Genomic DNA, 61119 nt, shown 5'->3' with positions numbered 1-61119 from the left:
AATTTAAATCAAGAACAATGAATGCGACTTAATTATTAATGGGTCAAAAAAATTTAAAATTTCAATTCAGTTTAAACTAATTAAAGTGAAAATAATTTTAATGGTGAAAAAATTAAAATATTCTTCACTTGTTATGTAAAATCATTAGTTTTTAATTTTTTTTATTTCACTTGTTAATTTATTAATATAAGTTGTAAATTATATGAATTGACATGTCAATAATTATACAAAACTTGACATCAATTGTTTAATCACAAATAATAATATCATATATTAAATTACTAACTTTACATGTTAATTTATTAACATAAATTGTAAATTACTAATAAGTATTATAATTTACATTTAATATTACTGACAGGTAACATGAGTAAATTAACAATTGATGTTGTGGCTTGTCTAATAAATGAATATAATTATAACTTATATTAGCAAATTAATAAGCAAAGTAAAAAAATTAATAATTAATGATTCTGCATGATAAGTAAAAAATATTTTAATCTTTTCTCTATTGAAATTATTTCATTCTGGATTCAATTAAAATTTCATATTTTTTTAAAACCTACTAGTAATTAAGTTGCATCCTTAGTAATAATAAAAGGCACATTGTTATCTAAACTAGATTTTAAATTGCATTGGCGAAGGATAATATTATAATAAAGAAGCATGTAATGTTAGGGTAGTTGGTTTGATAATGTGGCATCACACAAACGAAACTTACATTAACAAGGTATAAGTTTTATCGCTCTGGAGACTTTCTTATTCATATATCAAACTGTTTGATGAAATTTTGACTGTCTTTTTACATTTTCTCGTTGATAATGATTTTAAGCTATAACTTTTTTCATTTAATAACATAGTGACATGTATCCTCCAATTCTCTTATACAAATATAAAAAAAGTCATTTATATTAATAATGTGTTGTTATTTTTTTGAAATAAAAAGCATAGAATTTCGACACGAGAGATTTCGTCACGATAAGAGCAATACTTCATCACCATACAAATAAAAAACTAAATTTCATATATGACATTGATTGTCAAGTGAGTTTGTGAACTTGCATAACTTTGCCGTAAAAGAAGCTTTGTTCTAACATAGGTTTAAAGCATGTCAAATTTATACAAATAAATATTTTTTAAACTGGACTCTGCTCGTATAAAAATTTGCTTAAGAACCAAATTAGAACCTAGGTAGATGTAGATATTAAAAAGTGTCTTTCAATTATATATTCATATAATTTAAGGTCAAAAATTAGTTGATGATTTCTCATATCATATATTGATGAGTGATTGATATATGCTTACTTTTTTTCCTTAATTAATAGATACTTGTTCCTTTTTTTAAAATATAAAACATTTTATTTTTTAATTAATATTATTTTTTATATTTTCTTTATTTAATATAATATTTCATTTTAAAATAAATAAAAAATAATTTATTTATTAAAGACATTTTTACTAAGAGTACGTTATTTATACCTCAAACTTCAAGAAATATTTTATATTTTTTAAAATATAAATTTTTAAAAACTTTCTTATATTTTTAAATCTCTGGAATATTTTCATATTTATTATTTATTATTATATTTTATTCTTGTGTAATTAAGAAATTAAAATTAAAAACACCTGATTTTTACCTTAAAAAAATCTGATAAACTAGAGGGCGGATCGCGTCGCGTTTTCCCCTCCGCTCATCGGCTGCCGGTAATAATTTGCCCGAAGTCCAAGATCGAAGGAACGTTTTTATGTAATACTGACGTTTAAATTCACAATGGTGCGGAAGGAAGATCGGCAGGGGAGGAAGTGCGCGACCGAGAGGACTGGACTAATGAGCCTGCAGTTGAATTGACTCAACGACTCAACTGGGTCAGCGTCGTCTGGCAGCTTCCGTTGGCATATGAATGACTTAAAATATTAATCTTATGATTGATCCCAGTTGAAGTTTTTGGCCAAAAGTTAATGGCGAAAGTTTTATGCGATTTTCGGTTCCTTTTGTTGGTGGCAGCTGGGGTATTCATCTACATCCAGGTGCGGGGCTCCCTAACCCTAACACTCTGTATATCATTCTCCTGGGGGGATGCATCCCTTTGTAAGATATTGATATTGCTTCTCTTCTTTAGATGAGGCTTTTCGCCACGCAATCCGAATATGCGGATCGCCTCGCTGCTGCTGTAAGTCCACTGCACATCTTCTCAACAGAATTCTTTTTCAACTGTCATTCATTTACACTTCAATTTATAGGATGGTGGTTAGGAATAGTATCAACTAATTACCATTGGGTTAATAGCTTCCTAAGTACTTAACTAATTTCTCTATATGATTTCCTCACACAAACCCCCTCCTTGATTGTCCTCTTGTACGTAAATGTAACCCTGGGTGCACCTTTGAAGGTCATTCAAATGGACCCGACTAATATCTTCACCAGGAAGATCTTTCAACTGTCATTCCTTTGTACTTCTATTTATAGGATGATGATGAGTAACATTATCAACGAATTACCATTTGATTAATAGCTTCCTAAGTACTTAACTAATTTCTCTATATGATATCCTCACAGAAATCCCCTCCTTGATTGTCCTCAAGGGATTTTTACCTAGATGTAACCCTGGGTGCACCCTTGAAGGTCATTCAAATGGACCTGACTAATATCTTCATCAGGAAGTTCTTTCCAGTTGACCAGGGCTTGAGTGATAGGTTGACCCTTTATCTGAACGAGTCTTTTGTGCAGTATTCTCTTAGCAGCAGGGTTTGCTGGCTAGTATTTAGGTCAAGCTTCATCCAAAATGAGGCATAGCAATTTTCAGTGCACGTTTCCTAAACTTTTTTCATGGTATCCCCACTCATCTGATCCATTCCTATGCCAAAATATGGTTACCATTCAGAATTAAATAAAGAAAATGTATCACCCACTAAGATAATGTCATAGGCAATCCATTGGGTTGTCAACAATAATGATGTTGTTGGTCATGAACTAAACTAGCACAACTACCTTTAATAGAGTCTGTCTATTTTGATGTTCTTTTCTAGGATAAAGGAAAGCATGCCTATGTAAGTGGTGGTGTTTTCCAGTTCAAGGGGAATGACCCAAAATTCAGAGTTTGCAAAGCCAAGAACAATCAAATTATATCTTCATTTATTAATTCAATTAGCAATACATATTCTACAAGATGGCTTATGAAACATGGGAAGTACCAAGAGAAGCTCATTTAGTGATTGAAAGTACAGCTCAAGAGATTGAAATTGAGAGCATAACACATGAATTGAAATGAGCAGGCATGCTTGTAAATTGATACTAAAGTACACCCTCAAGGTATAGGCAACCATTGATTGTTTTCCAGACACATACCTAGTGATTCAAGATTCTCCTTTTAGCTTACTTCAAGTGGAGTATCAACAGGTTTACACCCTATCATTTTTCTTCTAGTACGTCTTGTGTGTACTGTATTTGTCAATGTTAAAGTTTGTTGATTATTGCATGGATATGGACAATAGATGTTTTTGTACTCATGCTGGGTTGTTGCCGTGAAGCAAATCAGCAATGTGCTGTATGGATCAACTACGGTGTCAAATGAGCTAGAGTTATTGCATCAACATTTGGATGTAGTGCAAAATGAGCAAGCGTTCCCATATTATTATGGATGGATGTGGGTAATGAAGTTAGTCCATGTAAGAAAGATGAAATTCAGTACTTGGAACAGTGGGAACTTGTCTTATAAATTAATGGAGATGGTGGAAGTTATGAAATGGAGAAATATTAACATCTTGTGCCTTCTAGAAACTAAATGGGTTGGAGAGAAAGCTATGGAAGTTGCAGATTTCAAACCTTGGTGCACAAGGAAATGAAATACAAGGAATGGGGTTGTTGGTGTTGTTGAAAAGTGGGAGAAGAATGTGGTGAAAGTTAAAAGGATTGGGGACATAATCTTATCCCGAAGAATGATTGTTGGACATGATGCTATCAACATTATTAGTGATTATGCACCTCATATTTGGGCAAAAGCACATCTTAAGGAAAAATTTTGGTAAGACTTAGAGGGGTTAGTTTAAGGCATGCCACAAGATGAAAATATCTTCATTGGTGGGGACCTTAATGGCCATGTTGGCTAGGAGGTAGGACAAATGTGAAGGATCATGGTAGTTTTGATTTTGGGGAACTTAATGATGAAGGATAATCTATTCTTCATTTCTCCTTGGCTTATACTCTCAATATTGTCAACTCATACTTTAAGAAATGGAATGAACATATAATCACACATAAGTGTGGAGCCTTAGGATTGCAGATTGACATCTTTTTAGTAAGGAATCCTAAGAGAAGACTTTGCAAAAATTGCTAAGTGATTCTTGGGGAAAGTGTGACAATAAAACATAAGGTCCTGGTCCTTGATATGTGTATTAAGAGTAAAAAACAAAAGTGCTAACAAGTTTTATAACCAAGGGTTAAGTGTTTGCAGCTAAAGAGGAGCAAGAGATTTCAAGGGGAATCTTTTAGGTGCTTGGGAGTCACAAGGAAGTGTTAACATCATGTGACAGGAAATGGCTAAAAGGTTAAGGAAGGACACTAAGCAATTTTGCAAGGATGAGGAATAATGATTTTTCGATGGTGGAATAAGAATGTAAAGGAGAAAGTTAAACATAAAAAGGATTGTTTTAAAGCTTTACATTTGTGTAATAATGTTGAAAATTGGGAATACATCGTATGGATAAAACAGAGACTAAAAAGTCTGTGAGTGAAGCATGTTCTAAAGAATTTGAGAAGTTTTACAAAGAGTTAGGGATAAAGAATGGGGACAAAAGATTTACAAGATTGCAAAAAATAGGGAAATGAAATCAAGATATTTGGACCAAGTAAAATGCATAAAGAATGAAGAAGGAAAAAATTTGGTTACAAATGGAGATATTAAAAATAGGTGAGAGACCTACTTTACAAGCTTTTCATTGATGTAAGGGGATTGACTAGTGACTTGGAGGATTTGATAGCTTTAGAAGGTGTATAAAATTTGGTGTTTTATTGTAGGGACCATGTTGGCGAGGTTAAAAAAGCTCATAAGAAAATGGAACATGGTAAAGTTATTAGATCTAATGGCATTCCTATTCAAGTATAGAAGTGTGCAGGTGAAGGGAGTGTGTTGAGGCTAACTAAGTTATTCAATGGGATTTTATAGTCTAAGAAAATGCTTGATGAATGGAGGAGAAGCACTTTAGTTCCTATTTAAAATGGAGGAGAGTTTTGACTTGCCTTACTAGAGATTCCAACCCAACTATGAATCGTATGATGAAATTATAGGAAATAGTGATTGAATATAAGTTAAAATTGGAGACTTGTATTTATGAGAACCAATTTGTATTTATGCCAATAAGGGGTACCATAGAAGTGATCTATATATAGGAGTTAATTATGATCAAAAAGTACTTAATAAGCTTAAATGGAAGTTTTGTTTGATGTTCCTCTCGCTATTGAAACCATTTTGGTCTAGAAAAGGCATTATAAGCCCTATTAGAAGCCTTAAAATGAAGAAAGAATTCATTCCCCTATAAGTCACAGCTTATTATAAGACCAACAATGCTATATAATAATGAATATTGAGTTTTAAGGGGACAACAAGAATATAAAGTCGGGGTAACAAATAAGGATGTTGAGATAAATGTGTGGTTATAAAAAAATGATAAGATCTGTAATAATAATATAAAAGGAAGTGTTAATGTGACATCTAATGAGGAGAAAATGGTGAATAATCGTTTAATTGGTTCAAGCATATACAAAGAAGGTTGTTGGATACGTAATAGTGAGGTAAAGAAAGTTTTTAAAAAAAGGGCAAATGGTAGAGCTAATGGACTTGATTGTATCCCTATTAAAGTCTGAAAATGCTTTGGCAAAAAAGGGGTGTAGTGGCTAATTAAGTTATTTAATGAAATTTTATGGTTTAAAAAAATGCTTAAAGATTGAAGGAGAAGCATCTTAGTTCCTATTTACAAAAGTAAATGAGATATTCAAAATTATGCTAATTACAGAAGGATTAAACTTATTTGTCATACAATGAAATTATGAGAAAGAGTGATTGAGCATAGGTTGAAATTAGATATTGGTATTTCTGAAAATTAATTTGGCTCAATGACAGGTAGGACGACTATAAAAGTGATTTATCTGCTAAAGAGATTAATGGAAAAGTATCAATGTAAAGGTAAAGATTTACATATGGTTTTCGTTAAGTTAGAACAAGCTTATGACTATATATCGAGAGAAGTGCTTTGGAAAGTCTTAGAAAAAAAGGGACTCCGAGTTGCCTATACTAGAGCTATGCAAGATATGTATGAGGGACCAACGATTAGTATTAAAACATTTGATGGTGAAACAAAGGACTTTTCTATGAGAATTGTATTACATCAAGAATCATCTTTGAGTTTTTATTTGTTTGACTTGGTCCTAGATATTTTCATTGATCATGTTTAAGAGAAAATTTTCAAATGTATATTTTTTGTGGATGATATAGTTCTTATTGTGGAGATAAGGAAAGAGATTAACTACAAACTTGAGTTATGGAGGAGGATATTGAAGTCAAAAGATTTTTGTTTGAATAGGAATAAAATGAAATATTTGCATTGCAATTTTAATAAGTGGTCAATTAATAGCATTTTGGATGTAAAATTGAGAGATTAGATTATACCTCAAGTGAAAAAGTTTAGATATTTGGGAGTGATTATTCAATATGATAGGGAAATTGAAGGAGATATTGTACATAGGATACAAGTTGGCTAGTGTAATTGGAGAAAGGCAAAAAGAGTTATATGCAATCCTAAAGTACCTAATAAATTTAAAGAGAAGTTTTACTGAATTGCTATAAGACTGGCTATATTATATGGTAGTGAATGTTAGGCTTCAACGGGAAAATAAGAGTATAAAGTTGGATTAGCTTGAGATAAATATGTTGACATACATGTAAAGATAAAATTCAAAATAAGCTCATACGTGAAAAGTTGGCATAGCACCTATTGAAGGGAAAATGATAGAAAATTGTTAGTAGTGGTTGTGGTGTTGTTGACATTGGTAGAGGTGCTTCTCGTGATGATGTTTCACGCCCTATCCATTGATCCAAACAAAACCCAGTTTTTGGGGTTAATTGGTGTGGCCCTGATTCCATAAAGAAACCTTTGTTAGGGTTTTCCTTATGATTGCTTAATAAGTGAATACAATTTGATTTGAAGATAGCTGCATGCTATCTACTTAGTTTTGAGATTCTTGGAGAAAACGAAGAAGAACAAAACATAATTAAAACAGCAATTAAAATCCCTAAGAAATAGGAATATCAAGTAATAGTTAAATGGAGATTCTTCCTCTTATTATTGCTTTGATTATCGCCACATAGAGAAAGTTATAAGTCATTTCTTTCCCACAAGTATCTTGTAGTGCTTATTTATTACATGTCGATATGACTTTCAAGCAAATCTAATTGCCACCATGATTTTACAATAGCATTTAAATATTGTATTATCATTAAATCACCTTCCTTTATTTCCTTGAGTTTCTGTTTAATCTTTTTTTCCCCCTTTTTTGACCATAGTAGCTTTTTTGACCATAGTAGAAATAGAATTATACAATGGGGAACTAGTCCCCCCCCCAAAAAAAAAAAAAAAAACTCTGGCAAAGCAGAATACGAGGTTTCTTTTTATTAGAAGGCTTTTCGTCAAGATTGAAGAGGCTTTATGAAACAGACGCAACTGACATCTCCTAAATCTATTCTTGATAAAACTTTTTATTACTAAGTACTTCATGCAAAGTCAACAATGCTTCAAGCTACTCTTGAAGAATCAGAACTTGTGGTTTTGTTATATACATTAAATATTATTTGAGTTTTGTTGAACAATAATTTTGTCATGAGTCATGGTTTTTTCATCTTCCTTGATTTGGTAGTGTTCATGAGATTCATGGCCTAGTGCAATCTATTTTGTGGCTCAATAAGCTAAGAGTGTTGGTTAACTTATACTTGCCTTGGGAGTTATTCAAAAGCTATACTAGATGCTATTCCAAATTTATTGTTGTATGGCAGATTGAAGCTGAAAACCACTGTACAAGTCAAATGAGATCGCTGATTGATCAAATTAGCTTGCAACAAGGACGGATTGTGGCCTTAGAAGGTTAGATATTTTGTTGAAGAATTCAATTTTGCATATAATTTTTAAATGTAGTGAAGAAACGATTCAAAGGTATGTACTTGGTCCATATATTCTATAGCTGTTGTCTAGACTTTGCGCGTCTGTGTCAAAAGGTAATGCGTTTTTGTGGGATAGGTTCACCATTGTTCTTGGTTATTTTTGGAAACATTTATTGCATAACCTTTCCCACTTTGGTAGGATCAACAAATCTAATGTCCCTTTTTTTCTTTTAATGCCTTTTCATCTTTCTAAGATGCAGTTTCATTTTTTCTATTCATCTTTTTAACTTTGTTTCCCCATTAAAGATTATTTTAGCCCATAATCATTTAAAAATATTATAACCTAAGATATGCTCTTTGAGCTTTGAAATTCATTATTCATGGTGCATATTAACCAAAGAACTAAGGATAGAATAGCATTAGAGAGAGAGAGAAAGAGGAATTATTTCATCAACAAAAATGAAAAACAAACCTACTCTACTATTATAGGTAGGAGTTGTTTATAATTTTACCATCCCTACTCAAGTAGGTATCTTTTAACTACTAAAATTATTGACTAGTAGTGGACTTCATTGACTCATTAATAGAAGCAGAAGCTAACTTTGACCATAATATAACCTCCCCACTACAGATAGCAAAACCAGAATATGAAGTGTGCCCTGATGGTTTTCCTCTAGTGTATTGGGCAAATTGGATGGAAGGTGTCAGAGAAAATGAAGCAATATTAGTGTTTGAGAGGCTAGTCTCTCCTACAATTCACTCCTCAAAATTTATTATCTCTCTCATGCCCACAATCTATCATGAACATGGACAATAGATGTTATAATGTTAATGCTAGGTCGTTGCCCGTAAGTAACGCGCTGCATGGCTCGAGTACAGTGATAAGTGAGTTAGAGCCGCTGCATCGGCGCCCGGATGTAGTGTTAAATGAGCAAGGGCTACCGCGTCATTCTGGACGTACGCGGCTAAAGAAGTTAGTCCATAAGAGCAAAATTAGATTTGGTACTTAGAATGTTGGGACATTAAATTGTAAATCTGTAGAGGTTGTAGGGGTTATGATTCAAAGGAAAATCAATATCCTTTGCTTGCAAGAAACAAAATGGCGTGGAGAAGAAGCTAAGGATATTCAAGGTTTCAAACTTTGGTATACAGGAAAAGTAAGTGTACGCAATGGAGTAGGCATCATTATAGATAAGGAGTGGAAGAAGAACGTTGTAGAAGTTAGTAGAATTGGAGACAGAATTATTTCTTTAAAAATGATAATTGGACGTGAGACTGTTAATATTGTTAGCGCTTATGCGCCGCAAGTCGGGACAGAAGCCAGTCTTAAGGAATTATTTTGGGAGGATCTGGAGGGGTTGATTCGACACATACCACAGAGTGAAAAGATTTTTATTGGAGGAGACTTTAATGGGCATGTCGGGAGGGAAGCTGGTCAGTATGCGAGGGTGCATGGTGGTTTTGGTTTTGGAGAGCTAAACAATGAAGGACAAACTCTTCTTGATTTCTCATTGGCGTATGGTTTTAAGATTGCCAACACTTGTTTCAAGAAGAGAGATGAGCATCTCATCACTTACAAAAGTGGAGCCTCAAGGTCGCAGATTGATTTTCTTTTGATTAGGAACACAGATAGAAAACTTTGTAAAAATTGTAAGGTGATCCCCGGAGATGTTGTAACGACACAACATAGGGTCTTAGTCCTTGATGTGTGTATTATGAGTAAAATCCAAAAACGTCGACAAGTAGTAACACCAAGGATTAGGTGGTGGCAATTAAAAGGTGAGAAGCAAGATATTTTTAAGCGAAATCTTTTGGATAAAGGAATTTGGGATTCTCAGGGAAGTGTTAACATCATATGGGAGGATATGGCTAAAAAGATACGGGAGGTTGCAAAAGTAGTTTTGGGAGAATCGAAAGGTTCTGGTCCGAGAGATAAGGAGTCTTGGTGGTGGAATAATAGTGTACAGGACAAAATCAAGTATAAGAAGAACTGTTTTAAAGCCATACATTTGTGTAACAATGAGGAAAATTGGGAGAGGTGCCGTATGGCTAAGAAGGAAACTAAGAGAGCTGTGGGTGAAGCTCGTTCTAAAGCTTTTGAAGAATTTTATAAGAACCTTGAGACGAAGGAAGGAGAGCAAAATATTTATAAGATTGCTAAGAGTAGGGAAAGAAAATCAAGAGATCTAGAACAGGTAAGGTGTATTAAGGATGAAGAGGGAAGAATTTTAGTTACAGATGATAAAATTAAAAATAGATGGGAGACTTATTTTTCTAAACTTTTCAATGATGGAGAGGATTCATCTAGTAACTTGGAGGATTTAGTAACTGGTGAAGGAGAACAAAATTTGTCATTCTATCGAAAAATACGTGATAAGGAAGTAAAGGAAGCTCTTAAGAAAATGGCAAATGGTAGAGCCAACGGACCTGATTGTATATCTATCGAAGCATGGAAATGTTTAGGTGAAGAAGGGGTGAGATGGTTAACTAAGTTATTTAATGTGATTTTACGGTCCAAGAAAATGCCTGATGAGTGGAGGAGAAGTACATTAATTCCTATTTATAAAAATAAAGGAGATATTCAGAATTGTACTAACTATAGAGGGATTAAACTCATGAGCCACACAATGAAATTGTGGGAGAAAGTAATTGAGCACAGGTTGAGATTGGAGACAAGTATTTCTGAGAATCAATTTGGTTTTATGCCAGGTAGATCAACTACAGAGGCGATTTATCTACTAAGGGGATTAATGGAAAAGTATCGTTGTAAAGATAAAGATCTACACATAAAATCGATTTGGAAAAAGCTTATGACCGTATACCAAGAGAAGTGCTTTGGAAAGCGTTGGAAAAAAAGGGAGTACGGATTGCTTATGTTAAAGCCATACAAGATATGTATGAGAGGGTAAAAACTAGTATAAAAACGCCTAGTGGTCAAACAAAGGATTTTCCTATAAAGATTGGACTACATCAGGGATCATCTCTGAGTCCTTATTTGTTCAACTTGATTTTAAATGTTTTGATGGAACATATTCAAGAGGAAATCCCGAAATGTATGCTCTTCGTGGATGATATAGTTCTTATAGCATAGACAAGAGAAGAGGTTAATTGCAAACTTGAGTTATGGAGGAGGACATTGGAGTCGAAAGGTTTTCGTCTGAGTAGAAGTAAGACGGAATATTTATATTGTAAATTTGGTAAAGGACTATTCGAAAATAATTTGGAAGTGAAATTGGGAGATCAAATTATACCTCAAGTGGAAAAGTTTAGATATTTGAGAGCCATTATTCAAAATGATGGCGAAATCAGTAGAGATATTTCACATAGAATTCAAGCTGGGTGGTTTAATTGGAGAAAAGCTAAAGGAGTTATTTGTGACCGTAAGGTGCCTAATAAACTTAAAGGAAAGTTTTATCGTACTGCTATCAGACCGGCAATGTTATATAGTAGTGAATGCTGGGCTCTAACGGGACAGCAAGAGCATAAAGTTGGAGTAGCAGAGATGAGAATGTTACGATGGATGTGCGGACATACACGTAAAGATAAAATTCGAAATGAGCACATACGCGAAAAAGTGAGGGTGGCACCTATTGAGGAAAAAATGGTAGAAAATCGGTTGAGATGGTTTGGGCATGTACAAAGAAGACTAAGGGAGGCACCAGTGAGAAGAGTGGAACATATAACTTTGAGTCCGATTAAGAGAGGTAGAGGAAGGCCTAAGAGAACACTCTTGGAAGTTGTTGAACGTGATCTCTTAATTAATAATATTTCTAAAAGCTTGATAAATGATAGAGCACAATGGCGTCTTGCAATCCATGTAGCCGACCCCACCTAGTGGGATAAAGGCTTGTTGTTGTTGTTGTTGTTGTTCTCTCATGCCCACACGATGATGTATTCATTATTCCTAGATTCCTTACTCTCTCTTCTAACAAACCCCATTGCATTTCAGGCACCATCAAAATGCATGGATTGATGTTCTGACACTGGAATGGTGCAATAGTGCACATTGCATTTGAGAATAGAATAGCGGGGAGAGAATTGATAAAGAGAAAGGGATTCAATTCTGTTTGATGTGGGCTAACTTAACCCACACTCATCTGCTCGTTTAACCTAAACCTAATAGGATTTTCTGTTAGCATCTTTATCTTAGTAAGCAAATATTTTTACAGATTTGTAGGGATTATAGAATTAGATTATCTTGCTGTTATCTTTTCTAGTTATTAGAGTAGATTTGATATGATTTGATTTGTGCTCTACCATATGTATCACTCCTCTTTGTTGAATGGATACAAGCTTTCATATTACATAATTTCATGGTATCAAAGTGGTGACACTCATGTCATATAAGGCAGTGCTAACTAGCCCAAGAGCCTTCGCCGCCAATAGAGAAATATACACATACTCTTTAGTGCATAGATAAGGCTTAAACGAGGAGGTGAATTTTGGAGGGAGTGGTGCAGGTTCTCTTGGGAATATGCATACGGGCTCTCTCTCAACTTATCATCACCCATCATTTTAATAGAAACAATTACTTAAAATGGTCCAGAAACGTGTTGATGCAAGGGCACGACAAGGAATGATACCTGACTAGACATCTGAAGGCACTAGATGTTAGTGATCCCAAATGTGAAGCTTGGTGTGTAGAAAAAAACATGGTCATGACCTGGTTAATTCACTTTATGGACACTGAGATTAGTTAAAACTACCTATTACAAACATGGTTCAGGAAATTTGGCAATTAACATGGCATACCTATTCTGTTAAGGAAAACACAGCTGCTATCTTTCAAGCAAAATGGGTTCTATGAACTAACACAAGGGGAGAATATAGACCAATATGTGGTTCATCAGTGGTCATGTTGTGTGGATGAGGTGTATTATAAGAAAGTTGTTGAATGTGAAAGGTGCTATGAATTTCTCCTCAGCCTTAATGACTCTTTTGAAGACCTCAGAGGTTGAATTATGGGTATGAAACCTTTTCCTTCTCTTGACAAAACATTTAACATGATCAAGTATGAGGAAAGTTGTAAGGCTCCAGTTCGGCTTCCTTCTTCTACTCCTTCCTCACCAATTGTTGAAGCCTTTGCTATGGTGGCTGGAGGCAACCAAGGGGGAGATCCAAAAGGGAAGAAGTCTCTCCAATGTGACTATCGCAACAAGAATGGTCAAACTCAGGAAACTTGTTGGCAAATCCATGGCTAACCAACTTACCTAAAGTAGAAGAATAAGGGTGACAACAACGGTTTCACAATCAGTCAAACTGCTGGTGAAGGAGATTCTCTAAACAATGAAGAATTTGTGCTCAAGCAAATCCTGGAGAGGTATGCTCAAGAAAAACCAAGTGAGAGATGTACTCCTTTAGTTTCATTAGCTCATGCAGGTGACTCTACTTGCAACCTTAAGTATTGTCACAGAATGTAAGAGCATTTGGGTAGTTGATTCTTTTGCTACAAATCACATTACTAGATTCTAAGACTTACTCTCTAAGTTCAGTCCCCATTTTGAGCACACCTGTGTGCAAGTGGCTAACAATACTTAGGCACAAGTTATGGGGTCCAGAGCAATTATTCTTTCAGAGTTTATTGTGTTGAGGAATGTGTTATACATTCAGTGTAGTTTTTGTCCGTTAAATGTATTGCCTATCGGTTAAATTGCCTTGCTATCTTTGACAAATTTCACTGGTCAGGACTTAACCTTGGTGAAGATAATTGGCAATGCTAAGGAACACAATGGACTTTACTATGTTGAAGGAAATCTCAAACATAAAGGCTATTTGGCTGATTCTAGTCCCATTTTCAATTCTGTTATTGCTTCAACTACTATGTCTCTAGAAGACATTTTATTATGGCATTTTTGATTAGGCCACCCTAGTTTTGATTACATGAAAGTTTTGCTTCAAGATTCCATGACTGAAATCAATTTTCATTGTGATATTTGTTAGTTTGCCAAACAAACTTGCAAACCCTATCTTGCTTCTGCTTATACTCCTACTAAACCCTTCACTCTTATGCATAATGATGTGTCGGGGCCATCTAAAATTGAAACTCACTTGAAAGCCAGATGCTTTGTTACTTTTATTGGTAATCACACTTGTCTCACGTGGCTGTATTTGATGAAAGAAAAGTCTGAGGTTGTTACTCTTTTTGAAAATGTAATTTTGTTCAAAAAAAATTTCAGACTTCTATCTTAATGTCGATTTTGGAACCTTTCTTGTTGAGAAAGGGATACTCCATCAAACATCTGGTGTGCATACACCCGAACAAAATGGGTGGCCGAGAGGAAAAATAGACATCTCCTAGCTAGAAGTAGCCAAAGCTCTTTTATTAGTTGGCAATGTACTGAATGAGTTTTGGGGAGATGCAATTCTTACGGCTGCTTACCTTATCCATTGTATGCCATCCATAGTCTTAAAGTTCAAAACTCCTATTCAAAGTTTTTTAGAGTCTTATCCCACTCGCATCTTATTAATTCTTTTTTGAAAAGAGTCCTTGGGTGCACAGCCTTCATGTTTAATGATGAGGGTGGGAAACTTGATTCTTGTTCTATTAATGTCTTTTCTTGGGTTACTCCTCAACTAAAAAGGGGTACAAATGTTATTCTCCTGAAAAAAGGAAGCTTTATGCGTGAACGTTAAATTTGTTGAAACACTACCATTCTATCCCAAATTACTCATTCAAGGGGAGAATGATAGTGAATGGTTAATTTGTGCCACTATAGATGATTACTTAAGTAATCAATCCACTGGCATCACTAATATCAGACCTTGCACATCATTTGACCTTGTCCAAGTTGATACTGGACCTTTCACCTCTGACCCTGAAATACCTATTTCTGAAGCTGAAACCTAATCTGATCATCATACCAGTCATGAACAACCTTCTCCTAACTCTTAGGAATCTGTGTTTGACTCTCGTATGGATGAAACAGGGGAGAGTCAGCTTGAACAGCCCACAAATAGCGAAGGTTCCATTGGTGTTTTAAGGCAAAGTCATGATTCAGAACCTAAGGTTAATCCTGAAGATCTGTAGTGGTCTATTGCTCTTAAAAAAGGCAAGAGAAGTTGACCTCGACACCCCATTAGAAGGTATGTCTCTTATGAAAGGCTTAATTCCCAGCTTAAGACCTTTGTTATTACTATTGATAATGAAGAAATACCTAGAACATTTGAAGAAGCAAGATTTGACCTGAAATGGAAATTGGCAATTGAGGAAGAATTGAGGGCCTGGGACGAAAATAAGACTTGGGAAATTGTTGATTTATGATGTGGGGAGTCAGTTGTAGGGAGAAAATGGGTTCTTACTGAGAAGTACAACTTTGATGGAAGTCGAAATAAATATAAAGCACAGACAATTGCTAAAGGTTTTACTTAAACCTATGGCATTGATTATCAAGAGACATTTGCTCTCATGGCTAAGTTTATTACTATTAATGTTTTGTTGTCTCTTGCAGCAACTTTAGATTGGCCGCTACGCAACTGGATGTTAAGAACACCTTTTTGAATGGGTATTGGGAGGAGGAAGTGTATATGGAGATACCCTTGGGTTTGAGAAGACCAGAGAATGCAGACAAAGTCTAGAAGCTTAGTAAGTCCTTGTATGGACTAAAACAATCACTTAAGGCTTGATTTGAAAAATTAACACATGTAGTTAAAGGATTTGGCTATAATCAATGCCAATCAGACCATTTTTTATTTGCAAAAAGGTCTGGCCTAAAAATAGTTGTGCTAATTGTCTATGTAGATGATATTGTGCTAGCAAGTAGTGACACTAAAGAAATTGGCAAAATGAAGAAGAAACTCATTATAGAATTTGAGATTAAAGATCTTGGCCATCTCAAGTATTTCCTTGGGTTGGAAGTAGCTCGGCCATCTAAGGGCATTAATGTCACACAAGGAAAATGTACTCTGGATCTTCTCAAAGAAACTGGTATGTTGGCTTCTAGACTAGCAGATATTTCAATGGAGCTTAATGGCAACTTGGAAGTGAAACATGATGGGAAATCAATCAACAAAAAGAGGTACTAGAGATTGGTAGGAAAGCTAATTTATTTCTCTCATACTCGGCCAGCAAAACATATCCTTTGCTGTTAGGGCTGTAAGTCAATTTGCAAGTAATCCACAGAAGGAGCATACGGAAGTTGTCTATTGTATTCTTAGATACCTCAAGACAATTCCAAGCAAGGGATTATTCGTTTTTAAAGGAGACAGAAAGAGTGTAGAAATCTACATAAATGGAAACAAGAGAACACCATGAATTGAAAATGAAAGAGGTTTAGAAGTTTAGACTGATGCTAATTGGGGAGGATCCATTCACGATAGGTGCTCTACGACAAGGCATTGCACCTTTGTGTCGAGTAATCTTGTGACTTGGGGAAGTAAAAAACAACCAATTGTATCTAGAAGCTAAGCAGAATCTGAATATAAGGCCTTGGCTCTTGGAATTTGTGAAGGCATATGGGTTGTACAATTATTAAAAGAGCTCGGCATAGAACCACATACTCCTATTAAAATGTGGTGTGATAACATGGTTCTGTCGAAGATTGCAAACAACCCTATTCAACATGATCATGCAAAGCATTTGGAAATTGATAAGCATTTAATTAGAGAGAAAATTGAAGCTGAAGTCATAGATCTCTCCTGCATCCCATCAGGAAAGCAAGTTGTAGATGTTATGACCAAGCCTCTTGTGCGAAACAATTTTGATGAGCTAATAGGCAAGTGAGAAATGATCAACATCTATTCGCTGGCTTGAGGAGGAGTGTTGGATGTGGGCCAACTTAACCCATGCCCATTTGCTAGTTCAACCTAATCCTAATAGGATTTATTGTTAGTATCTTTATCTTATCAGGGAAATATTTTTACAGATTATCAGGGATTCTAGAATCAGATTATCTTGCTGTTATCTTTTCTATTTATTAGAGCAGATTTGATACAATATGATCTGATCTGTGCTCTACTATATGTATCGCTCCACTTTGTTGAATGAATACAAGCTTTCGCACTGCATAATTTCACATTCATTGACAAGCGTGGTAACGGCCTCCCTCTACTATTGTATCTAGGAGTAGTTTGTTACAATTTGATTAATACTGGTCTGGTGTTTACTCTTAAACACTTGGCTTGACTATAAACTGAAACAGAAACCTACTCTGCCCATCCACTATTTGCCCTGTAACAATTCTCAAGTATGATAAATGTCCTGTTGTAGAAGTTTCAACTGATAAATTGTCTAGTTTATCCAAAACCAGTCATTAATTGTGCCCTATAGCTGTTGTCCATGCATGTGTAAACTGGTTTGATTCTATTGTATTCACGTTTGATTAGTAGCCAGTGGCCACTGTAAAGTATAATATAAAGTTTTATTGGACTATGCTGTCTTATGTTCTCTTTCACTAATGTTGAATTGATGTTCCTTAGCTCATCTGATTAGTATAATTGATGGCCTTTAATTTTGCTCATTTATTTACTTTCTTACCCTGCATCAAATATTTGTTGTTACATTAAATGTTTGTCATCATCAAATATATATATATATATATTTTACTAAGACGCTGCTTTGCTTTCAGAGGAGAGGAAGCTTCGAGACACAGAGTGTGGACAGATGAAATCTCTTGTTCAAGATCTTGAAAGTATGTTATTGTTTGTATTTAGGTCTCTTTTCATTGGCTAAGTTTTCTTACTTTTTTTTTCTACATGACTCTAGGTCAACTTGTAAATCTTTGATCTTTAGCATCCTTGTCAAATCTAGCCTTAGGTGGAAGAAATATTGAATAAATCGGTAATATCTGATTTTCCTTGAGGCCATTAAAAGTATAGGCAAGCAATTGGAAGTCTGAGATGCTTGGCGGAAAGGGGAGACTATCATGAAATTTTGAGCCTTCAGTAAGAGGAGAACAAATGGGCCATATTCATTAGTTGAAACTGATAAGAAACTTCCCACCTAAATCTGGTTTCTTATTGTGCCTGTTTAGGGGCTTGAGTATTCTTTTTAGATTTTTGAAATTGCTAGTTAATGCGTTTACTAATTTAGGTTTTCTTAACATCTACTTCAAGAAATTTTGTGGTCACCTTGTAATAACTTAATTACTGAGGTACATTTCTTCTGTGCAGTACCTGATTTTTTTTCCTTAAAATTTGATTAGTGTATTTCTTATAAGCTAATAATGAACTTGGTACCAGCCATTGTCTCTAAGATTGAGGTAGTCTAAAAGTGCCTGGCTTTGTCCAAAACTAGTAATTTGGCTTAAACCTGAAAAAATTTAGGACTGGGCTTAACTAAACGCTGCTTTTTTAAGATGCCATATGTTTGAGTACAATATTATAAATAATTTTTTAAAAAATAAAAATATTTTGTATTTTTATTATTTTTAATCTATAAATCTCAAAATAATATTTAAAATGTATTTTAATATTGATTTTTAAATTTTAAGATTACATTTTTTTTAAAGTTTGAGTCTTTCACATCATCTAAGTATCCCAAAAAATATATTTTATATTTTTTATAAAATAAAAATAATTAATTTTAAAGCTAAACATTAAATTAAAATTAATTTAAAAATGAAAAAATTGATAATTCGAGTATTTGAGCTTGTCTTAGCCATACAAGCTTTTCTGTAACTCCCAAGTTATGCACCTTCCATCTCAAAAATAGAAATTGTGCTGTTCTTCATTTCCTTCTCTCCTCCCCCTCTCCTTTGCAAGATCTGTTCTGTTCATATAAGATTTTGATGGTTTGAATTTAATATTTGTGAAAATACAATTATTAGTCTTTATAGTTTTATTGTGTTTTTTTTTTGTCCTTGTACTTTGTTTTTGTTGCTCTAGGTCCTTATATTTTTTTTCATCAACATTAGTCCCTCTTCTTTTAAAGATGCCCAAAGGGTTGATAATGTGGTACTAAAAATGTTAAATCTTGTGTTAAATTTTAAAATAAGAAAGAGACAGAGCAATCACAATGTCCAATGTAACAAAAATCAACAGGAAGAAATTGAAGATTATGCTCAATTACACAAAGACAACAAACTTCAACATCAACGTTAAAAAAGAAGAAGAAGAAGCAATCAATGGCTTCAAATTAAGGGAAATAATATAAAATAGTGTCTTGATGTGGCGAATGAAACCAAAATAGCGGCGAATATACGAGTTTGAAGTTTGTAAAAATGAACAAATTAAAACCTAACCTTTATTTGATTAGCAATGCAATAGCATTAGTTACGTGCCAAATAACTTCACATCATTAGTATTACATTATCCCTTTGGGTATTTAAAAATAGAGGGATCAACATTACAACAACAACAACAACAACAAGCCTTTATCCCACTAGGTGGGGTCGGCTACATGGATTGCAAGACGCCATTGTGCTCTATCATTTATTAAGCTTTTAGAAATATTATTAATTAGGAGATCACGTTCAACAACTTCCAAGAGTGTTCTCTTAGGCCTTCCTCTACCTCTCTTAATCGGACTCAAAGTTATATATTCTACTCTTCTCACTGGTGCCTCCCTTGGTCTTCTTTGTACATGCCTAAACCATCTCAACCGATTTTCTACCATTTTTTCCTCAATAGGTGCCACCCTCACTTTTTCACGTATGTGCTCATTTCGAATTTTATCTTTACGTGTATGTCCGCACATCCATCGTAACATTCTCATCTCTGCTACTCCAACTTTATGTTCTTGCTGTCCCGTTAGAGCCCAGCATTCACTACTATATAACATTGCCGGTCTGATAGCAGTACGATAAAACTTTCCTTTAAGTTTATTAGGCACCTTACGGTCACAAATAACTCCTTTAGCTTTTCTCCAATTAAACCATCCAGCTTGAATTCTATGTGAAATATCTCCACTGATTTCGCCATCATTTTGAATAATGGCTCCCAAATATCTAAACTTTTCCACTTGAGGTATAATTTGATCTCCCAATTTCACTTCCAAATTATTTTCGAATAGTCCTTTATCAAATTTACAATATAAATATTCCGTCTTACTTCTACTCAGACGAAAACCTTTCGACTCCAATGTCCTCCTCCATAACTCAAGTTTGCAATTAACCTCTTCTCTTGTCTCTGCTATAAGAACTAGGGATCAACATTACATACGAGAAAAATAATAGGGACCTAGAGCAACAAAAAATATATCGACAAAAAAACACGAAGCCTCATCCCACTTTGTAGGGTTGGCTGTATGGATTGCATTATGTCATTATATTTTATTATTTACCAAGCTTTTAGGAATATTGTTAACTAAGAGGTCTTGATCAACAATTTTCTGATTAGTGACTCGTCCATGTAGAACTCATGCAACCTTTGTTCGGTTTTTCTCATCTTTGGTTAATGTCATGTTGAATCAATGCTTCTTCCCAGAGCAACACAAGGTTGACGTTGCACATTCCAGAGGCACACGAAGGGGAGTTGCACGTCCCAGAGCCACTGGCGACCTCTTTCTCATGGTCACGACCCAATTTAGAGCTGCTCAAAGGCGACGCTTCTTGCTGTCCAGAATCATATGTGCGTTTTTCTCTAGAGTTGCACTCTCCCCTGTCTTAGCCTTCAACTATGGGCTTTGGTTCAGGTGCAGAGACTGACTTGATTCTACACCCATATGGTAGAACTCCCCAAGGGTTGAGTGCTGCTGAAGGGTCTTCTTTTCTCCTCATCTTAGACAAGTTTAATGGTTGTAACTATTGTAAATAGGCCCAGGCAGTTTGGATTGCTATCAGAGGAAGAGGCAAGCTGAGTTTTATCATTGGCCACTTTGAGGCTCTAAACGCGTTAGACTTGAAGGCTGTTGAGAAGTGGCAGACTGAAAAATCTATAGTGGCTTCATGGCTAATTAACGCTATGAAACCACAAATTCAGCGCTCCTTCATGTTTCTCACAACAGCGCGAGATATATGGGAAGTAGTTAAGGAGTCATATTCAAATGGTGGATGGTGCCCGAGTCTTTGACCTTAAGACACGAAGTTGGCAGATTAAACAAGGAGATTAAGAGTTAACTGAATTCTGGTTGGAGTTGGTTGCTATTTGGCAAGAAATTGATCTCAACATTGAAAAGGAATGGTCATGTGCCACTGATGCAGTAAGGTACAAGCGTCGCATTGAAGATGAGTGAGTTTTTCAGTTCTTGGCTGGCCTTTATCAATCCTTGGATGATGTCCGTAGTTGTATATTAGCTCGCTCTCCTTTACCATCTACTTGTGATGCATTTGTCGAATTTTGCTGAGAGGCATCTCATCACAAGGTGATGTTATCTGCTCCTTCTATTGTTCCTCCTCAATCTGAATCTGCTGCTTTAGTGAGCAAGCACTCTGATCAAGGACATAAGGATGCAAAGGGGAAGATTAGGTGTGACCATTGTAAAAAGATGGGCCACTGAAAAGACAAGTGTTGGGATCTTCATAGGAAACCTCTTGATTGGAAACTTCGTAAAGGTAAATCCCAACGTTACCAAGTTACCTTTGATCCACGAGAAATGTCTAGTCCATTGCCTGCTATTGATAAAGACCAATCAGATAAACTTATGGACATGCTTCAGTGCTTGCAATCTAGATAGTTGCCTTCCCCTTCTCGTAATGCTTCAGTAGCTAAGCAAGGTAATTCTCATTATGTATTCAATGTTTGTTCCACAAAGTCTAGATGGATTGTTGACTTTGGGGCCTTGGATCACATGATTGCGAATTCCACATTATTTACATCATATTTCCTATGTAGTGGCGTGAGAAAATTGATGCGGCCGATGGCACTTCTTCATCTATTGCTGGAAAGGGTAGTATTACTATATCCAAATGTCTATAGTTGGATTCTGTTCTTCATGTTCCTTATCTAGCTTGTAATTTGTTGTCTATAAGCAAGTTGACCAAACAAGCTCATTGTAGCGTTCACTTTTTTTTTTTCACTCATTGTATTTTCTAGGATCTGTCATTGGGGAAGATGATTGACAATGATGAGGAGTGTGATGGGCTCTACTACCTAAATGAATCAATCGTGAGTAAACTCTGGTCTTGTTTTTGCTGCAACCTTGAGTCTACTTCTAAAAATGTTAATATTTTATTATGGCATAGAAGAATGGGTCATCCAAATATCCAATATTTGATTCGCTTGTTTCCTAAATCTTCATCTTATGAAATTTATAGTTTTCATTGTGATATTTGTGAATTAGCCAAACACCATTGTTCTTCTTTTCCATGCTTTGAGTATAAACCCTCTTAACCTTTCTCTATTGTTCATAGTGATGTGAGGGGTCCTTTGGGTGTTCCTAATCGAACTCATGCCAAGTGGATTGTAACATTCATTGATGATCATACCGATGTATGCGGGGTATATTTATTGAAAGATAAGTCTGACGTAACATCTATCTTTATTGAATTCTACACGATGATATTAAATCAATTTCACACGTCCATTCAAATCCTCCAAACAGACAATGGCACCGAATATGTTAACACATCTTTGGGTGACTTCCTTAAGTCTAAGGGCATTGTTCATAAAACTTCCCGTGCTAACAGTCCCCAACAAAATGATGTGGCTGAATGAAAGAATAGACACTTACTTGAAGTTGCTCGTGCCCTTCTTTTCACCACAAATGTTTCTAAATACTTTTGGGGGGGATGCCATTCTTACTTATACTTATTTCATTAATCGCATGCCCATTAAAATATTATCCCACTCTACCCCTCTTGAGTGCCTTTGTTAGACACACACTCTTTCTCATCTTGAGACAACTCTTCCTTTAAAAATTTTTAGGTGTTCTGCATTTGTTTACCTTCACTCATCTTCCAAACTTGAGCCTTAAGCTATCGAATGTGTGTTTCTTGGTTTCTCCTCATCCCAAAAAGGCTATAAGTGCTTTGATCCTTCTTCAAAGCGTCTGTTTGTTAGTCATGATATTTCTTTTTCTAAACACGAATCTTTTTATCCCTCTCCTTCAATTTAGGGGGAGAACTGGAGTGAATTTCAGTCAACCCTTGATCGTGATTGTGAGTATTCTCTTGTAGATTCTCTTGACCATGGCCACCACCCTAACATTACTTCTCTTGAGCTCTGTCTGTCTCTCTTATGCAAGAAGAAAAAGAAAATGCAAGTTCAGGGGGAGACAAGAACACAAGTACTAAAGGGAAAGAGATCAAAGCTTACAAACGAAAGGTGAAACATTGTGGAATAGCCCTCATACTTGAGATAGTACCAGAATCTAAACTGGTGGAAGATTCTGGGGGAGAAAGTCTTGAAGAAGAGTATGAGAATATTAATGAAAACCCGGAGAGAGGGAAGATTTCATAAGACGACTTGGAACTGCCAATTGCTCTTAGAAAGAAACCTTGATCATGTACACAACATCCTAATCAGAAATAGCTATCATACGAAGCTTTATCTCCGAATTTTTGAGCTTTTATTGCTAATGTTGATGATGTTAGTACTCCTAAAAACATCTATGAAGTTCTTAAAACAACAGGATGGAGAGAGGTTGTGTTAGAGGAAATGAAAGCATTAGAAGAAAATGAGACATGGGATATTGTGCAGAAGCCAAGGAACAAGAAACTAGTGAGTTGCAAATGGGTATTTACCCTAAAGTATAAGGCTGATGGGAGTCTCGATAAGTTGAAGGCCTGATTAGTGGCAAGAGGATTCACACAAACTTATGGCATAGATTATCAATAAACTTTTGCAGTAGTGGCAAAATTGAACACTATCAGGGTACTGTTGTCTATAGCAGCCAATCTGAAATGGCCATTACACTAATTGGACATAAAAAATGCCTTCCTAAATAGGGAATTGAAAGAAGAAGTCTATATGTCTCTTCTTCCTGGTTTTGATGAAGGGAGGGGTGACCAACTATGCAAACTAAAGAAATCATTATACGGTCTGAAGCAGTCCCCAAGAGCTTGGTTCGATAGATTCTCAAAGGTCTTAAAGTTACAAGGCTACAAACAAGGACTACCATCATTGTGAAATGGGAAATGTTTACCACTTAGTGTTTTGGTGATTGTACTTTATGACACTTCACTTGTTGAATTGATCAGAACCCTATGTAGGTTGTCCTTTCGAAAATTGTTGGCCATTAGTTATGATACCAATTGGTGGATACTCAAGTGGGATGGGATCCTTCCCTTTGAAAGCTAACTATTGAAATGGAAGAACTAACCTGCTTAAATAGCTCGTTGAGCATCTTGTGCTACTCAATGTGGGGCTTAGATTGGTATCTCATTGATGGAAGAACCCTCTATTTTGATTGTTCTTGTTTTAATGCTTTATTATATTAAATTAAAATACCACTTTCAATAATATATCTTAAACTGTTATATGCGAATAAAAACATTTTCCTTTGCTATGCAAATTGAGAACATCCCATTAATTTGTCTATTCCAGACTTTAGATGGGTAGAAAAACAATTTTTAGTTTTTAATTGAATTTAATTTGAAACCAATTCAATGCTGAATGCTGGACGCAATTTGCCATAATAAACTTTGTTTGAGGGGCGAATATGTAATTGGGAACTTTATAATTGAATGACCTTAAGATATTGTGACAATGTTTTTTGGCCATCAAGATACTGTGACAGCACGTCATAATTGGATGGCCTTTTAAGATATTGTGACAATTTGTTTTGGGCCTCAAGATATTGAGGCAATTTATTTATTTTGGTAAGAAAGTGAGGGCACGTTTTCCATAAAATTGTAATCAAGGATTCAATATTACTTTATTGTTCTGAAAAATCTAGGAGGAAATGCTTGCTTTTATCTCAATGTAATATGATATTTGGCTGTCTACTTGATAGTTGATACCCAGGAACTTACCATTCTTGTAAATATTTATATTTCAGGGAAAGGACTGCAGAGGCTGATTGACAAAGAACAGGTTTGACTCAAATTTGTTAGTGATAAGATTTTTTGTCTACACATTTTCTTCCTAGAGTTTAAGGCCACTGATTATATGGATGACTCTCCCCACTGAAATTTCTAGGTCCCAGTGGCAGCTGTTGTGATCATGGCATGCAACCGTGCTGATTATCTAGAGAGGACTATTAACTCTGTGTTGAAGTATGCATAATATGAACATTTTTTAGTTACTCTAATGCCTTATGCGTTTTTTTAACAATTTATCTAACTTGAAGAGGTATAAACTTCATTCTCCAGATATCAAAGATCCCTTTCTTCAAAATATCCATTATTTATATCCCAGGTATTGGATGACTTCTGGCTTGTGAAAGAAGTTTCGGGAGTCTTGTTGGACTGGCTCAGTCAGTCATTATTTTTCTAACGCATGCAAGACACAGCTGAGGGTGGTCATTTTTCGTTTTTCAGGATGGATCAGATCCAAGTGTCAAGAGCAAGGCTTTGAGCTACGATCAGTTAACTTATATGCAGGTATATTGATACATAATTGAGTTTCTATGCTTCTAAGATGAACTCAGTTTATTTAGTATTATTTTTTAATTTTACATGATCACTTATTTGTCTTTTGTGCATTATGTTAAGCCTGAATCGGACAATAATAACATGAGGGACACCATTTCCATTGTGGTATTCCCATTGCATTGGAAGCCTTTGAAAGGTACAGAGAATAAAGTGGTAAAAACGAGAAACATAAGAGGAAGAATTGCTGGAAAGAATACTTGCAAGAATCTCAACATCTTTCTGATTGAAAGTTGGATTATATTAATGCATAAGGGATATTTACATCTCTTTAGAATGACAAAACTGATCCCCCTGATACAGCTAGGAAAATTCTCTGAAATTGGCAAACAAAGAGCTGATGCAGAAGGATAGACGAAAGAGGGAGCATCCTGACTTTCAAGAGGTCAGATTCTCTCCCAAACAACACCGAAATCACTGCTACCACCTCTTATATCCCTTCCCTGTCCCAACTTATTCTTTCACTTCAAGAAAACAGTCAAGAGTTAGTTGCTTGTTGTCTAAACGTCACTGCTACCACCTCTTATATCCCTTTTACCTTTCTCCGCATAATTTATAAAACTTGCCCCACTTCTCTCCAGTTGGCCCTGTAGCAGCCCTCCTTGTATACACTCAGCCCATTTTTAGCATTGGGCTCAACATACTCCAACAGAAGAGTTTGTATGGAGTGGACATGCTGATCATATGCTGTTTACAAAACAATTCCAAGTCTGGGCTAATCACTATCCTTACAGTCTATGTAGATGACATGGTAGTCACTAGAAATGATAAAAATGAGATTGAACAGTTGAAGTGCTCTCTTGCCAAGGAATCTAAATTAAAGACCCTAGAATGTCTCAAGTATTTCCTGGGAATGCAGGTGGCTAGGTCCAAGAAAGTGATTGTTGTCGCTCAAATGAAGCACACTCTGTTCTGTTGAAGAAACCAGTATGTTGGGGTGCAAACCAGTAGAACTACGAAGCAAGCTGAGAATGTTGAATATTCATTTTCTAGCTTTAGAGGGAGTGTTGGAGAGTGCGGCTATGCTGTTAGGGATAATAATGTCTTTTGGTTATTTTTATTTCTTTATGTTGTCATTTATCCTATTCTGTTTTTAATTATTACTTATTAAATCCTAGGACATCCTTGATTAGTTAGGAAGAGATTCTCATATCTCTAAGCCTCAAAATCCCTACATATTGTATCGACTATTTATTCAAAATATGGAACCAGTGGCAGCCGCAAAACACATAGGTTTTTGGTTACAAGTGGCATGGATGAGATTATTTTGAGCAAAATAATTCTGTTTACGCAAGCTATTGTAGACTGTAGTTTACTGGTTGGAACAATCCTTCATGCTGATAATAATTTGATGCAGCACTTGGATTTTGAACCAGTGCAAACTGAAAGGCCAGGGGAGTTAATAGCTTATTACAAGATTGCACGTAAGAGTTATCCTCTAGTTTTCTGTGTCTAAGTTTTGTGTCTCCAAATAAATAGAAGGTTGCATTTGAGATTTTTCTGCGCAGTTTAAAAGATTTCATAATACACAGACCTGCATATTGATGCAGACTTTCTGTCACTTAAAAAAAAAAAAAAAGATTGTACAACTATTTATGCACAGGCTTGACTTTCTCAGGTCATTACAAGTGGGCTCTGGATCAGCTATTCTATAAGCATAATTTCAGCCGGGTAATCATTCTTGAAGGTGAAATGGTTTTTTTTTTTTTTCTGTAAGAATTATTTGTATTTTTTTATTGGTTTGTATCGGTCCTTGTTATATCTTCACTCAATCTCAGATGACATGGAAATAGCACCTGATTTCTTTGATTACTTTGAAGCTGCATCAACTATTCTTGACAAGGATAGGTATGCATTCATGAAGCATGGAGTGCTCAGTTTTTTGCCCTTGGTTGTCTATGTTTAAGAGTTAATATTGTCTGTTGTAGGTCCATTTTGGCGGTTTCCTCATGGAATGACAATGGGCAAAAACAGTTCGTACATGATCCTTGTAAGTTTGTTCAGTTTTCATCACCGCACTGTATTGTATACTTCATTTACAGTACTTAAATGGAAGCCTGGGATTTAAAATTATGCCCATATAATTGTCACCATTGGGCATATTAACAACTGATTTGGAAAGCACTCTTAAGTTGAGACCGCTCTGATTTATTTCACCTTATTCATGATATGCAAATAGCAATTGGTTTACCTCGTACCTTGGCTGTTTTCTTTCTCTCCTTCACCATAAATCCCTGTTTACTTTTTCTGTTTCCTTTAGCATTTACTGGTTCTTGTTCCATTTCCAAAAAAACTATTTTTTTTTTTTTTTTGTGTTTGGTGAATCTTTGCTGTGCGCTCACTTTCAGAGCTTGAGGCAATTTCTTTTGATTAATTTTTATAAGATAGAGTTCTTTTGGAGTATGCAGTATGCTATTGATGCTTTGCTTTGGTTTTTCTTTTTTTTAATTTTTGTGGGAAAAGAAATGTTTATTGCGAAATGCACTTGCTTATGAGGGGAAATGTTTGTCCACATGCTTTGGCTCTGTTTAAATAGCTTATAGAAGTGCTTATCTAAGAAAAGTGTATGAGTTAAGCTTTGTTATTGTAAGAGTGATCTAAAGAAGCTAAATTGTATTTGGGTAGTGATGGAAATGGGCCATTACTTCTTACTTATGCAGCAAGAGGCCAGAAAACTGGGCCTGGGAAGAGTAAGAAAAAGAGGGATACGAGTCTTGAGAGCCCATTTTAGAAAGGGCAAAAGATGCAAATAGTGACCCTGTACTCAAGGCATTTAGAAGAGAGGAAACAATGAGTCGAGTAAAATAAGAGGGGGTGGGTCCGATGAAAGAGCATGTGGTATGTGCTTTGTGGTGGGGGAGTCTAACCTCTCAAAGTGCTAGGAGTTTAGTCTCTTAGTGACACTGGCTGTTTTCTTTCATCTTTCTACATTTTCCACACCTGTAGCTATCTATTAAGACTTATACATTGGTAGATACTTGTTTGTAGTTATAATACTTAAGGAAATTCATCAGATAGTCACTCTGAGAAGTGCTCTAGCTGATAAAAAATAATAATTTTTTTCAAAATTATTGCAAGCCCAGCTTCTGCCTAAACTATTTTTGAGCTTTTGCAGGAGCTTATTTTCATGAAATTGGATTTGAGGCTTGTGAAAATAAGCTGCAATCAGCTTGTAGAGGGATTATAGGCACTAATAATAAGTTAATCCAAACATATATAAAATGGTTCATCAGTTCTTGTTGGAGTGGATAAGTTCTGTTACTTTCCCGTTGAGCCGATTTAAAAGGACCTTACTGTGGGATTGCTTTTATGGCCTCTTGATGTTCAATGCATAGTTATTATGAGGAAGTGCCCTTTGTTGACATGCAAAGGGATTGGAGTATGTTGGATTAAACGTTTTCTTTTCTCCATTTTGTTCCTTGTTTCTCTTGTTTCAATTTTATCAAACACATCTAAGACATCCACAGGTGCATGAAGTCATACTGGCATATGAATGGATTCTTACTTAATAGATAATCTATTACAATTTTACTAGCTTGTTTTGCAATCGTTGTCTTAAAATTAGAGTGCCCAAGTTTTGAGATGCCTTCTTATTAAGAAGCTCATGCTCCTGAAGTTCTTATGATGGGGTGAAACAATTCGGGGTGAAGATTGCTACTGCTTTTCGGGTACATTATAAGCTTGATGTAATCTGCAGATGAACTTTATCGGTCAGACTTCTTTCCTGGATTAGGATGGATGCTTAACAAATATACATGGGATGAGCTATCACCAAAATGGCCAAAGGCATATCCTTGATATTTTAGTAATTATTATGCCATTTTTGTTTCTTCTATGAATGTTATACTTGCCTATAATTTTTCTTTGACAAAATTTCACTTATTGGGATGACTGGTTGAGATTAAAAGAAAATCACAAAGGGCGACAATTTATCCGTCCAGAAGTATGCAGAACATATAATTTTGGCGAGCATGTAAGTGTTCTTGTTTTATTTAGGGTATTGCCATTGTATTGGATGGTTGGCTTATGAACTTTATTGGCACTACGTTATATATGAGGGCAGCATTTTAAGATGATTTTTTGGTTCAAGAAATTACTAAGGTGATTGGTAAACTTTCATATTCTATAAGGCATCCAAACATACTCGAATTTCTTAGCTATATGAGTTATATGCTTATTTGGGTACATTGTAATTAGGTACTCTGGTTGCATGCAGGCATAATATGAGTTCATTTCTTAAGCATCTGAAACCACCTTAAGCCCTTAAATTTCTTTGGCAACTTCTATAAAAATTCCAGTTGTATCATTGCTTTTTTATCTTCTGAATGTTATACCTAACAGAAATCTTATTTTACCATACTTGGTATAGAGAAGGTTTGGTCAACTTGTCCCTTGGGATTTGATGTGCTAGACATCCCAATTCAAGGCACTGATAATTAGTGTTGCCCCTTAAGAAAGCTTAAGGAAATAAAGTTATGTCCTGCCTAACTATTATAACTTTTAGCCTAGTAGTTGCACATGATCCTACAATTGGTATCAGAGAGAGGTCATGGGATTTGAATCCCCAAGTGTCTGTGTTTGGGGGGAGTTGGGTTTGCACCTTGACTAACAATTGTAGCTTTTGGCCTAATGGTGGTGCTTGATCATTGAGAAATCACACTCCATTTTTTATATGCGATATGTCTTTTTATTTCTCCATCATGTTCAGCCAATGGCTACTTTGTAGGGTGGTTGTTTGTCTGTTCTCATTTACATTTTCTAGATAGTATAAAAATACTATAAAAAAATGGCTAATTTTTTTAAAATCCGCTAGTGGTTATTTGTAGAAATACCAAGATTAGTTGGGTCAAGTAGAAAGGGTCCTCAAGGTTTTAAAAATTGAATTGGTCGTTGAACCAAGGAAGGTAATTGTTCAAGGATCAATGGTTGGAATTGGGCCATGGTCAGGCCAGTAATGATTAATTTAATATTTTTCTAATTTTATATGTCAAATATAACATTAGAGGTAATATTTTATAAAATATTATTTTACAAAATTAAATTTGTAAGATGAGATTAAATGATTTTTTGCTCTTTTATTATTAAATACCATTTTGTTAGTATATAAAAATTGGAAAGTAAGGTGAGAGGTTTTCTTCTCTTCAATTAATCAAAAAATGACTGATTTTCAAAAATATAATTTAAGAAAAGTAACAAATATTTAATAATTAAAAAAGAAAATAATTATGAGATATATATTTATATAAGGGAAAATTAATTATTCGGTCCTTGTAGTTTTGACTCAATTGTAATTCAATTCCTAAACTTTAATTTATTGTAACTAGATCCTTATAGTTTTAACTCAATTCCTGGAGTTGGACTATTGCAACTCAATCCCTCTAGTTTTAACTATTTAAAATATTGGTCCCTATATTGTAAAAACTAAAATTATAAATATTAAAATTATGTTAAAATTTAGGACAATATTTTAAGTTACTAAACCTTTTTAATGTTTATAAAGATTAAAATTTTAAAATAGTTTTAATCTTCATAATTTTTATTTTTTAAAATATAAAGACCTATATTTTAAGTAGTTAAAATTGTAGGGACTAAGCCGCAAGAGTCAAAATTCAAGAATTGAGTTACAACTGAGTTAAAACTATAAGGACCGAGTTACAACAAGTCAAAGTTTAGATATTGAGTTACAAATGGATCAAAATTATAGCAATCAAATGATTAATTTTCTCTTTATATGATGTATATAATTATTTTAAAATTTATAGTTTTATAAACATACATATTCCTTGCACATTTTTCTACCAAATTTTTTTTTCCAATGCTTATAATGTATAGATATGCATGAAATATATCTTAGAAACATGATTTAATTTAAAAAAAAAAATTCCAAATGGTTCATGTCAGTTTTCTCTGTCCACGATTTTATTAATTTTCTGCTGGTTCGACTGGATCTGGCCTGGTCGAAACCAATTCCCAGTTCTATTCTGAATAATGGACTGGACAGTCCGGCTGGTCCAGTTTTTTAAACATTGATACCTCTTAAATGAGGTCAAGGGTTCAAACCTATGGATTAAAAATCATGTCGGGAGAGCCATTCATAATTAGTCCTAATAATGCTCAAATCTAACTGGTATAGTGTATGTTATATGTTATGATTCTTATTTTGAAATGAAAGCGATGTATATGAAAGAAATGGTTGACTCTAGAAATCAGCCAACCAATTTCATAAATCAAGGAGGAAAGCAAGGAAATAAGTACTTAATAAGCAGCGCGTCATTAATGGAATAAACATGGAAAAATAAAGTGACCATGATGCCTAAATCTCATGTGGTATCAGGAAATAATTATCTCATAATGTTCATATAATTATGAGATTCCAACTGTATGATTTTTCAAGCATTGGTAATTTGAAACGCACAATCAATGATGTCTCTTCAGATTTTTCCTTCTGTTAGTACATTCGTATCAGATTCTCCATTTGGTTGTTTCACCTCCCTTACTAGCATGTGTGTTATTCTCTTGCATCTTCTAAACTAGTGGGAATTTATTGCATTGCTATATAAATATTATTTTCAAATATTGGAATGCTTATTTTATCTTCAGCTTGCTGTATTGTTTGATTGTGGCCAACAAAAGCGCTAAAAAGAAACACGTGTAACATGCGTCTCACATCTTGCCTGATGGGATTTTCCATGCCCCACTTTAAGTCTTGTAATTTTCTGCAGGGTTCTAGTTTGGGACAATTTTTTAAGCAATATCTTGAGCCAATTAAATTGAATGATGTCCAGGTATGCATATATCCTTTTATTCAAATACACCCTAGACATGTTCCTTGTAGATTGGAATGATGCTTTATTGCCTTGTGTTGTTTGAAGGTTAATTGGAAGTCAATGAACTTGAGCTATTTGCTGGAGGTGAGATGTTTTGTTCTGTGTTAGTGCGCGCATAAGCATACGTATCATAAGTTTTGATTTTTGAATCTTGTATTGCTGTTTCCAGGACAAATATATCAAGCACTTCTCAGACATTGTTAAAAAAGCTAAACCTGTATATGGAGCTGGCTTAGTTCTAAAGGCATATAATATAGATGGTGATGTGCGTATTAAGTATAAAGATCAGTCTGACTTTGAAAACATTGCACGCCAGTTTGGTATTTTTCAAGAATGGAAGGTAGTTTAATTATTTTTCTACCTGCCTAGCTAGAACTTACTTTCAAAACTATGTAGCCTGTTGGTGTACTTATTATATTATTGGCTACATATAGCTTGCATGTAATGTATACCACAGATTGTAAAGTTCTAGTGTTGATGCTTCTTATGTCCTAGAAAGATATAAATTTGTTTGCCTTTTCTGAACATTTCAGGATGGTGTGCCCAGGACCGCCTATAAGGGAATAGTCGTTTTCAGATATCAAACCCCAAGACGTATATTCCTTGTTGGTCCAGAATCATTGAATCTGCTTGGGATAGAAGATGCTTAATTATGGATGAGGTAAATGAACACTCATACCCCACCCACGATCACCTTAGAAAAAATGGTTATTTTGGGACAGTATAGAAGGAGCTACCGATTCGAGGGTCCTCTTCTGCTTGCTATTTTACTTCAGCTGTGCAGTGATTATATTTGTGGTCCAATGCAAGTGTTAGTAGTGACTAATCAGCATTGATATTGAGCTTTGTCAAATGACTGCCGAAATAAATACATCGCAGTGCGCTGAAATTGTTCCAGCGTTTGATATGAAACTGTAATGGAACTCAAATCATGGGCATCTTTTATCATGTAGAGCCGCCCCTGCCTAAGTTGACCGTTTTGTCTCGATTCTTTTATTTTACAATATAATATAATGCTTATTGCTTTTGTCTTATTGGTGAAGTACAATACATCATTCCTGTTCACTTTCCGACTTTATCGTTTTCTGGGATGTCTTTTTTCCTTCCGCGTCCTAATTTGGGTTAGGAACTTTGATGTTGACTCACTGGTTGCCTGTATTTGGGGAAGCCACAGGAAAAACCACCACCAAGAATGCACGATATTCTGATGGAGTATTGGAGACGGTAAGGACGGCGGAGAGTGGTTGGGATGATTAATGATTGTATATCCAGATTCTTCAAATAATTTAAAAGGAAGAATGACAAAGAAGGACCCTTAAAAAATATCGAGAATGTTTACAGTTGAATTATAGAATACTTAGATAAATTTTCACCTATAAGTTGGCCCAAAAAAAAAAATCACCTACATGTAAGTAGTTTTTTTAATCTTTAAAACTTGATAAGGAACTCCTAAACTTCAAATTGTGTGCCCTAACCTTCATGTCATCAAACATTGTGGTTTTACGAAAAGCATGATTTATTACTAATTGCATACCTTTTTATTTCTTTGAGCAAATAATTTAGGCTCTTATTTTTAATCGAGAAAATAAATGTTAAAACTAAGTTGATATGATTCATGGTGTCAAAACACTGGTTCAGTCTCCTAGAGACAACTGAATGTCTATAGGACTGGCAGCCTTGTAAAGCAACCCCACTTCCATATTCAAGTGGTGTGAGTTTAGCCAATTTGTACATCCATTAGCTTCCTAGGACGTATTGTTTGTCTAAACGTGCCCACCTATTCTAATCAAGCTTATCCTCTGGAAAAGGTGGCTATGAAACATCGAGTTGGTTCTCTTCTGAGTGTACTGTTGAGACCAAATCATCATCAACTCCCTTTACAAGTTCTGACTTTATGTTTCCGTTGCCTGCATTCCATCAGGTTTCTAGCCCATCCAAGAACAACCCCATAATTCTGCTAGCAGCTCCAGTACGCTTCGCTTCTTTCCTCTCCATTGAGCTTTGGTAAATAATTATGGGAAAATCACACTGAGATCCCATATATGAATTCTAATTCTTAGAAAGTGTTTACCAAAGTCCATACCAAAACTTAATGGAGAGGAAAGAGGCGAATATCACCCATAACCCGTTTTCTATATGTGATGTTAGTATATATATCACATACTCCTAGCTCGCTCCTTCATGAATATTTTAGGAACAAAAACATCATTTATGTCTAGGTTACTGTCTCTTAGTCCAAGAGCCATATTGTAACAATTTAACACTCGAAAGGTTTCGATTTGACTATTTTAATAATTATTTATTTTTAATTGCAAATAAAAATATTTAATAATTCAAGATTTTCAATTATTATTTTCTTTACAAAGTCTGATTATATTTCCCCATATATTTATTAACAAATAAAGAAATTTATTTCATTTTCCAACTACATTTCATTTATATATTTATTTATTATGTTCTAGAATTGTAATTATTTATTACATTCTTAAATTTTCTTATTATATTTTTAATTTAATATGAACATTATATGATCAAAGTAATAGAGTTGATTGAATAAAAAATTTATATTATCACAAGAAAATGTGTGCGCTAAACTATTAAATACGCACAATTATAAATATGCAACAAAACAGTATTTATTTTATTTTGTTCCTTTCAAATTACATTTTCTAGCTCCAAACGAGTTTTAAGAGGCTCCCAAATGCCTAACTAAACGGGCCCTTAATTCCCCCTTCAATTATAATAAGACTGTGCACCTTAAAAATTTAGAACGGTGAAGACAGACCCAAAATTGATCCCTACAATTTGATTAAATTTCAATCTGACATGAAAAATGTATAAAAGAAATATCATAATAAATATATTATGTCCGCATTTTGTAATCGAAGCATATATATTACAATTAAAAAATTATACAAATTATTCTTTAATTGAAAATCTTGATGGCAAGAATATAGAAGTCAGCATCTAGTGTCTGTTAAAAGAAGCCCTGAAAGATCAACATATCCCAACTCAGACTATAAACAACGCTCTCATCAAAACACCCGCAAAATGACTTCGTCGACTTTTTATAGCTGTGACACTTATACTGAAGTTTATGACAATCAACAATGTCAGCAATCATACAACATAAATGCGACACCTGATTAGTGCCGCTTCCAAAGAGCATCCACAGTTCAGATTTGGAAAGATTGATTTTATTCTTCTCTTTCTGTCTTTGCTGTACAACCTGTCGAAATGGCACATCAAAACTAGTATTGATAACTAATTTATGATTTTCAAATGAAGTTCATCGAACTTTAATCTTCTAAAAAATTGTATACCTTTTCAATTATACTCTCATTAAATGTTTATATAAGTGTCTTAATAATGACAATTGAAATTTATAAAATATGAATAATAAATTAAGGGTACAGCTGGAAGAAAATTATAAAAACTACTCAATACTCTATCTTAGACCAAATAAGATATCTCAAATATATCCTATATTATGGATCGGATGGAGTATATTATAATAATCCCCCATGGTGTTACAAGGGGAAAAAAAAAGGTTCATGGCAATAAATATTAAACAGTTCTGAATACCATGTTAAAATGATTGGCTAATCTAGAGGCAACTTTAGACAGATCATTCGACAACAGAAAGCGCTTTTGGAACAATCACAAGAAGCAAAAATGAGATTTTCCAAATACCAGATCAAATCAGCTTACATTCTGCATGTTTGTGTGTGTGTGTACTGGTTGAAGGTTACTAAACAACCATTCAATGTATACATATGTTCACTCAAACAATCAAATACAACCATGCATTAAATATTCATTGTGGAGATAGTGAACGTTACTGACATTTTCACCTTACATAACCTTCCCTCAATATCTTACTGACGCTAGGGAGAACTACTATGTTCAACCCTTTGCCATCTTGGTTTGCCATGAAGGCACATTCTTAGGCACAATGGCTATAGTAGCCACTAGGGTTCCTAGTCATGAAGGTCCTTCAAGCCACAAGGCTCTCTTTCTTTCTTCGTCTCAAGGGACGCTTGAAAACATTTCATCATCGCAACTCAATTTATAAAATGTTAAACTCATGCATGCATTCAAATCAATCAAGCAACAAACATACTGTTATGTAATTACTATAAATAAGAAAAGAATTAAGAATTGGTTAGGATTTAAATAGATTTAGATACGCTTTATTATTTAAATAGATTTAAATAGGATTTAAATAAAATTAGATATTTAATTATATTATCATCATATTAGTAGAATATGGATAGATTAGGATACATATTTAGATGAGAATAATGCCTGTAAATAAGAGGCAGTACAGTACCTAATTTCTGACCTTGATTTCTGATAAGAATTGCATATTCAGATTTGCTCTTTGTCTCTGTTTCCTTTCTCTTTTTCCCTCTCTTTCTAATCTAAATTCTGTAACACATACAAGAATATGGTGGTATTACTCCAAACAATTATTTAGAACTTCATTTTGACCATCGAATTGAGGGTGATAAGTTGAAGTAGGCAAGTTTAACTCCATCCAAGTGAAAGATTTCAAAATCACCTAGTCTCCGTAAGTGCCACGACAAGTTGCACGATACTAAATTCTTTTGTGCTGCATCAGAAAAATTGTGTTGCAGTGTCCATTAAAATCAAAATCGAGTTCTTCAATCTTCCATCTAGTTAACTGACCACCCCTCCCTTCAATAGCATTCAATGATATCAGTCAAATTATCCTATAAAGGGTAATTAATGAACTTCTCTTCGCCACCATGGGCGTCCCAATACTCCTTCCTTGTGAACCAATATCATAAAAATTTGCAAACTCTCGTGGTTTAAAGTATAGCATCATAGACACCAATAGCAGTAGCCTTTTCTCCTCTCATCCATCCTTTCCATAAGATGTTTGACCTGTTCATCATGTGAAGAAATCATATTGTTTGGTACAAGTAGTAGCTTGGTTTTTGTCCAAATAGGTGGGACTTTTCCAAGAAATAATGGTGGTCTGATCACTAGAATAATCTTGTATGTTGTATTTTTCATATGAGAATTAGGACTTAGGATTGGTTAGAGAATTTGGATAACAAGTAATTAGGGTATTTAATCGAAGCCTCTATTTAGTATAACTCCGGCAGAAGGAACATGGAATTGATCTGAATGAGTTTTGGATTTTGTTTTTTTGGCTTATGCCATAAATCAACTGGTATTAACCCGTCTGATTCTTGGCAGAAAAGGTGGGAGCTTTATCAGTTTTCCTATGCGTTTGGTTAAGGCCTTACAGGGATTTGGTGTGAATGGGATGGGAGGAGAAGGATTTTGCTCCCCACCTCTCATTTGTTTCAATAAAATAAGGAGCGGAGGGCCAAAAGTGGGGGGATTTGGAGGAAGGAGTGCACTCCAATTTAACACGACCCAATTACCTTGTAACTATTATCATTCCCATATTGCCCTTAGCAACAACTTTTAGAAAAAATGTCATATGATCTATCACGGTTGCTTCCTTGATGCTTTTGTTATTATTAAACTGCTTATAATGTGATATGTAAACTGTAGCTTTATGCTTTTGCTACTGTTAAAATTTTATCATTCGTACCATGCCTTTGGTGCCATATTTTGTTTATAGCATTTGTAGTATACTCTATGCTTTTGCTACTACTAAAATGTTAGTATTTATCATGAGACTATGCAATTAAATTAATCTAATAACTTCTTAAATACGTTAATACAAGAATTATGATAAGTAACATGAGATTTGTGACATAAGATTTGCGTCATAAGGTGAAAAATGTTGACATTTCTAAAATGAAATAAGGATGACATGAAATATAACTATTTTTAAGTTTTTTAAAGAGAAAAAAGAACTTAAATTTCATAGGGCCAGAATAGTCCATTTATTATTATTATTACCCTCCCCTCTCAAACCAAATAAGGTAATATTAAAACCCCACTTCTTCCCTCTCCTCTAACTAGGAAACATTAAAATCCCTCCCATTTCCTCCCCTCCTCTGTATTAAAATCCCTCTCACTCATTCCCCTTGGTTGAACCAAGCAAATTGCTCATGTGATCAATGAGGTGTCATGCACCAGGTGGGAGTGTGGTTGGAGAAAGTTGCAACAAAATTCAACAGAATGCAGAAGGCCGGAATGGAGAAGGAGCAAACTATGAAGGAAACGGGGAAAGATCTAAAGAAGGAGCCCACCCAGCATTGCTATGCACCCTTCAAACAGCACGATTTTTCTTTCTCTTTTTGGGAGATTGGAGACCTTACAGGTGGCTGGAGTGGCCATTATAGAAAGGGAAGAAGAATCTGCAACCAAACAATTTGAGAAACAAATGGAGGTTCAGGGGGAAATAAAGCACAAGCACACTTTTAGGTAGCTTGTGCACTCTGCTTCATGAAATCAGAGGGAACTCAACGATGATTCCGCTACTTGACTAGAATAAATAATCGAAAGAGATTAGCACTAAGTGCTGACTGATATAGGCTTGATATCGAGCATCAGAAGTGCTCATGCTTTGAGTAAAGCACTGAAGCTAATGAACGACAATATAGAGTATAAATACAAGTGAGAGAGAACTAAGTGCAGCGAAAACAAAGATGATGTATCTACATCATATTAATGACGATGATGTATGTCCACCGTATTAATAATTGGTTGGGTTCTAAAAGTCACAGCCAATAAAGATGTATCTACATCATACTAATGAGGCTGGTTCTCGGTTACAAGACATGCTGTCTATAATGCCTTCCCCAGTATCATTAACAAAAATTTGACATCAAGCTTCCTACAAATTGCAGAGGAATATATGCTGGAGGCAGAATATTTTGTTTTGAGGACCGAACTGGGTCATTGCTTGTTATAAAATAAAAATTAATTTAAAAAAAATTGATATAAATCACAAGTGGAAAATTAAGCCTGAGTGAGGCCAAATCCATAATTTTGGCAATATAGGCTTCCACTGATGATAGATGAGGCACGATTCACATATAAGCTGACGATGACAGCAATGGGATTATTGAACCCATCTTGGAAACTCTAGAGAAATAATTGTCCAATCAACAAAACAGAGAGTTGAAAATCTGAAGTAGCATTTTAACCAAAGTTACACAATGAGCAAGATCCGAAGCTAATAACTACCTGGTGCATCTCTCATGCTCAAATTGAGACTGTTACGCATAGTCCTTCTTCCAACTCCAGCGTTGCCCTTTTGCATCATGGCAACAAATTCACCATAATCAATCCTTCCATCCTAAAAGAAAAGATAAAAAATCATAAAGCATCATAGGATTAGGAAAGGGCACAGGAGCTTAATGAAAATTTAAAAAAATTGGACTAGGAAATGCTAGAAGAGCACAGATGTTTCATGGTATCATGTCATGATGATTTCGGTATATAAGTTTTATTTTTCTTAAATAATATATCTGATCAGAAGAAGTATAATCGGAAGATCAGATATCAACCCAAAAGTTTAAGTTCCAAGTGAACACACAATATTAATAGTGTTAACACAATGCCTCACACAAAAGACGCAAAAAGCATGGGCATAATCTAGAAGAACGAGCACCTCAAAAAAAAAAAAAAAATCAATCATTTGGTTGTAGAAGTTCTGATGTCGGGTCAAAATCATTTCAACCTAAAAGCTTAAGATATAAATATCTTTAACACAGCATACGCACTAACTGCATAGAGCATAATCCTAATCATTTGTATCCATGAAAATGAACACTCAATTTTATCAATGACCTTTCTCTTTCTCTTAGAAAATTGTATTGTTTTCATAATAATCATGAAGATCAGTAAATATAACAATTTAGATCTCATAACATGCATATACCTAACTAGTTCTTATTTATTTATATGTTTTTTGGTGTAGCACGTGCCTAGCTAGTAGCAAAGCAGTTAGGCAACAAAACGCTACTACATGCATAACTTGTTTAAGAATATAAAGAACAATGTTTTGACCTATCGAACAAAATCTAGAACTTAAGTCACTCGTGTAATTATTGTTATCCCACCCACAATGTATCAAGGAGCCCCACTAAATATCAATATATCCATGCTACGTTAAATATAAATAAATTTAATATAGTTTAACCATTGCCCACTAAAAGATTAATAGAACTATACTTTTGACAAAATTAATCATTCCTCACCTCAAATTTTGCATACACACTAATCAACTACCTGCCACTGACAAGCACCAAAAGTGGCTGTCTAAAAGACTAAGAAAGTAAATAACAGAAATGAAATCCTAAAATCATGATAAGTGGATAAATGGAGTATTTAGTGGCTTAGTGGCACAATACATGACTTGAGTCTATTCCTTTTTGCGTATGGCATCGCCACTCCTAGTGGCAGCATCCACTAATTTGGAACTCAATTTGAAAGCCATATTTCAACCTGGACATTTTCGGGATGCCCCAAATAACCAACAAATGCCAAGTGCTTTTCCTTATGTGGATCTTATTTCAATGGAAACCTGATGAGTTCATCCGCCTACACATCTTGCTTTTACTGCTATATCAGGACCTCACACGCTTCTCCCTCATCCCCATGATCTCTCCACTTCCCTTTCTACCAACTTCCCTAATCTCTCAAATCAGTTAAGAATCAACCCAACTCCTGATTTCCATGTCCCAGTCTCCAAAATGTCCTATGCCTAGGGTTGGTAGTTAGCAGCCTCTTATCATTCAGTCACGAACGTTCTAATATCATATGAAGAACAACTCCATCCCAAAAGCTTAATCCGTTAGGAAAGGTCCCAGGAATAATTTTAGAATATCGCTATGAAGCCAATACAGTTTTCCTATGCAAATTGAATGCATAAAATAGAAGAATTATAAATTACTTACATTATCTTGATCCACTTCTCTAATAATATCTTCAAGAAAGACATCGGTCATGTTATGTTCTATACAAGCTTGTTGAAGCTCATCAACTGTAATATAACCACTTCCATCCTTGTCAAAATATTGGAAGGCTGCAACTAGATGCTCCTCACGCTCTAATTTGTTTAGATGAACTGTAGCAGCAACAAACTCTCCATAGTCTATAGTTCCACTGTTGTCTACATCAGCCTGGAACAACTCAAGCATTTAAGCAGAATGGAACATGATCGAGTACTTAACATAGATATAAGGAACAGTACATATATTTAAAGCTGCAACCATCACTTTAGATGAAGAAAACCAAGATATGTGCAAAATTATACAATGGTCAATTTGCATCCTACAACAACAAACATAATCCCACTAGATGGGGTCAATTACATGGATTGCAAGATACTATTGTAGTCTATCGTCTACCAAGCTTTTATGAATATCGTTAACTAAGAGGTCAATTTGCATCCATATAATGTAAAAGCTAAGGCTTGCACCATATGAATCACATGAAACCTATGCCCACTTCCAACTAAGTCAAGTTCTAAAATCCCAAGAGGGAAAAAAATCATTGAAATAGGAAAATTGAAGACGTCCTTCTTTTACCTTCAATGCTCATATTTTGATGTGAATTTAACTTGCAATGAAGATACAAGCAAATGAAAAGCTGAACTAGAATGAAATACAAAGAAAAAGTAAAAACATGCAAGGAAAAGAATTCTTTTCTCTAATTTTTTTTTCCCAAAAACTAAAGAAAGCATAAAAGTGCATCTTTCTTGGAAACAACATTCTACTGCTTCCTTTCATTCAAAAAGGGGGGGGGATCCTACCGCTTCCATAAGATCACGAATTTCTGTATCCTTGAGGGTTGATCCATATCTTCTCAAACCAGCCTTGAGTTCATCAAAAGTGATTGCGCCACTGTTGTCAGTATCCATGGCCTTAAACATTTCTTTTAGACCTGCAATCTCCTCTTCGGATAGACTTTCAGCAATTACCTAAGAAAATAGGATAAAACAGGCAATTGTCAATTCTTTCACATTGATCTGCAGTCACACCTATAGGCATGCTGAAAATCAGCGTTGCATATTAGAACTGTCTTCATTCATAATTTGAAACAGAAATTCAATTAGACAAAAAAGATACAGATGAAGAAACATTGGAGATGAAGATCAACACAGAAGCACAATACAATATTGTTCGTTTGACCTCCAAGATATGCACCAAGATGTATTGCCTATATGACCAATACACATACAGAAATAAGTATTATTATTAATTATTGATTCATCCTTTACATTTTTGCTCACAGGTATATGTAACATTTAAATACATACCTATTATTAGACGTGCATAAATGAGTATTATTATCAATTCATCTTATACAGTTGTGAGTCCATGTAAATATTTAACCATTTACACATTATCTAGCTTTCTTACCCTCAAAGCCATTTTCTTTAACTTATTCATCGCAGAGAACTGTTTGAGACGAGAAAGGACAGCAGGATCCAGTGCCCTATCAGGGGCAACTCCATTTTCACATATCCAGGGATGACCTAAAAAAGCACCAAAAATAAAATTTTGAGATTTTGACCTTTATTTTTTTGGTATGTGCACGCTCATATACACTATATATATGCACACATTTTTTAAGAAACTACATTGAAAAATAGAACGGTAAAAACCTTGGCATGTCCATAATTTAATGTCTTAATATATATATGGAAAATATTAACCTCGTAGAGCTGAAGAATGACTGAGCTCAAGGACAAAATAAGTTGCATCTGTATGTACCTAAAAGTTTGCAAAGAAGGGCTAGGTCTTCTATGGAAGGAATACTGTAAGCAATGCAGTGAGACTTCAATCATTTATTGAAACCTTAATCAATTTGCTTTCCACTTCTATTAGATGGCATTAAACATCCCCCAACAATAACTAGACCAAAAAGAATTAGCATCCATCCCATTCATTATCTGATGGTCATCTCTTTTTATTTTCTAATGGTGAGATAACAAAGAAAATTATAGAGGGATGAACATACATAACACTTCATGGGCAGTTAACCGTTCTGAAGGTTGAGAACATAGCATCTTCCGGATCAAATCTTTTGCACTATCAGATATTAGAGGCCATGGATCTGATTCAAAATCTATATGTCCCTTTAACACTGCATCAAATATACCCTGCTGGGTTTCTGAACTCCAAAAATAATGCCTTCTTAGTGATGGAACGGATAAAGGAGGAAAAATTAAGAGTGTCTACCATGACATGTACCTGCCCAAAATGGTGGCACACCACTAAGCAATATGTACAGTATGACACCTGCTGTCCATACATCGGCTTCTGGCCCATAATGCTTGAGGAGAACCTCAGGAGCAACATAATATGGGCTGCCAACTACGTCAGTGAAAATTTGACCTGAAGCAGTAAGGCTTTCTAGAGTTAAAATTTGAAAAACACCAATTAAAATGCCATGGTCTTTCCCAATAACTACTTTGTATCCTCAACACATAAAATAAATGGACTATAATCAAGTGATGTTTAAAGACAGGGCATCAGCTCCGGAGTAGAATTTTGAAAATTCAAAAGGACAGAAAGATAATGCATGAAATGTGCCAAGGTATAAAATAGAAAAACATAGAAGTTCTTTTGAGGAGAGCAGAACCACAGAACAGATCCTACTGGAGAATCTTGTTTTCAAAATGATGCTTTGCTCTTCTCCAAACTAAAATTGTTGTAAGAAATCATATTAAGGAATAACAATTACCAGGTTTGAAGAAAACGGAAAGCCCAAAGTCAATAGCTTTAAGTGAGAAATCATCATCTTTGTTGACCAATAAAAAGTTTTCAGGCTTGAGATCTCTATGCATAACACCAAGGGAATGACATGCCTCAACTACTCCTACAATAATTTTGGTCAATTCTGCAGCCTTTCTTTCACTGTAGTGGCCCCTCTGGATAATGCGATCAAACAACTCTCCCCCAGAACATAGCTCCATGACAATATGCACATACAATGGATCCTCATAAGCACCCTTTATTGTAACAATATTCTTGTGACCTGCTAAATGGTGCATTATCTGAATTTCCCTCCTAACATCCTCGACATCTTCCTTAGAGATCAACTTCCTCTTAGAGATGGACTTACATGCATATTCAGTGCCAGAGGAATTCTCAGTGCATAAATAAGTGGTGCCAAATTGTCCCTGCCCTAATTTACGGCCTAGAGTATAAAGATCACGGATATTGGGAGTCTTATGACCCAATACATAATATGCTTGGTTATCAACCCCCCGCCTCATGATAGCGTCTTTCTTGGGTGGAATAAGGAAGGGTAGGTTACTGCTATTGCTGTATTGATCTGTACAAGAGTCGTTACTAATATCTTTATTTGGGTTTTCTTTGGCTACGCGTTTCTGGGAGTTCAAGCTGGAGGCGTAATAATCTGGGTTGGAGCAATCAGAAGAAATGTTGCGCTTGGAATGGGCAGTGGAATGGTCTTCGGGCTGGCTGAAGCCCTGAAAATGTTTCCCTTTCAAAGATCCGCGGCATGAGTTGCCCATGAAACAATCACGCAGGTTTCTTTACGCCCTGATCCTCATCCAACAATCTGTCATCAGTTTGTACTGAGGATTGAAGACATAGAAGTAAGTATAAAATAAAGACTAGAAAGGGATATGAGATGAAATCATCTTAAATCTTACGAGAAAGGATCCATTCATTTCACCACACAGCCAAATTGAAAAAGAAAGAAAGAAAATTGCCCATTTATTTATCAATAACAGAGAGAACAAAGAAAATAAATTAACGTAGCATGAACATTTACATCTAAATAAAAATAATCACGAAAGAAAACAAGGAAAGCAATTATTTACAGCCGTCAAATGCGAAAGTAGAATCCTGAGGCGCAAACAGCTTCAAACTTGAGCAGATTTAGTATAGGTAGCTTACCAAATGATGAGAATGGAAGGAATAGAGAGAGGATGGATAAAATAATTGCCTCGAGCTGATCTGAAATCTAAGTTTATTGAAGTCGTAATTGGCTCTCTCTTCTTCTCTTGCGGCTCTCGCAGATGCGTCTGCCTCCGTTGCTGATTGGCCTGGAAAAGACAATTAGTTTGATAGTTTGATTCTCTTAATTTACGGTTTCGTTAATTTTAGAATGGTTGCTGCCGAGAAGGATCGGCGGACAATGCTGACCACCTTCTTCGGTTGATTGATTTCTAATTCTAAAAGTCCTTCGGGGTCTGGGGTTTCTCTTCTTTAGGCCTTTAATGTCAAAATAAATAAATAATAAATATATAATAAATAAAACGTTGCCGAGCAGCTGACCAACAATATCTCCCCTCCTCCCTGTAGAATTTTCAATTGAACTCGACGCGGCTTTTCTCATCTTGTACTCCTGGTCACAAATTATAAAATATTTAGATATAATTAAATATATTAATAAAATTTTATTTAATACATTTTATAATTTTATTTTTTCAAGAATATAAATTTTTAAAAATACATTTTATTTAATATTTTATTTATAAAAAATATTAAAAAATAACAATATATGAAAATAATAATATTAAAATTTTTATATTTTAAAATATTAAATCTTTTTTGAAAGTTTAAAATAATTTGAAATAGAGGAAACGTGTTGTTGGAGTTGTCTTGCCAATCCCTTCTCACTCTTTTTACTTTTTAACCATTGCATTTCAACTTCAATGATTAAGATTTAGACATTCAAGATGTAATAAAATTATTATTATATTAAATAATAAAAAAATTCATAAAAAAATTATGGAACTTGATTCCTACCTTATACCTATGGAACTCAGATTTGGTATGATGGAAGAGTTTTTATGAAATTAGAATTAGAATCAGAGAAAATTGAGTTTTAAAAGTGTGTTTGATTTGAAGATGAAATCCTAATATAATTTTAATAAATATATGCATGAAAAATAGGAAAAGACAAAAATGTCCTTATCAACAATGATGAGAGAGACAAAATTAGGGCAATGACAAGAATTTCATGGAATTGGGTTCAAGGCATTTTGGTTGAATTCAAATTTTTGGAGATCTGAATTGATGTATACCAAACAACTTAATATATGGATTCTAGCTAAGGGTGTGCAATTTACCGAAAACTCGTATACCCACCCATACCCGCCCAACCCATGTTTAAACGGGTCAACCCATACCTGTTATTTAAGAAAAATAAATGGGTATAAGCGGGTATATACCTGCATATCAATAAACGGGCGGGTAACGGGTAAGGTTATGGGTGGCCTGTACCTGCCCATTTATATTTAAAAAAAATCTTCAGTTTCTTTAGCTAGATTGGGCCATTAGGGTGTTGTTTTTTTAAAAAAAATAGATAAAACTAAGCCCCAAGCAATTCAACTTGTGAACGCAATGATGTGATCACTGATCAGCTTAGCTCTGTGCCTCTGCCGTTCTTGTGTGTCTGTGTGAGAGTTGAGACAATAAGAGACTTAACTGTGCCCTAAACAGGTCCTAAGTAATATGTACTATGTAGTATGTGCTGAGCTGCGAGCTACAAGCTGCCTCTCGTCCTCTATACTTTGCTTCTCATCCTTAAGTTTTCCTTCGCCAGTCAGCAGTCACCACACCAGCCACAACCAGTCACCCCTGCTCAGCTTCCCTTCTACTATCTCCCCTCCCCTATTGGTGACTTCACATAAGTTGGTGAGTGTGATGGCTTATAATCTTGAGTTTAAAATTATAAGTTTTCTTCATTTTAACATGCCACCTTTTCACATCCAGTTGAGTGACATTTGTTCGGGATTTTAGCTCCTCTGAGGAGCCTCCTCATTTGTTTGGGATTTCAGCTTCACCGTACGGTGCTCACCATTTTGCAAGTTCACCTTCACTGATTTCATTTTCTCCTTTCTAGTTATATTTGCGCATTCTCGTCCTTTTGTTTGGCTCTTAAGTTATATTCTATTGATAATTTGGTTTGAACTTCTATTCTTCTAGGTGATTGATACATTGATTATATTAAATTTTAGTCTGAACTATCTAGTTATATTATGTTGGTAATTTGGTCTGAATACTCTGGTTTGGCTCTCTAGTTATATTGAATTTTAAATTTATATGCATGTTTGAGTGTTTAGAAGATTCATGATTCTCTGGTTATATTGATCATATTGTTTAATTTTTCTAGCTGGCTGTTGTTGGTTCAGTACTCTACTGGTGGCTTTTTTTTTTTAATGTTGAAATCTGTCCTTTTTGTTATTTTGATCTAGAGACTCTTTAGTTCTTCCCACAAGACATTGTCTATTTCCTAAGGCTTGTTGGTAATTGTATTTGTATTATGTGTGATTGTTAACATGCTGTATCTAACATCAAATATGTCTATGATTGGTTTGTTTTAGTTGTTACATAATTTTTACTTTAAAATTTAATATGGAAAATGTGAAAGCTATGGAAAAGGACTATGAACCTAAAACTATCACCACCGTCACAGCACCTATGGAATCTAAACCTACCCAAGCTGAAGAAGTACCACCCTCTAAATGTAAAAGGAGCACAACATTTGAAATATGGAATCATTTTGAGAAGTTTATAAATAAAAAAGGTGAGCATCGGGCCAAATGCAGCTATTGTGGAAAGGATTTTACTGGCCATTCTTTTAAAACTGAGACTAAGAACCTTTGGTGGCATTTTGATTCTTGCCCAAAGAATCCAAACAAAGCTAAGGTGGGACAGTCCTTATTTTTTGCTTCTTTTGGCAAATCAATGACTCATCACTCGTATAATGTAGAACGATGTAAAAAAGCAGTTGATGAATTCATCATTTTAAATGAGATGCCTTTTCAAGCTGTGGAAGGGTAAGGTTTTAAAAAAATGTTAGAAGTGCTTGAATTGAGATTTACATGCCCCTCCCACACCATTATGGCTAAGTTGTGCTACAATATATATCTAGAAGAAGCAAAACGTTTGAAAAGATATTTTAAGAGATGTAAAGTTCATGTGCCACTTACCACATATTGTTGGACTTCAATTCAAAATTCTAACTACATGTGTTTGACAACTTGTTAGGTTGTTAAGGATGAGGAATGGACATTATACAAATGAATTTTGAATTTTTGTGTGGTGAAAAATCATAAAGGGGATACCATTGGCAATAAAATTGAGGGATGCTTATTCAATTGGAATATTGAGAAAGTATTTGCAGTTACAGTTGATAATGCTTCTTCTAATGATTCTACTGTCATGTTTTTAAAAAAGCGTTTGAAGGATTTGGGAGGTCTAGTGTGTGATGAAGAATTCTTGCAAATGCGGTGTGTTGCTCAAAAGGCCTTAAAAATATGAATCAATCTATTAAACTTATTCGAAATGCAATCAAGTTTGTCATATCTTCTCCTGGTAGGCTTAAAAAATTTAAGGAGCTTGTTGAAACATTGAGAATTGATTGAAAGAGCTTTTTTAGCATAAATTGTCCCACTAGGTAATTTACATGATTGTCAAATTATGATTGTTTGCATTATGATATGTAATTTTTTCTAATATTTAAATCTTTTGCTTATCTTAATAGGTGAAATTTAACATACATCATGTTGCAGAATGCTATTAAGTTCACTAAGGTCTTTGATAGAATAGAGGATGAGGATCAAGATTACAAGAACTACTTCAAAAAGAAAGTTAAACTGTCTTCAAGCTCAAGGTATATTGATGATAGGATGGAAATGGAGGACGAAGATGAACTTGGTGATAATGATGATGATGAAGGTACAGTTAAACCTCGTAATGCATATGGCTGGAGTATGCAAAAGGAATTTCTCACCTTTTTGGAGTTGTTCTACACTGTGACTTTTTAATTTTTTAGATCAAATTATGTCATATTAAACACATGCTTTCAAAATATAATTCCAATCATGACACGACTGGATTCAATTATAGCTGAATCTAATTCTTTATTGAGTGACATGGTAGAAAAGATGTAAAGTAAGTATGACAAATACTAAGAAAAGGCAAAAAACATGAATCTATTGTTGGTGATAGCTGTGATTCTTGATCTAGATATAAATTTTCTTATGTTGAAGTTGCTTTTAAACATTTTATTGGTGATTGCAGAAAGAGGGAAATGATGAAAAAGAAGATTATAGGGCTATCATCGCTTATTTGATGAGTACTCTGCAACTTTTATAACTAGTGGTAGTGAACCATTTGAAACTGGTACAAAAGGTAGGGGATAGCAGTGCTAGTAGTGAGGGAAAGAAAGTTTCTCCATCTTCTACAAAAATTATTGATGTGGCAATGCAAAATTTCTTAGCCACTGTAATGAGTAAGCGTTCAAAGAAACTAGTTTTAAAGGTGGAAGATGTCTTCGAAATTTGCTTTTAATATTAAGGGTCGAGTACTAGATACTTTTAGAAGTTTCTTATCTTCAAAAATGGCCAAGGCTTTGCACCTAAAATTGGCTATCATCAATATCATGCACCCTATTGAAAGAGATTGATATTAACTATTTTGATGAGACTTTATGTGCTATTGATGACAATCTGAATAAGTTATTTTATTTATATTCATTTTAATTTTTCATATTATATAATATATATTATTACTTACTAATTTAACTGTCTTAATTTGTCTTGTAGAGGAATAGTCAATTGTCAATAACTTAATCTTCTGCTGTATCAAGTGACTCCAAAGAAGATAAATGAGGATTGATAAGGGTAAATGGGTTCATCTTTTGACTTTAAAAATTAGAATTATTGATCCTTGTCTATTTAGTATTTGCTGTTAAAATATTCATATGTTTTGATTCTTTTTTTTAAAAGAAAAGTCAATATTAGTAATTCAAATATAATTTACCTTTGTGAAATCTATACTTCTAGCCATACTTTTATTTGAGGAAAGGGTCTAACTGTTAATGATTTGTGAATGATTTAACATCTCATAGACTTTATATTGTATAACAAGATTGATCTGATGTTGGAACCTGGAATGCTAGGATTGATGCATAGCTTATTTTTCATTTTTAGTGACTTTAAAGCTGTTAAGGATCTCAAATTAAACATGATAAGCTAATTTTTTTTCTAAATTTTTTGGGGCAAGGGATAGCCACAAGCTACTAGAGGTAGAGGCTCAGGAGGTGGCCATGGTGAAGGCAGAGGTGGTCATGGAGGAGGTTGTGGAAGGGGTGGGAGAGGTTGTCCTCCTAGAGGTGGTGGCTGTGGGGGTGGTTTCTAGGAAGGGGAAGATGAAAGGATCATTTTGTGTAATGTTTTTATAATACTTCAATTGCTTCTCTTTAGAGATACCATAGGACATCTAATCAAAGGATATTTGATACCAGAATTAGCCACATTTTTAATGGAGTGACTCCATTAGGAGCCACATTTTTAATGGAGTGACTCAATTGGGAGCTTCTTTAATGATGTTGATTCTCAAATATCAAGTTTGTGTTAGAAATCTCTTTAGGCAGATATTATTAGGTGCTGTGGGTAAACGGGTGATCCAGATCCACCTATCTTGTTTGCAACCATTTAAAAACGGGTGCAAATAGGTATAAGCAGGTACGGGTAGGTGGCCACCCGTTTACCTATAAACGGGCGGGTAACGGGTACTGCCACGGGTGGCCCAAACCTGCTCATTTACACCCCTAACTTTAGCTTCAATTTCATTTCTCATGTTTTGATTCTCTTATACTAAACACGACCTCAATTCCTTTATCACTTCCTTGCTCATTTTCCATCTTTTCCCTTTCCCCATTATGTTCGACCTCAAGGTTGCAGGAGTTCTTGATACAAGACATTCATTGACAATGACATCATAGAGAATGTGGCAATGCTTGACCATAAACAATGCCTCACAACCACAAATAAGACTACCACCAGCCCTGCCTGAAGTATGAATGAATGGCATTTTGCAACCTGTTCCAGGCCTACTTGTGAGATGCTTGAGCAAAATGAGTTGAGCAGTATTGGGTTGTTTTGCCCATCATATGTTAAAAAAATTTCACTAAATCAAACCTAATTAACATATGAAAAAAGAGAGGAGCATCTGGGGGGAAAATACAATAAACAATTATAAATTAATATGCCACATATTAAAAAAGAAAGAAACCTACTTGTAAAGTGAAAGAAAGAAATAAATAAACATAATGAAGTCTTAAACGTAATAGGAACATTAATATAAACGTTAGAAAAGGTGATTTATATATATTGTTTTTAATAAAACCATAATTTCAATGAGAGGAGTTAGTGATTATTTGAATTTCTTAAAAGTTCTCACTCATTTTCTAGATTTGGCATGCAGTTTAACATTAATATTTAATAAATAAAAAATAAAGATATTATAAATATATATTTTTTGAGCGAGGCCAAATGGGAGGATGTTATGATATCCTTAATTACTTAACTAAAACCACCTTGATAAACATAGGATTAACCCAAATATTTAAACTTAAGTTTTTAAACATAACAATAACAAATATAGGATCCCAAGTTTAAGACTTAGAACACTTTAAATCTAGAGAAAAATAAGTTTAAAGCAAAGCAAACATATATACATAAGCATGATATACCAATTGATATTTAAAATAATTAGCTTTTACTCCCCCGTGCGTTGCACGGAGAGCATAAATTAAGCTTATAATATAATTACTAAGTATGTTTTTCATAATATTTTTTAATGCAATGACACCTTTCTTTTCAAACAAAGAATATATAGGAGTGACATTGTCCAATAAAGATTGACTAGGCAATATATTTATGTCAGAGGGATGTCATTATTATATTCTATATTTATTATCAAACTTTTCAATAAAACCTTGCTACTATTTTCTTAACATTTATTCCCCATGCGATGTTCTAAAAAAAGTAGGCTTAAATAGTAGTTAAATATCTTGTTTTGAAATCAATTAAAGTCTACATGCAAACTACATACTAATGCTGATGGCTTCCTTTTCTCGGACATTAACCTTGTTCCATAAAGTAAATAATGAAAAGTAATACTTCATTAGCAATCTCAACTTATACATTTTCTCACCTATGGACATTATTCTTCATAAGAATAGTATAATTACCTCTCTTAACATATTGTAAATAAATTACTATCACATTATACACCCTTTAAATAGTCTAAGTGATAATCATGACATACATAGTCAGTTCAAACTTTATTGAGTAATTAGTGAACCATTTTTCTAACGTTGTTAATTTTACTCAACATCCCTCTCCATGACTATCATAGCAATATCATTTATGACAGTTTACGATTCTATGCCAAATTTTTTAGTTTTTTTAATTATATTTATAAGTAGCAGTCTTAAAAATACATTGAACTACTTTTTCTTATTTAAAGCCGCTCATTTTGAGATATCTCAATGCTCTCAAGCTCTTCCCCTTGTTTATGATATTGGATACTAATTCAAGATTAAAAAAAAAAAAAGAAAACTATTGGCTTGTTAAGTCTATTTTTTATCCATATATAAACTTTAGCTTTGTTCCCAATAAATTATTATTATTATTATTATTATAAGATAACATTATTCATTCAGACAATATATTACGATAGCAAGCAATCAGGCATGTTAAGTAAAATTGATTAAACTAAATGTAATCTTATAATTATTGAAATATTATTATCGCTATTAACAATAACCTGCCCTTTGGAGAAAAAGCGCCTATCAAGTTGCTATCCAATAATAATGCAAAAACTAAAATAAGAAAATATACCAACGCAAAATCGACTACCATACAATAATAAATGCAAAGACTAAAATAAGAAAACATGCCAATGCAAAATCGATTTCTCTAGAACTTTTTTTCTGAGAAGGTGAAACCTATTCAAATCAAATAAATTGTACAATGGAGAGCCATCCATGAAGACAAACTAAAAGCATGTTGCCTAAGAGCCGAGGCAAAGCTACCACAGGCTAAGACTGCACGAAATTGGCATTTAAGTTTATCTGTATTAAAAAAGGAAAGCCAAAGCATGCCCTTCTATAGGGTACTTCGAAAAGAATATTCCTCATATCAACGGTCATCTTCTTGACAAAACCATAGCTTTGATAGTACAAACCTTTGCCAGGTCAAAAAGAAAAAATAAAGTACAGACCCATGAGGAGAAAGTGAATTTTAAATAGTTTTGATAGTTACCGCATATATGAGCTAAGCTTTGAAAGAAAAATGCTCCATGAAGTGTAAATAAAATATCAAAGGTTAAGCTTTTTTTTCAATGGTGGATGCATCAGTATAGTGAATTGTCAACATCAGAGGAAATAAATATCAAACAAAGGAAAAGCACCATTAATGAGTCAAGGACAACAGCATTTAGTGTATAATTAAAAAATCAACACATTCAAAAAGCAGCATTTGGCCAAATATGATGAACCTCAATTAAATAATGTGCAAGATGTCACTTCACAAAAGGTTGTAGAGACAAAAAATAGTTGCAAAGGAAAAAATAGAAGTCAATTACACCAGTTTATGAACCCTAAAGAAATACAAGTGTTAAAACATGAGAGGAATGTAAAAGCTTGAGATGGATTACTCCAAATGACTTCCGTGGATGGAGAAAGAGCTCTTCCAAATCAAACCTTCAAGATTGAGCACCACTTCCAGTCATCAAGGTGTTTTCAACTGTGAACAGACACATTTTTTTAATGACTTTTATATATAAAATTTTAAAAAAATTACTTTAACCATCTTGTACAGTAAATGTTAGAATACAGTCACTTACAATGGCAAGTTCTATTCAAAACAATGTTGATGAGTTTACCTTGCAAGTAGCAATCAATCAACATGGTTAAGAAAGAAGAAGAGAGAAGATGAGATCAGAAAAGTGAAAAGGAAGAGAAACAGGGGAAAAAGGACACCAAATGGAGACCATAAAACCAAAGCAGAACTGAATTATGTTTTATCAGAAAGCGATCACTGTCATTGGCGTTGCACCAGGCAGTATAAATCAGACCTGTCTGACGGCTATTAAGCACAAATTGGGTAATGATGCAGACTTAGGATAATAGTTTCACTGAATCCGTAGCCTGAGTTTTCACAAAAAAATTGATGGTTTTTGAGGCATATTATCCCTCCTAACTGCATCCATTTTCAGCTTAGTCTGTAAACTTTCACAAAAAATCAACGTTGACCGTATGCAAAACTCAAATTGTGATGGAAAAGAATTGACAGCTGGCTACAGATTCAGCAGGAGCTTATTATGTCACCTTGCATCTTTAAATTTTTCTATACTACCAAAAGGATATGATTTATCAATTACATGCCAAGAAACAAAGCATGAAAACTCAAAATGCTAGGAAATTGCTACAATTTTCAACAAATGAAAAAAAGGGCACAACAAATTACTGACGAACAAATTATTATAATTAATTAAATCAAAAAATAATAAGCATACCTCAATGCCAGATGACAGAGATTAAAAAGTCTCTTTATCCAGAAAACTTAAAAGTCAATGTCACAATATCAACAATCAACAACTTTTAAAAAATTGATAGAATAAATAAGCAATAAGAACAAAATTTTGCTTCTATCAAAAAATGTAAGATACAAAAATCACAATTCTATAGTCTATACATGTTCTCCAAGATCATGTATTTTGCCATGAAATGATGCTCTCCCCTATGACACCCCTATGCAATGAGTTAATTAGAATCAAGACAAATGGACTAACAGTAGAAAAAGTCAAGGCTGAAAATAAATATTGAATTTTAAATCAAATCAACAAAGGAAATCAAGACAAATACTAACAGGCTTCTTATCCCAGTTGTCATTGTCTGTAATTTAACTTATTTTAGATATGGATTCTTCTTCCTTCGGTGGATAAAGAGTCTTAAGCTCTTAATTAGTGAATAGTCTCTCTCTTTCATTGAGATGTGTAGAATGTACAAAATGGAATCCACTTTATTGTTGTCACTTTGTCAGATGGCAACAGGTTCTGATGTGGAAATAATGCAGTCCCTTTTCTTACGCATCTATGATGGGTTCAAATTAAATGAGGTCTATTGTTGATCAGAGACTTGATGCATCTGTAATGTGCTATTCTCTCAGGTCAAGTTGCATTTAAAAACTGACATTGCTTTTGATACATGAGAGAAAAGCTGCATTTGCTGAATTTTAGTTAAAAATCATTATACTATTTGTAAAGTTGATGCTTCCATGTCAATTTAAGGACTCTCAAACAGCTTAGGCGTGTCAAACAGCTTAGGCGTCAAAACACTTTGTTATCCAATAGTGTCATAAACAATATGCAAAACTTAAATGATGCTAAAAAAATCAGAAAGCATGTTTCCCAAAATTGGCATTATCACATATACCAATGATATTATATATATATATATAAATATAAAGAAGCGACCTCATATGAAACAAAATATGGCAGGTAAAATAGGACAAGAAGAATGTAAAGACCCCCTGCACAAATTTCAAAATTATGAAGCAAAGGATGAAAGAAAGAAGAAAAGGGGAAGGAAAAAAAAGAACAGGATGACAGAAAAGATCAGCTTTTGTAGACAAAATTTGAAGAGATGGAGGGAGTTTTGAAATTCAAAATTAAAAAATGGATTAAAAAATTAGAATAAAATATCATAAATACATATCAATATGATTGTACTGGCTAGAATTAGAATACCAAAATGCAGATTTTGTCTTTGTAAATATGAACTTAAAATCTAAACAATCATCTCCATTAGAACTTAAAGTAGGGTCTATCTTCTAAACAAATTCTTCATGCACTACAAAATTTAACAACAAAAGGGAATTTCCATGTAAACCATAAGGAAAGGCAACAGGGGTTATAGTAGGGGATTTATAAGTTGCAATACATGATTGTAAAAAGAAAAAATACAAATATCATAAATTTTTGCAAGGCCCTTCTTACATTTATTCTCATCCTAAATTCATCACAGGGATGATGATTAATTATGCTAATACCAATAAAGCTAAAAAGAAACTAAACTTCAATATTCTATTCATTTGCTGAAAAATGAGCTTACCAACTCTTTTAATCAGGAAACATAACATGAGCAAAAGTTGAAGTAATCTAATGATATACTCTTCGAAGGAATAAGAAGATAACCACATTGTAACTCTACGTTAACCAACATTCTACTATACACAAAAATCCTGAAATAAATCAAGGCACATTAAAATGGAAGAAAAAATAAGATGAATGTGAAAAATAAATTCTAGTCAATCCCTTCTAGCTTTCTTAAATATGCCCGTGTGTATTAGAGAGAAAAGCCAGAAACTGCAAGACAATGGGAGAAAAGGAGAACTGAAACTACTGATCCATCAACAATGAAAGAAAAAAATATGGACTTGAAAAGATTGTAGATATGTGAAAGCCAGAAACAGCTAGCAAATGCTAATGCAAAATCAAAATGAAAATGCTAGATGTCGATGGAACCTTCAAAATTATGAACTAAATGGAAAGAAATATATTACCCAAGAAATCTAGAAGACATTCAAAGATGAAAATGATGTCGATTTTTTATATCAGAAGAAAAAATACAAATCAAAAATAAAAATCAAACTGAGTATAAAACTAACCTTAGAAAATCTGGAAAATTCTCAGCCACGTTTTCATCGACATTCTTCCTGATTCTTCAACAGAGGATTGGGGAATCAACAATCTTATTATACAGATGAGCAGCCATTAATTTGCTGGTTGGTCATTCTGACAAAAAATGAAATGCAGGCAAGTGGCATCATATCAGAAGCTTTTTATATTTATTGACTCAACTAATTCTAGCTTCATATACATGACTAATTCTAGCAATACAAAATGTGCAATCAAAATGCTAAATATTTACCATTACAACTGAACATGTAATCATATAATATGGGATAAAAGTAATTCTAGGATGATAACCCTTCTATGCCAATAGTCATGTTTTGTATGCAATCCCCAACCCATTTCCCCAAGCTAATTTGCAAAATCTGCAAATTGAGTATAATTATTGCTCAATTGAAAGCAATAATTATAATCATCATAAAAATAATTACAATCCATGACTAACTCTAGCTATACAAAATGCTAAATATTGATTTGATTAATTCTAGCTTTATATACATGACATGCCTCACCACAGTTGCTATATTATACAAATCTTGTTATCAGTGTCCTTATTTGAAGTTATGGAAAGTCTATCTCAAGCCTTTCACTTTCAGTTTCAAATATACGTGAAATCAACATGTAAATGCAAGATTAAAACCCAACCCATTCCACCAAGTATATATCAAAAGTTGGATCCTCAGCTTCCCGTCGTCATGTGTAGCAGTGCAAGTATGGGTAACTTGCCAGCAATGGAGCAGCCTTAAAACATTTAAGTGATCAAATTAAAAAGTCAAACTTACTTCAGCTGACTTGCAGTAGGCTACATCAAATTTTCTCTCACACCCTCTTCCTACGAGTATAATATAGCACAGTCAACTTTAAGTTATTGAGTTCAAACAAAATAACTCATGAGAACGAAGGAAACGTCTGTTTACCTTAAGCTTGTTCAAAGCTCGAGGAATTTCTCTAAAACCTTTCCATAGGTATAGGGTTTCCCCTTATCTTGCTGCAATCTCGAGATTTTTTTAGGAGGAAAATCAATAATCAAAGTGGTCCAAAATAAACGATGAAAATATCATCTTTTTAAGCAAATCACAACAAATAAAACTCTACTTACTCCACCACTCTCCAATATGTTGACTACATCATACATGTGGCAACGATGAACTCCTGCAAATTCAAGTGACGGATTAATACCAGAATCAGGATCTCAAAAAAACCAGGATCGATTCGACTATCCAACTCTGTATCTTGCAAATTATCAGCAGCCAAGAAATATGGAAAATAAGGAAATCAACAAATAAGAAAGAGGGGAAAGAACTTACATAAGAAAGAGAATGAGAGCAAAAAGACGATGAAACAATGGTAGAACAAGAAGATGCGCGCCTTTATAATTCTCACGCATCAGAGAAGGTGACTCGGCAAGGGTTGCTTAAGCAAATAATACTCGCGCGTTAGAGAAGTTGACTCGACCATGTTTTCTCCGATGACCAGAAACAAAGAGCTGGCAATGGCCGAGTCAAAAGCATCCATACTCAGGTAGATAGAGCTTAAACAAAAATTGGTAAGAAGACGATCGTGGCTTTGCAATAAGCGACCAACAACAGAGGAAAAAAAATCTAGATCGAAGAGAATGATGAAATCAATAAGATTAAAGAGGAGAAGAAGTAGGCAGCGACCAGATCAAACGATTTCACAATGAGGTTGCTGGAAGAATGGAAGAAAATGACTTGGCACAATGGAAGGATATGAGGAGACGAAGGGTGATTTTGAAATAGATCTCACTGAAAGAAGATGTGTTCTGGGTTTTCTCGGGAGAGAGGACAGTGATTCCGAAAAAGGGATCTTTTTTGCGTTCGATGCCGGGTCAGCGTAGATATCAGACAATATATATATATATATATATATATGTATATATATTATTTAAATACTTCTTAATTCTTATCAAGCAGCATCCCGGGTCACTTTCAAAAAAAATTTGTCTTGCAGCAAGGGGGAAATACCATTCATGCCCCCATCCTCCTCCTTAAAAAGCAACTTATGAAGTCATCTCCATAAAATATCAATATTACCCTTAGTTACTGTTCATAAAGATTCACGGAATAGATTTCTATAACATATTGATTGAAAATAGGTTGAAAACATAAAAAAAAAATACAAGATCGAGGAGCGTGCTACAACATAAGGACTTAAGCTGTGATATGTTCTCTATATGCCATACATCGTGTGTAATGTCCGCCTTGACATTACTAAGACAACACACTTACATACCATTATAATAACTAGGAGTAATTAAAAATTTTAAGTAAAAGTTATTACAACTCAAGAGCTTAAAGATAATTAGTTTAAAATATTGAGATCCTAAGAAAATTTTTTTTAAAATATCATTTGAGCTCAAACTATGGTTTGATATCAATCAAATATGATAATGGAAGCATGGAAATCAAACAACACTTATGAATAAGTTGATACAATCTGGATATTTTTCAGAATTTGCCCATCCGTCGTGGCGCAAGCTACACCTATTGTTGCTGATGGCATAGAGGGATAAATCTCTCATTGAGCATTACGCTGTGGTGCAACTGCTATGCGCCACGACATGCACCTATTGTCATGACAGCACTTTAAAATTTCGGAGTGTGCCATTTCAACATTTGATGTTCAATTTGAGCGGTTTAAGTGTCCATAAGAAGCTCTTCGAGCCCTCTAGCTAATGGCAACGATTCACACTCAAATAATCATTTGTTAAAGAGATGGACATCTAAATTCAAAATGATTTGTTTTCACCTTAAAACACATTTAAATGTGTCTAACTGATAATACTAAGTGCCATTAGCTCTGGAATCACTTTGACCACCTTAAATGGATCACACACATCACACATGACCATTCATATCACACAATAACCAAACGTACTTAAAATGACTATCAAACTCCCAATTCACAACAACACAAAGGGGTGGATAAAACTTAACACAAATATTGTTTTGATCATTTTGATACATAAATCATTACAATTATATTACTTATAATTATATTTTGGCTGCATTTAATCACAATAGCATGAATATTGGGCTAAGATATACACCCATTTCACATATTCTCATACAAGTGACAACCAAAAAAAAAAATCATGAAATGGTCCTAAAATGGCATAATATTATGACATATTAGTTATAAAACCAAAATAACAAAGGAGAAGAGCTGTACAAATGAGCTCTTCACTCATCAGTTGCCCCTTCCTTCCCCTTGCCCTTACCAGAGCGCTCACCTATAAAATATAACCACAGGATGATATAAATATCTCAGTAACAAAATAATTCACTATTATTAATTGACATGCACAACCATATGAGAGTAAAGCTATTAAGCACTAAAACACACTTTTAGCATATTATAACATAATCTTTTTCATAATAAAGGTTTATTTTTACTTTAGCATATTTAATAAATCCTTTCCATAAAACACAATTCATTTAGCACTGGCATGATCATTCTACCATTCGACCCTTCATATTACTATGACTGAAACTATAAACTCTTGAACCAAGTACACATTCATAATGGCCTGAGCTCACCTTCAATGGTAGGATCACTCGACCCAAGGTTTCCCCTTATCGCACATGAATCGGAGTGTTGTTTCTCTAATATCGCATCACTGATGCTAAGGAGCATTACACTCTAACACTGTACCCCGTATGGATACTAAGGAGACTGTCTCCAACGTTGTGTCTCACTAGGCACTAAGAAGATACATGCTATATAGACTTCTATGACTCCTTCCTGCAGGTGAACTCCCACCCCCTAACATGATCATGTTCACACTCATCATATATAACACATATACATTTTAAATTTCTCAACTAGTCCATATAAAACTTTTATCATTTTCATCGCTTGTAAATAAAATTACATGTATAAAATCACATTTCACAATATGCAAGGTTATCAAATCTCAAATAACAACTTAACATATCTACTCACAAACAATTAAGCAATATAATCAAATAGTATAAATTATTCCGTTATTTCAACCCTTTGTCATAAAAGGGTTAACATGGTTCAACATTAGCTTCACACATTCTTACTCTCATAATGACACTCGAACAACCCTTAATCTGCACAATTAAGTGACACTTATCCAGTATCACTCCGATAAAATCCTGAATTCACTAGGTTCCAAGTACCCATAGCACTCACATTGCTTATCTAACAGCATCAACCATTTCAAAATAGTCTAAGCATCTTATTAAACATATCAACATACCAAAATCACCATCTAATTATCCACATTATCCAAAAACTCTCAAATTATGCCTAAGGT

The 61119-nt window shown here is 34.3% G+C and overlaps 2 protein-coding genes and 2 long non-coding RNA genes across 16 annotated transcripts; 2 read left to right on the top strand and 2 right to left on the bottom strand.

Annotated features, from left to right (window-relative positions):
- The first annotated feature begins 1668 nt into the window (after positions 1-1668).
- Positions 1669-33413, top strand: LOC129285844 (alpha-1,3-mannosyl-glycoprotein 2-beta-N-acetylglucosaminyltransferase). 2 transcript variants are annotated; one of them, XM_054921779.1, is made up of 18 exons: positions 1669-2028; positions 2121-2171; positions 8043-8130; positions 17711-17773; positions 24961-24995; positions 25101-25177; positions 25274-25319; positions 25442-25504; positions 26910-26976; positions 27171-27239; positions 27331-27400; positions 27481-27542; positions 29250-29340; positions 29432-29525; positions 32275-32337; positions 32425-32463; positions 32549-32719; positions 32913-33413. In XM_054921779.1, the coding sequence occupies exons 1-18, from the start codon at positions 1960-1962 to the stop codon at positions 33027-33029; spliced, it is 1335 nt and encodes a 444-aa protein (XP_054777754.1). In that variant the 5' UTR covers positions 1669-1959; the 3' UTR covers positions 33030-33413. The 2 variants fall into 2 exon arrangements, with proteins under 2 accessions (XP_054777754.1, XP_054777755.1); XM_054921780.1 differs by lacking the exon at positions 32549-32719.
- LOC129285845 (uncharacterized) lies at positions 19010-24933 on the top strand. Its single transcript, XR_008587359.1, has 3 exons — positions 19010-21736; positions 21855-21909; positions 22056-24933. It is a non-coding gene; the product is annotated as an uncharacterized LOC129285845 (long non-coding RNA).
- A 1829-nt stretch (positions 33414-35242) lies between the features above and the next one.
- LOC129285024 (calcium-dependent protein kinase 26) lies at positions 35243-45519 on the bottom strand. Of its 10 annotated transcripts, XR_008587056.1 has the most exons (11): positions 45213-45518; positions 44029-44887; positions 43536-43679; positions 43303-43455; positions 42702-42817; positions 42092-42259; positions 41235-41459; positions 39520-39631; positions 36713-36810; positions 35522-35608; positions 35243-35368 (listed from the first exon to the last, which is right to left on the bottom strand). XR_008587056.1 is itself a non-coding variant. In XM_054920562.1 (10 exons), exons 2-9 carry the CDS (start codon positions 44822-44824, stop codon positions 36713-36715), a joined length of 1812 nt encoding a protein of 603 aa, XP_054776537.1. In that variant the 5' UTR covers positions 44825-44887; positions 45213-45518; the 3' UTR covers positions 35243-35608. The 10 variants fall into 10 exon arrangements, 7 of the variants coding, with proteins under 7 accessions (XP_054776537.1, XP_054776539.1, XP_054776540.1 ...); XR_008587057.1 differs by lacking the exon at positions 36713-36810 and having other exon boundaries at positions 45213-45517; XM_054920562.1 differs by having other exon boundaries at positions 35243-35608.
- An 8076-nt stretch (positions 45520-53595) lies between these two features.
- On the bottom strand, positions 53596-58655 carry LOC129285834 (uncharacterized). 3 transcript variants are annotated; one of them, XR_008587356.1, is made up of 7 exons: positions 58121-58655; positions 57913-57965; positions 57731-57801; positions 57596-57645; positions 56789-56915; positions 53964-54002; positions 53596-53863 (listed from the first exon to the last, which is right to left on the bottom strand). It is a non-coding gene; the product is annotated as an uncharacterized LOC129285834 (long non-coding RNA). The 3 variants fall into 3 exon arrangements; XR_008587357.1 differs by lacking the exon at positions 53964-54002 and having other exon boundaries at positions 57731-57808; XR_008587355.1 differs by lacking the exon at positions 53964-54002.
- Between the last annotated feature and the right edge of the window lie 2464 nt (positions 58656-61119).

The sequence above is a fragment of the Prosopis cineraria genome, unplaced genomic scaffold, assembly GCF_029017545.1.
Source record: "Prosopis cineraria cultivar Desert tree isolate PC_DT_omini unplaced genomic scaffold, ASM2901754v1 PC11, whole genome shotgun sequence".
NCBI lineage: Eukaryota > Viridiplantae > Streptophyta > Magnoliopsida > Fabales > Fabaceae > Prosopis > Prosopis cineraria.
This window is presented reverse-complemented; position numbering and strand designations above follow the sequence as displayed.

Excerpts from the sequence above, each read along its gene's own strand:
- LOC129285844 (XM_054921779.1), top strand. The coding sequence starts at position 1,960 with ATGGCGAAAGTTTTATGCGATTTTCGGTTCCTTTTGTTGGTGGCAGCT. Across the intron at positions 24,996-25,100 it reads GGCTGATTGACAAAGAACAG|GTCCCAGTGGCAGCTGTTGT; the intron begins GTTTGACTCAAA and ends TGAAATTTCTAG. Across the intron at positions 29,526-32,274 it reads CATATAATTTTGGCGAGCAT|GGTTCTAGTTTGGGACAATT; the intron begins GTAAGTGTTCTT and ends AATTTTCTGCAG.
- LOC129285024 (XM_054920562.1), bottom strand. The coding sequence starts at position 44,824 with ATGGGCAACTCATGCCGCGGATCTTTGAAAGGGAAACATTTTCAGGGC. Across the intron at positions 41,460-42,091 it reads TTCGTGATCTTATGGAAGCG|GCTGATGTAGACAACAGTGG; the intron begins GTAGGATCCCCC and ends GAGTTGTTCCAG. Across the intron at positions 39,632-41,234 it reads GAGAAGTGGATCAAGATAAT|GATGGAAGGATTGATTATGG; the intron begins GTAAGTAATTTA and ends CTTTTCTTTTAG.